Source organism: Hyla sarda, chromosome 9 (assembly GCF_029499605.1).
Source record: "Hyla sarda isolate aHylSar1 chromosome 9, aHylSar1.hap1, whole genome shotgun sequence".
Taxonomy (NCBI): Eukaryota; Metazoa; Chordata; class Amphibia; order Anura; family Hylidae; genus Hyla; species Hyla sarda.
In genome coordinates, this window is record NC_079197.1 from 77,978,625 (window position 1) to 78,050,713 (window position 72,089).

Genomic DNA, 72,089 nt, shown 5'->3' on the forward strand with positions numbered 1-72,089 from the left:
TATTATATTCAGAGAGTACAGTGTGTGCCAGGTTTATATTCAGAGAGCACAGTGTTATTATTATATTCCAAAGGTACATTGTGCAGTAGTATCATTCAGAGGGTACAATGTGCAGTAGTATCATATTCAGAGAGCGCAGTGTGCAGTAGTATATTCAGAGAGTGCAGTGTGCAGTAGTATCATATTCAGAGAGCAGAGTGTGCAGTAGTATCATATTCAGAGAGTGCAGTGTGTGCCAGGTTTATATTCAGAGAGCAGAGTGTGCAGTAGTATTATATTCAGAGAGTAAAGTGTGTGCCAGGTTTATTTTCAGAGAGCAGAGTGTGCAGTAGTATTATATTCAGAGAGTGCAGTGTGCAGTAGTATCATATTCAGAGAGTGCAGTGTGCAGTAGTATTATATTCAGAGAGTGCAGTGTGCAGTAGTATCATATTCAGAGAGTGCAGTGTGCAGTAGTATCATATTCAGAGAGCAGAGTGTGCAGTAGTATTATATTCAGAGAGTACAGTGTGTGCCAGGTTTATATTCAGAGAGCAGAGTGTGCAGTAGTATTATATTCAGAGAGTACAGTGTGTGCCAGGTTTATATTCAGAGAGCAGAGTGTGCAGTAGTATTATATTCAGAGAGTATAGTGTGTGCCAGGTTTCTTTTCAGAGAGCGCAGTGTGCAGTAGTATTATATTCAGAGAGTACAGTGTGTGCCAGGTTTATTTTCAGAGAGCGCAGTGTGCAGTAGTATTATATTCAGAGAGTGCAGTGTGCAGTAGTATCATATTCAGAGAGTGCAGTGTGCAGTAGTATCATATTCAGAGAGCAGAGTGTGCAGTAGTTTAATATTCAGAGAGTACAGTGTGTGCCAGGTTTATATTCAGAGAGCACAGTGTGCAGTAGTATTATATTCAGAGAGCGCAGTGTGCAGTAGTATTATATTCAGAGAGTGCAGTGTGCAGTAGTATCATATTCAGAGAGTGCAGTGTGCAGTAGTATCATATTCAGAGAGCAGAGTGTGCAGTAGTTTAATATTCAGAGAGTACAGTGTGTGCCAGGTTTATATTCAGAGAGCACAGTGTGCAGTAGTATTATATTCAGAGAGTACAGTGTGTGCCAGGTTTATATTCAGAGAGCACAGTGTGCAGTAGTATTATATTCAGAGAGTACAGTGTGTGCCAGGTTTATATTCAGAGAGCACAGTGTGCAGTAGTATTATATTCAGAGAGTACAGTGTGTGCCAGGTTTATTTTCAGAGAGCGCAGTGTTCAGTAGTATTATATTTAGAGAGCACAGTGTGTAGTAGTATTTTATATCTTGAGGGTACAGTGTTCGATTGTATTCTATTCAGAGGATAAAGTGTGAGGTAGTATTATTTTCAGAGAAGTCCGAGTTTGGCAGCATTATATTAATTATCATTTTCATGTAGAGGATCAGACTCCGCTGACAAAGTAATTGTCACAATTCGGCTGGCTGGAGGTGGATCCTCTGTGTCAGCAAGGGATTGGCGTGGACCGTGTCGATGGACCGGTTCTAAGATGCTACTGGTATTCACCAGAGCCCGCCGCAAAGCGGGATGGTCTTGCTGCGGCGGTAGCAACCAGGTCGTATCCACCGGCAACGGCTCAACCTCGCTGACTGCTGAGAAGGCGTGGGACAGAAGGACTAGGCAGAGGGAAGGTCAGACGTAGCAGAAGGTCGGGGCAGGCGGCAAGGTTCGTAGTCAATGTGGATAGCAGAAGATCTGGAACACATGCTTTGGACAACACTAAACGCTTTCACTGGCACAAGGCAACAAGATCCGGCAAGGAAGTGCAGGGGAAGTGAGGTAATATAGCCAGGGAGCAGGTGGATGCTAATTAGGCTAATTGGGCCAGGCAATTAAATCTTAGAGAGCTGGCGCGCGCGCGCGCCCTAAGGAGCGGAGCCGAGCGTGCCAGGATATGACAGCCGGGGGCCGGGACAGGTGAGTGACTTGGGATGCGATTCGCGAGCGGGCGCGTCCCGCTATGCGAATCGCATCCCCGCCGGCAATGTCAGTGCAGCGCTCCCGGTCAGCGGGTCTGACCGGGGCGCTGCAGAGAGAGAAACGCCCCAAGCGCTCCGGGGAGGAGCAGGGACCCGGAGCGCTCGGCGTAACAGTAATGAACCAATGCCATCTGGGCGTCAAGTTCTGCAAAGAGAAGATTTAGCTGGACCCAGTGGTATGTACCATCTGAATTAGATAAGGGAAGACTATAGAGAAGACGTCACCTGTAGTCACTGATGCCATTGTGTATTCTCCTCACTATAGAGAAGACGTCACCTGTAGTCACTGATGTCATTGTGTATTCTCCTCACTATAGAGAAGACGTCACCTGTAGTCACTGATGTCATTGTGTATTCTCCTCACTATAGAGAAGACGTCACCTGTAGTCACTGATGCCATTGTGTATTCTTCCTCACTATGAGAAAGGTGCAGGAAAAAAGTCGTGATCTTCTGTGGCGCTGCCTCTTTGAGATCGAGATGCAAGTTCAGTCACATATGGTAGAATCTTAATTATTGGGCCTGGAGTGCTGCAGATTTTCTGTGTATGTATGTATGTATGTATGTGTATATATATATATATATATATATATACACACACACACACACACACATAAAACGTCCTCCTCTAGGAAACAGCACCCAACACGAAGTCCAGGTATTATGCAGACTACAAGCATTGCTTGAAAAAGGCTTGCTAGCCGAAACATCGCACTTTATGCTCTGATGCAAATAAAAACCTTGTACCCTGCATAATACCTGGACTTCGTGTTGGGTGCTGTTTCCTAGAGGAGGAAGTTTTATGGGGATCCAGTGTGGCATACTGGGGGACACTTTGCACCGCACTAGAAGCCGTCCTGTGCTCGAATTTTCACGGTGATTCATATATATATATATATATATATATATATATATACATATACACACCATTGTTTCTCAGGGTGCCCCAAGCAGTTGCAAAACTGCAATTGGGCATGGTGGGAGTTGTAGTTTTGCAACAGCTGGAGGCACACTGGTTGGGAAACGCTGATGTGTGTGTATATATATATATATATATATATATATATATATATATATATATATAAAACGTGCATGTGTGAGAAATATCTACTGCATCTTCAGTCACGGTATGTGTTATTGCAGTGTTAGTCAAGGTATGGCAGTATTGTTGTGTTTTGGTATGGCATTGTTATTTAGTCACGGTATGGCGATATTGTTCTGTTTTGGTATGGTAGTGTTATTCAGTCACGGTATGGTGGTATGTTTCTGTTCTGGTATGTCGTTTTTATTCAGTCGCGGTATGGGGTTTTGTTCTGTTCTGGTATGGCAGTGTATGTGTATGGGGCAGTGTATATGTGTATGGGGCTGTGTATGTGTGTGTGGGGGCTATGTATGTGTGTATATGGGGGCTTTGTATGTGTATATGGGGGCTTTGTATGTGTGTATGGAGGCTTTGTATGTGTGTATGGGGGCTGTGTGTGTGTGTATGGGGGCTGTGTATGTGGGGGCTGTGTATTTGTATATGGGGGTTGTGTATGAGTATATGGGGGTTGTGTATGAGTATATGGGGCTGTGTATGTGTATATGGGGGCTGTGTATGTGTATATGGGGCTGTGTATGTGTGTGGGGGCTGTGTATGTGTATATGGGGGCTGTGTATGTGTATATGGGGCTGTGTATGTGTGTGTGGGGGCTGTGTATGTGTGTGGGGGCTGTGTATGTGAATATGGGGGCTGTGTATGTGTGTGTGGGGGCTGTGTATGTGTGTGTGTGGGGGCTGTGTATGTGTGTATATGGGGGCTGTGTATGTGTATATGGGGGTTGTGTATGTGTATATGGGGCTGTGCATGTGTGTGTGGGGGCTGTGTATGTGTATATGGGGGATGTGTATATGGGGGGTTGTGTATGTGTATATGGGGGTTGTGTATGTGGATATGGCGGTTGTGTATGTGTATATGGGGCTGTGTATGAGTATAGGGGGCTGTGTATGTGTATATGGCGGCTGTGTATGAGTATAGGGGGCTGTGTATGTGTATATGGGGGCTATGTATGTGTGTGTGTGGGGGCTGTGTATGTATGTGTGGGGGCTGTGTATGTGTTTGTGGGGGCTGTGTGTGTATATGTGGGCTGTGTATGTGTGTGTGTGGGGGCTGTGTATGTATGTGTGTGTGTGTGTGGGAGGGATGTGTATAGGGGCTGTGTATGTTTGATGGACGTGAATTTTATTTATTTTTTACTAAAATGCTGATGTTACCCCAAATTTTTCATTTTCAAAAGGGGTAATAGGGGAAAATGTCCCCTAAAATTTTAAACCCCATTTCTCTCGAGTTAGGAAATACCTCGAATGTGGATGTAAATTGATCTGGGGGTGCACTAGAGGGCTCAGAAGGGAAGTAGCGACATTGGGCTTTTGGAAAGCGAATTTTGCTGAAATGGTTTTTGCAGGGCATGTCACATTTAGGAAGCCCCCATGGTGCCAGAACAGCGAAAAATACCCCACATGGCACACTATTTGGGAAACTACACCCCTCAAGGAATGTGACAAGGGGTATAGTGAGCATTTACACCCCACTGGAGTTTGACAGATCTATGTAACAGTGGGCTGTGCAAATGAAAAATTAAATTTTTAATTTTCACGGACCACTGTTTCAAAAATCTGTCAGTCACCTGTGGGGTGTTCAGGCTCACTATACCCCTTGTTACGTTCCGTGAGGGGTGTAGTTTCCAAAATGGGGTCGCATGCTGGTATTTCTTTTTTTTTTGTATTTATATCAGAACCACTGTGACCAGCAGCCACCCCTGTGCAAATCACCAGTTTAGGCCTCAAATGTTCATGGTGCTCTCACTCCTGAGCCTTGTTGTGCGCCCGCAGAGAATTTTACGCCCACATATGGGGTATTTCCGTACTTGGGAGAAATTGTGTTACAAATTTTGGGGGTCTTTATTTCCTTTTACCTCTTATGAAAATGAAAAGTATGGGGCAACACCAGCATGTTAGTGTAAAAAAGAAAAAAAAATTGCGCTAACATACTGGTGTAGACCCCAACTTTACCATTTCATAGGGAAAATTTGTAGCGCAATTTCTTCCGAGTACGGAGATACTCCATATGTGGCCGTAAACTGTTTCCTTGAAATACGACGGATCTGTAGTGAGAGAGCGCCATGCGCATTTGAGGCCTGGATTAGGGATTTTCATAAGGGTGTACCCGGATGCAAGCGTTTCACTTGTCTCCTCCACCAAAAATGCTGTACGTCAGTTTTCCCCAAACAGGGTGCCCCAGCTGTTGCAAAACTCCCAACATGCCTGGACAGTCAATGGCTGTCCGGGAATACTGGAAGCTGGAGGCTCCGTTTTTGAAAAATTGCCGTACAAGGCGTTTTTTATTTTTATTGGGGGGGGGGGGCTCGGAGACAGTGTAAGGGTGTAGTGTATATGTAGTGTTTTACTCTTCATTTAGGGTTAGTGTAGTGTAGTGTTTTTAGGGTACAATCACCCAGGCGGGGGTTTACAGTGAGTTTCCCGCTACAGCGGAAAATTTGCCGCATCTCAAACTTGAAGCAAGAAACTTGCTGTATACCCCCACCCATTTGAATGTACACTGTACATTCACGTGGGGGTGGGGGCAAAACTACGACTCCCAGCATGCACTCACAGACCGTGCATGCTGGAAGTTGTAGTTATGCAACAGCTGGAAGCACACTGGTTGGGATTGGGAAACACTGAGTTAGGTAACAGACTAACGAAGTGTTTCCGCACCACTGTCTGTTTCCTAACTCAGTGTTTCCTAACCCATGTGCCTTCAGTTGTTGCAAAACTACAACTCCCAGCATGCATGGTCTGTCAGTGCATGCTGGCAGTTATAGTTTTGCAACAGCAGGAGGCACACGGGTTGGGAAACACTGAGTTAGGATACAGACAATGTTTCCCAACCAGTGTGCCTCCAGTTGTTGCAATACTACAACTCCCAGCATGCACAGACAGCCGAAGGGCATGTTGGGAGTCGTAGTTATGCAAGAACTGGAGGAGAACAATTTGGAGACCACTATGTAGTGGTCTCCAAACTATATCCCTCCAGATGTTGCAAGACTTCAACTCCAAGCATGCCCAGACTGCCCAGGCATGCTGGGAGTTGTAGTTTGGCAACATCTGAAGGGCCAGATGTTGCCGAACTACAACTCCTAGCATGCATGGACAGTCTTGGCATGCTTTGAATTGACATCTGGAGCGCTACAGTTTGGACACCACTGTATAGTGGTCTCCAAACAGTGCCCTTCCAGATGTTGCAAAACTACAACTCCCAGCATGCTGAGACTGCCCAGGCATGATGGGAGTTGTAGTTCTTAAACATCTGAAGGGCCAGATGTTACAGAACTACAACTCCCAGTATGCCTGGACAGTCTGGGCATGCTGAGAGTTGTAGTTTTGCAACCTCTGGAAGGACAGTGGTCGCAAAACTACAACTCCCAGCATGCCCAGACAGCCAAAGGCTGGAAGTTGTAGTTTTGAAACTCCTAGAAGCAACAGTAAAGATTACTTTACGGCAATCTTCACTGCTGCATCTGGGACATTGCCGCCACTTGCCTGCCTCCACTTGCCTGCCGTCACCTGTCAACCACCGGTTCATCGTCCCTGGCCCCCGCGTGAACCCAGGTAACCGGCGCCGGCATTCCATCTTTCCCCGCTCTGCCCTGACATCCAGGGGCGGGCAGAGCGGGGGGAATTAACTTTCACCCCCGCCCCTGCGATTCACCGGTCAGTCCTGACCGGCCAATCGCAGGGGATAGGAGGAGGTGGCACCCCTGCCACCTCGCTCCTATCCTTTAGGATGATCGGGGCTGTCTCTGACAGCTCCGATCATCCCTATTTTCCGGGCTTTCGGGTCATCAAAGACCCGATCAGCCCGGAATCGCCGCAAATCGACGATCTGAATTGATTGGCGATTTGCGGCGATAGCCGACATGGGGGGTCTAAGGACCCCCCAGGCATTTGCACAGGATGCCTGCTGAATGATTTCAGTAGGCATCCCGTTCCGATCCCCGTCTGGCTAGAGGCGGGGATCGAAATTCTCACAGGCGTACAGGTACGCCCTTGGTCCTTAACCCCCCCTGACCACTGTCACTTTAAGCATTAATAACTCTGGGATGCTTTTACTTTTAAATTTGTTTTTACGTGACATATTCTACTTCATGGTAGTGGTAAATTTTCGTCGATACTTGTATTATTTCTTGGTGAAAAATTTGAAAATTTGATGAAAAATTAGAAAATTTAGCATTTTTCTAACTTTGAAGCTCTCTGCTTGTAAGGAAAATAGACATTCAAAATACATTATATATTGATTCGCATATACAATATGTCTACTTTAGATTTTCATCATAAAGTTGACATGTTTTTACTTTTGGAAGACATCAGAGGGCTTCAAAGTTCAGCAGCAATTTTCCAATTTTTCGCAAAATTTTCAAAATCAGAATTTTTCAGGGACCAGTTCAGTTTTGAAGTGGATTTGAAGGGCCTTCATATTAGAAATACCCCATAAATTACCCAATTATAAAAACTGCACCCCTCAACGTTTCCAAAATGACATTCAGTAAGTGTGTTAACCCTTTAGGTGTTTCACAGGAATAGCAGCAAAGTGTAGGAGAAAATTCAAAATCTTCATTTTTTACAGTCGCATGTTCTTGTAGACTCAGTTTTTGAATTTTTACAAGTGGTAATAGGAGAAAAAGCCCCACAAAATTTGTAACCCAATTTCTCTCGAGTAAGGAAATACCTCATATGTGTATGTCAAGTGTTCGGCAGGCGCAGTAGAGGGCTCAGAAGGGAAGGAGCGACAATGGGATTTTGGAAAGTGAATTTTGCTGAAATGGTTTTTGGGGGCATGTCATATTTAGAAAGCCCCTATGGTGCCAGAACAGCAGAAAACCCCACATGGCATACCATTTTGGAAACTTTACCCCTCAAGGCACGTAACAAGGGGTCCAGTTAGCCTTAACATCCCACAGGTGTTTGACGACTTTTCGTTAAAATCGGATGTGTAAATGAAAAAAAAAAATTTTTTTCACTAAAGTGCAGTTTTCCCCCCAAATTTACCATTTTTACAAAGGGTAATGGGAGAAAATGCCCCCCAAAATTTGTAACCCCATCTCTTCTGAGTATGGAAATACCACATGTTAGGACGTAAAATGCTCTGCGGGCGAACTACAATGCTCAGAAGAGAAGGAGCGCCATTGAGCTTTTGGAAAGAGAATTCGTTTGGAATGGTAGTCAGGGGCCGTGTGCGTTTACAAAGCCCCCCGTGGTGCCAGAACGGTGGACCCCCCCACATGTGACCCCATTTTGGAAACTACACCCCTCACAGAATTTAATAAGGGGTGCAGTGAGTATTTACACCCCACTGGTGTTTGACAGATCTTTGGAACAGTGGGCTGTGCAAATGAAAAATTAAATTTTTCATTTTCACAGACCACTGTTCCAAAAATCTGTCAGACACCTGTGGGGCGTAAATGCTCACTGCACCCCTTAATACATTACGTGAGGGGTTTTGTTTCCAAAATGGGGTCACATGTGGGGGGGGTCCATTGTCCTGGCACTATGGGGGCTTTGTAAACACGTTGCCTTCAATTCCAGACAAATTTTCTCTTCAAAATCCCAATGGTGCTCCTTCTCTTCTGAGCATTGTAGTTTGCCCGCAGAGCACTTTACATCCACCTATGGGGTATTTTCTTACTCAGAAGAAATGGGGTTGCAAATTTTGGGGGGCTTTTTTCCTATTTTCCCTTGTGAACATGAAAAATTTAAGGTAACACCAGCATTTTAGTGAAAATTGTTTTTTTTTCCTTTTTCCCATCCAATTTTCAGGAAAATTTGTCAAACACCTGTGGGGTGTTAAGGCTCACTATACCCCTTGTCACGTTCCGTGAGGAGTGTAGTTTCCAAAATGGGGTCACATGTTGGTATTTATTTTTTTGCGTTTATGTCAGAACAGCTGTAAAATCAGCCACCCCTGTGCAAATCACCAATTTAGGCCTCAAATGTACATAGTGCGCTCTCAATCCTGAGCCTTGTCGTGCACCCGCAGAGCACTTTACGCCCCACATATGAGGTATTTCCGTACTCAGGAGAAATTGCGTTACAAATTTTGGGGGTCTTTTTTTCCTTTTACTGCTTGTGAAAATAAAAAGTATGGGGCAACACCAGCATGTTAGTGTAAATTTTCTTTTTTTTTTTTACACTAACAGGCTGGTGTAACCCCCAACTTTTCCTTTTCATAAGGGGTAAAAGGAGAAAAAGCCCCCCAAAATTAGTAGTGCAATTTCTCCTGAGTACGGAAATACCCCATATGTGGCACTAAACTGTTTCCTTGAAATACGACAGGGCTCCAAAATGAGAGAGCGCCATGCGCATTTGAGTACTAAATTAGGGATTGCATAGGGGTGGACATAGGGGTATTCTACGCCAGTGATTCCCAAACAGGGTGCCTCTAGCTGTTGCTAAACTCCCAGCATGCCTGGACAGTCAGTGGCTGTCCAGAAATGCTGGGAGTTGTTGTTTTGCAACAGCTGGAGGCTCCGTTTTGGAAACACTGCCGTACAATACGTTTTACATTTTTATTGGGGGGGGGGCAGTGTAAGGGGGTGTATATGTAGTGTTTTACCCTTTATTATGTGTTAGTATAGTGTAGTGTTTTTAGGGTACATTCGCACTGGCGTGTTACTGTGAGTTCCCGCTAGGAGTTTACGCTGCGGCGAAAAATTTGCCGCAGCCCAAACTTGAATCAGGAAACTTACTGTAAACCTGCCCATGTACCCTGTACGTTCACATGGGGGGGGGGGGGGCAAACCTCCAGCTGTTTCAAAACTACAACTCCCAGCATGTACTGACAGACCATGGAGTTGTACTTTTGCAACAGCTGGAGGCACTGGTTGGAAAACCTTCAGTTAGGTTCTGTTACCTAACTCAGTATTTTCCAACCATTGTGCTTCCAACTGTTGCAAAACTACAACTCCCAGCATGTACTGACAGACCGTGCATGCTGGGAGTTGTATTTTTTTAACAGCTGGAGGCACACTGATTGGAAAACCTTCTGATCGCCGAAGAGCATGCTGGGAGATGTAGTTATGCAACAGCTGGAGGTACTTAACTACAACTTCCGGCATGCTGAGACAGCTGTTTGCTGTTTGTGCATGCTGGGATTTGCAGTTTTGCAACATCTGGAGTGCTACAGTTTATAGAACACTGCACAGTGAGCTCCAAACTGTGACCCTCCAGATGTTGCAAAACTACAAATCCCAGCATGCCCAGACAGCAAACAGCTGTTTGGGAATGCTAGGAGTTGTAGTTTTGCAAGATCTGGAGGGATACAGTTTAGAGACCACTGTATAATGGTCTCAAACTTCAGTCCTCCAGCTGTTGCAAAACTAGATATTCCAGCATGCCCAAACAGCTGTCTGGGCATACTGGGAGTTGTAGTTTTGCAACATCTGGAGGGCTACAGGTTAGAGACCACTGTATAATGGTCTCAGACTGTAGCCCTCCAGATGTTGCTAGGCAACTTACCGGCTTCCGTAGGATCCAGGGAGCCGTCCTCTTCTGCCGCACGACATCGCCGATCACCGTCGCCCGCAGCCTCCGGATCGGTAAGTGGATCTTCGGCGCCGGTCCCCGCCGGTTTCCCCGTTCTGCGCCGCCTATTGTGGATGGGCAGGACGGGGAAAACTAGAGTTAACCCACCCGCCCCCGATCTGCTATTGGTGGTCGCCACCAATATTGGTGACCACCAATAGCAGGGATAGGAGGGGTGGCACCCCTGCCACCTCACTCCTATCACTTCAGGGGGATCGCAGGTGTCTTAGTCACCATAGACCTGTATGACCTGGAATCGGCGCAAATCGCAAGTGTGAATTCACTTGCGATTTGCGCCGATTGCCGACATGGGGGGGGGGGAGGTGTCTAATGACCCCCCTGGGCATTTGCACGGGGTGCCTGCTGATTGATATCAGCAGTCACCCCGGTCCGGTCCCCACCCGGCGCACGGCAGGGACCAAAATTCCACCAGGCGTATAGATACGCCCTTTGTCCTTAAGTACCAGGACGCAAGGGCGTATGCATACGCTCTTTGTCCTTAAGTAACAGGATGCAAGGGAGTATGCATACGCCCTTCGTCCCCAACAGGTTAAGTACCAGGACTCAAGGGCGTACCCATACGCCCGTGGTCCCCAACAGGTTAAAAAAGCCACCTGATTGGTTGCTATGGACAACTTCTCCACTTTTCCTCTCACAGGTTTTCATAAATCTCCCCCAGTATGTGGGAATATTCACAAATTTTTAGGGCAGTTTTACAGTATCCAGAATAGGGTATATTTGATTATAGCAGAGTGTGGCGCAGTTACATAGTTTGCAGCACAGTGTTTTACTGCACTACCCTCTGCTGTAATCTAATTAAAAATGCATAATTAGAAAAATCTATTGGGGGGGGGGGGGGGTCCCTGGGGGCAGACTCAGGGACAGGCCACTAGGTTGAAGCGAACCCCGGCCTTTACCTGTGTAAGGGGGCCAGAAATCTCTGATGGCAGCCCTGTCTCCTACCCTATATATAGAGGATAACTTTTAAAGATTGCACCACTACCATCAGGTGTTGCACCAACTGGCCTCGACATATGCATGGAGCTGTAGGTGGGCATTTGCCAGGACCTTAGGCGCTCCTCAGTATGACATGATGAGATTGTGGCATAAAGATGCAGAATTCTTTCCCCTTATTCATCAGCTTTAGCCATCTAGCTTCGAAGAAATATTCTATACATTGACCAATATTATGGCCTGCAAGTTTAGCTTAGACTTTGTGCTCCTAGATCAGTGTTTCCCAACCAGGGTGCCTCCAGCTGTTGCAAAACTACAACTCCCAGCATGCATGGACAGCCTTTGGCTGTCTGGGCATGCTGGGAGTTGTAGTTTTGCACAGCTGGAGGCACCCTGGTTGGGAAACACATTCCTCTGGAAGCCATTCATGGTACCAGACAGTTTCCCCCACATGGTAGTCAGTAGCAGTGCCCTTCCCCTCCCCCTCCTGGATGCTTACCTTCTGCGGCTCTTCTACCCTCTTCCCAGCGGCTCCGGCGGCGGGGGGCTTCCTTAGCATGGGCTCTTCCTTTCTCTTCCTCTGTGCTCCGGCATCTGATGAAGTCACTCGTTCGCAGAAGCAGGAAGAGCTCAGCCTGGCCTCTTGTGTTCTCTGGCTAACTTGAGCCAGCGAGCACAAGAGTGATTGACTGGGTGAGGAGCCAATGGCTCTGTCAAACCTTCCACCGAGCACCGCATTTAACTGCAGACGCCTCATTAAGAGGCATTTACAGTTAAATGCGGGACATGTGGGGGCCAATAGCGGGAATGTCCCGCCGGATCTGGGATGGTTGGGAGGTATGGTTATAGGGCTCAGAATATGGAGATTTAATATAGAAAATAAAAGGAGAAGCACAAGAAATGAAAATGCACAGCATTCTAAAAGAATTAAAGGGGTTATCCACCATAAGGTGATTTTAGTACGTACCTGCCAGACAGTAATGGACATGCTTAGGAAGGATCTGCGCTTGTCTTGGGGCTAAATGGCTATGTTGTGAGATTACCATAACACTGTGGCTAGCTTTTTGTGAACTGGTATTTCCTGTTTAAGTTTTCTTCTTTGCCTACAAATCCTATAATTCCATTTTCCTCCCTCCCACACATCAGCCACCCGACCCATTAAAACATAAATGAGCTGCATCCATTCAAAAGACCTGTGTTTTCAATCAGGGTGCCTACAGCTGTTGCATTAGTTGCAGATTGAGCTCACTCCCACCAAGCGATTGCTCAAGCCATTGAAGCAGACAGGCTCCCTGTCATCAGCTGACTAGTGATTGCAACCTGGGAAAAATCTGAGACAACAGTCATTTTGTATGCTGTTTAAAAATAAATCAAATAAGAAAACCTATATATTATGAACTACACTAACTTTACAGCCCCTGTAGCATAGTCAAATTAAAAAAAAATCCCGGAATACCCCTTTAAGGGGTTATCCAGATGCTAAAAAAACTTTATATATTGTTAGGGGTGACATGAAAGTAAAACAAAACATATATTTATGTAAACGAAGAAAGTAGAAACTGATCCAGCACTTGGATAAAAAGTTGCAGCTTTATTTTGGTCCGAATCCAACAAACAAACTTTCCACGGTAAAACCGACACCCTCCCTTGTCATACGCGTTTCAGGCGCATGCGCTCTCTTCCTCATATATTTATGTACCTGACTCCCTGTCATCTGGTCTCCCTCAGCTCTATCTACCTAATTCTGAGACAAGCTCTTCTTGAATCTGATTGTCTGAGCCTCGACACTAGGGGGAAGAGTGTTTCCCTTAAGTAGGAAGTAGGTAAAGTAGTGGGGGACTAGATAGCATCACAGCAGGGTGATTGCAGGATGGGGTAAGGGGGGATTTGTGATCCGTTGTGCTCCTCCATGTTGTTTCAGCTCCCCAAGAAGGAGCGAGTGCAGCACCAGATCCCGGCTCCCAGTCCTGTGCACTAAAAGACTTGTATTGTAGGCTGCAGGTCCTGGCAGGTGTACAGAACAGGAGCAATAGCTCTGCACTGGAATGTACAAACCGTGGACTCCACAGTGCCAGGACCCTTACACTACAAATCATTCTTTGGTCTTGGCAGTTTAGAGCCCATGTTGTGTACATTCAAGTAGTCATCCCTTACACTTGCAGGGTGCTGTAAGAGATCTAACAACATCCTACTCTGAAATCACACAATCAGCTCCAGCTCACCCCCTATGTAAATCACAGCCCCTCACTGCAGCATCAGAACACAGTATTGTAATGAAGGGTATGCTCATCTGACAGATTCACTGTCAGTCAGAGAGGATCCAAAAACCTTCATATCTCGAGAATGGGGAGGAAGAATTTTTTTAACTAAAAACACCGGTAGATTTAGGGCGCCCTAAGATTTTAAGGGGTATTAAAAAGTCACAATGTCTGGGGAGGCCACAGGTCCTAGAGAACAGAGGACGTTACTGTACACTCTGGCTGCATGGTACTTGGCGCACCAGGACGTACATGTATGTGCTGAGTGTCTACTGGATTATGAATCGAGCGCAGTAGCTGTTTACTTTATAGAGCTGCGGCTAATGGCAGACATCAGCCATCATGCTGATACCCTATATTAACCCTTCAGATGCCATGATCAATACTGATCACAGCTTCTGAAGCATAACAGAGAATATGAGGCCACCATATCACCATCAGACACCCACTGCACAATCTCTGGGGTATAATGAGTCAAGATGGCAGCCAAATCTCCTCTCACCTGCTCCTGGCCCACTTTGGCAATCTTTTTCTGGCAGACCATAGAAGCAGATCTCCGATATTACTTATCACTGCTATGCCTATGCATAATCTAATGACTGCTATAAATATTCTCCAATGGAGTTAAGAGGAAAAAAAAAATGTTTATATATGTAAAAAAAGTTTCCACCCCAATGAAATAATAAATAACCCTCTTTTCCATTTTACAAGTGAAAAAAATTAGATTAACAAAAATATTTGGTATTGCCGCGTGTGGAAATGTCCAAACTATTAAAATAAAATGTAACCCCCTTAAGGACATTGGGAGTTTTGATTTTTTTCCTCTTTGCTTTGTAATAGCCTTTACATTTTACACCTACACACTCATAAAAGGCTCCTTTTTTGGCTTCACTAACTGTACTTTGTAATAACATCACAAATGTTATCACAAAATCTACTGTGAAACAAAAAAATAAATATTTGTGGGGCAAATAAATTCTATTTTGTAAATTTTGGGGGCTTCTGTTTCTAATAATGACACATTCAATGACACTGACCTTACGGTTCAGACATTTACGCACACAGTGATACCACATAATTTGAAACCTTAACCCCTTAAGGACCGAGCCCTTTTTCACCTTAAGGACCAGAGCATTTTTTGCAATTCTGACCACTGTCACTATAAACATTAATAACTCTGGAATGCTTTTAGTTATCATTCTGATTCCGAGATTGTTTTTTCGTGACATATTCTACTTTAACTTAGTGGTAAAATTTTATGGTAACTTGCATCCTTTCTTGGTGAAAAATCCCCAAATTTGATGAAAAAAATGAAAATTTTGCATTTTTCTAACTTTGAAGCTCTCTGCTTGTAAGGAAAATGGATATTCAAAATAAAAAAAATTTGGGTTCACATATACAATATGTCCACTTTATATTTGCATCATAAAATTTATGAGTTTTTACTTTTGGAAGACACCAGAGGGCTTCAAAGTTCAGCAGCAATTTTGAAATTTTTCACAAAATTTTCAAACTCGCTATTTTTCAGGGACCAGTTCAGGTTTGAAGTGGATTTGAAGGGTCTTCATATTAGAAATACCCCATAAAAGACCCCATTATAAAAACTACACCCCCCAAAGTATTCAAAATGACATTCAGTAAGTGTATTAACCCTTTAGGTGTTTCACAGGAATAGCAGCAAAGTGAAGGAGAAAATTCAAAATCTTCATTTTTTACATTCGCATGTTCTTGTAGACCCAATTTTTGAATTTTTGCAAGGGGTAAAAAGGAGAAAATTTTTACTTGTATTTGAAACCCAATTTCTCTTGAGTGAGCACATACCTCATATGTCTATGTTAATTGTTCAGTGGGCGCAGTAGAGGGCTCAGAAGGGAAGGAGCGACAAATGTTTTTTTGGGGGCATGTCACCTTTAGGAAGCCCCTATGGTGCCAGGACAGCAAAAAAAAAAACATGGCATACCATTTTAGAAACTAGACCCCTCAGGGAACGTAACAAGGGGTAAAGTGAACCTTAATACCCTACAGGTGATTCACGACTTTTGCATATGTAAAAAATATTAAAACATTTTTACCTAAAATGCTTGGTTTCCCAAAAATTTTACATTTTTAAAAAGGGTAATAGCAGAAAATACCCCCCAAAATTTGAAGCCCAATTTCTCCCGATTCAGAAAACACCCCATATGGGGGTGAAAATTGCTCTGCTGGCGCACTACAGGTCTCAGAAGAGAAGGAGTCACATTTGGCTTTTTGAAAGCAAATTTTGCTCTGGGGGCATGCCGCATGTAGGAAGCCCCTATGGTGCCAGAACAGCAAAAAAAAACACATGGCATACCATTTTGGAAACTAGACCCCTTGGGGAACGTAACAAGGGGTAATGTGAACCTTAATACCCTACAGGTGTTTCACGACTTTTGCATATGTGAAACATTTTTTTTTTTTACCTAAAATGCTTGGTTTCCCAAAATTTTTACATTTTTAAAAAAGGGTAATAGCAGAAAACACCCCCCAAAATTTGAAGCCCAATTTCTCCCGATTCAGAAAACACCCCATATGGGGGTGAAAAGTGCTCTGCTGGCGCACTACAGGTCTCAGAAGAGAAGGAGTCACATTTGGCTTTTTGAAAGCAAATTTTGCTCTGGGGGCATGCCGCATTTAGGAAGCCCCTATGGTGCCAGGACAGCAAAAAAAAAAAAAAAAACACATGGCATACCATTTTGGAAACTAAACCCCTTGGGGAACGTAATAAGGGGTTAAGTGAACCTTTTTATCCCACAGGTGTTTCATGACTTTTGTATATGTAAAAAAAAAAAAAATTTTTTAACCTAAAATGCTTGTTTTCCCAAAAATTTTACATTTTTAAAAAGGGTAATAGCAGAAAATACCCCCCAAAATTTGAAGCCCAATTTCTCCCGAGTACGGCGATACCCCATATGAAATACGACAGGGCTCCAAAGTGGGAGCGCCATGCGCATTTGAGGCCTAAATTAGGGACTTGCATAGGGGTGGACATAGGGGTATTCTACGCCAGTGATTCCCAAACAGGGGGCCTCCAGCTGTTGTAAAACTCCCAGCATGCCTAGACAGTCAGTGGCTATCTGGCAATACTGGGAGTAGTTGTTTTGCAACAGCTGGAGGCTCCGTTCTGGAAACAGTGGCGTACCAGACGTTTGTCATTTTTATTGGGGAGGGGGGCTGTGTAGGGGTATGTGTATATGTAGTGTTTTTTACTTTTTATTTTATTTTGTGTTAGTGTAGTGTTTTTAGGGTACAGTCGCACGGGCGGGGGTTCACAGTAGTTTCTCGCTGGCAGCTTGAGCTGCAGCAGAAAATTTGCCGCAGCTCAAACTTGCAGCCGGATACTTACTGTAATCCTCCGCCCATGTGAGTGTACCCTGTACATTCACATTGGGGGGGGGGGGACATCCAGCTGTTGCAAAACTACAACTCCCAGCATGTACGGTCTATCAGTGCATGCTGGGAGTTGTAGTTTTGCAACAGCTGGAGACACACAGGTTGTGAAACACCGAGTTTGGTAACAAACTCAGTGTTTTGCAACCAGTGTGCCTTCAGCTGTTGCAAAAGCTACAACCCCCAGCATGTACGGACAGCGGAAGGGCATGCTGGGTCTTGTAGTTATGCAACAGCCGGAGGCATACTACATTAGCTGGGGATGCTGGGGATTGTAGTTATGCAACAGCTGGAGACACACTGGTTTGCTACTTAACTCAGTGTGCCTTCAGCTGTTGCAAAACTACAACTCTCAGCAGTCACGACAGCAAACGGGCATGCTGGGAGTTGTAGTTATGCAACCACCAGATGCACCACTACAACTCCCAGCATGCACTTTAGCTGATTGTGCAAGCTGAGAGTTGTAGTTATACAACAGCTGAAGGTACACTTTTCCATAGAAAGAATGTGCCTCCAGCTGTTGCAAAACTACAAGTCCCAGCATGCCCATAAGGGCATGCTGGGAGTTGTGGTGGTCTGCCTCCTGCTGTTGCATAACTACAGCTCCCAGCATGCCCTTCTTGCATGCTGGGATCTGTTGCTAAGCAACAGCAGGAGGCTGTCACTCACCTCCTGCTGCTGCTCAGGGAACAGGTCAGTCCCGCCGCCGCTGTCGCTCCTGGGGCCCCGATCCCAACAGGGACGCCGGGGATCGGGGTCCCCAGCACCCGGGGTCTTCTGCCCGCACCCGCTCACGTCCTCCGGAAGAGGGGCGGAGCGGGTGCGGGAGTGACACCCGCAGCAGGCGCCCTGATTGATCGGCCGGGAATCCGGCCGACGAATCAGGGCGATCGTGAGGTGGCACCAGTGCCACCTCACCCCTGCTGGCTCAGTAATTCCGGGTCATCGGGTCACTGGAGACCCGATTGACCCGGAATCCGCCGCAGATCGCTGGACTGAATTTTCCAGCGATCTGCGGCAATCGCCGACATGGGGGGACATAATGACCCCCCTGGGCGATATGCCGGGATGCCTGCTGAACGATTTCAGCAGGCATCCGGCCCCCGCTCCCCTCTGGCTAGCGGCGGGGGCTGGAAATGCTCAGGGCGTATCCATCCCTCGGTCCTTAAGCACTTGGAAACGGGGGCGTATGGATACGCCCTATGTCCTTAAGGGGTTAAGAACTCTTAAGGGCAATTTTCGTTCTTTCCTCCTCCCCTTCTAAAAATCATAACGCGTTCAATTTTGCACCTACAGACCCATATGAGGGCTTTTTATTTGCGCCAATAAGTTTACGTTTATAATGACATCACTTATTTTGTAACATAATCTGCGGCAAAACTAAAAAAAAACTTATTTGTGGGGTGAAATAAAAAATAAAAAAAAGACCATTTAGCAACTTTTTAGGGCTTTCGTTTCTACGCAGTGCACCTTTCGGTAAAAAAGACACCCTTAAAAAAAATTATAATTACATGCACCAAAATTAGTATGTTTAACCCCTTTTAAGGACCAAGTCCAGTTTGACCTTAAGAACAATGCTGATTTTGTTTTTGCATTTTCATTTTTTTTCCTCCTCGCCTTCTAAAATCCATAACTCTTTTATATTTCCATCCACAGTCCCATATGAGGGCTTGTTTTTCTGCGTGACCAATTGTACTTATAAAAGCTCCTCTCATTTTACCATAAAATGTACGATGAACCCAAAAATACACTTTTTTAGTGAGAAAATTTTAATAAAAAACACAATTTTGCTAATTTTGGAGGGTTTAGTTTTTACATTGTACACTTTACAGTAAAAATTAAGTTTCTTCATTCTTTGGGTCAATACAATTAAAATGATGCCCATCTTTACATACCTTTCTATTATTGTGTTCGTAGGAGATACAGACTGTCGTGTCCGGCACTGCAAGGGTGTAGTGCGTAGATTGCTCTGGTAGCACACACAGTTTGATTGGTGTGAGGTTAAAGAGGCTGCTAAAACTGGTAGTGCAGGTAGAAGAGCACAAAGCGCTACTGTAATATGCAGAGAGAGGAGCCGCACTCACCTGTGTATCCGTGCAGAAAGTCTTTATTCCATCAGTTTTTATTCCATAAATATTTTTAGTTACACAGTTTTTTTTTTTTATGGGTAAAGGGGGGTGATTTTATTAGGGAAAGGGTTAAATCATCTTTATCCACTTTTTTTTTTTTGCAATGTTATAGCCCCCATAGGGGCTACATACACACAGGGCTACATGAGGGCTCATATTAGGGGAGGGGCTTATTCACATATATTAACTTTTTTTAAGCCCCATAGGGGGCTATACCATGCAATCTTTTGATTGCATACACTGTTCAATGCAATGCAATAGCATAGCATCTATCAGTGTTATCAGTGCTCTACTGCTTCAGCCTGCATGGACGGCTGGGAGCAACAGAGGACCGATCGTCCAGCGAGGAGGCAGGTAAGCACCCTCCACTGTCCATTTAGCTGATTGAGACATCGCGATTTCATCGCAATAGTCCCGATCAGCTCCGCTGAGCTGCCAGGATGCTTTCAATTTCATTTTAGATGCCCCAATCAACTTTGATTGCGGTGTCTAAAGGGTTAATGCCGGACTTTTGGCCCCAATAAGGGGTCTGGGCATGCGCCTTCGCGGGACAAGACGGCTCCCTCGTTCCGGGCGCGCCCGTCTTGGAAATCAGACACCAACCGTTCCGGACGTTTTGTGGCCAAATAGGGCAACCGCAAACCCACTTCCGCATGAAGTGATGCCCCCACCCGCAGATTTTTTTCTCCGGTGTAAGGTCGTCTCTTACTTCTTCGAGACATCTGGACCACACACATTCAGGACTCTTGGGTCAGGGACGTGGTGTCCAACGGATACCGAATCGAATTTGCCTCCCTTCCGAGGGATCGATTTTTTTCAGTCCCGGGCCCCCCGGTCTCCTTCTCTGGCGAAGCAGTTTCGGGAGACCCTCCAGTCCCTACTTCTCCAAGTAGTTATTGTCCCCGTCCCTCCAGGGGAACGTTTTTGGGGTTTCTATTCCAATCTTTTTGTGGTCCCCAAGAAGGGCGGTTCTGTGTGGCCAATCTTGGACCTCAAGCGTCTCAACCGTCATCTTCTCATCCGCCACTTCCGAATGGAATATCTCCGTTCAGTAGTGGCATCCATCGAACAAGGGGAGTTTCTTTCTTCGGTGGACATCAAGGATGCCTACCTCCATGTTCCAATATTTCCCGGCCATCAGCGGTACCTCCGCTTTGCGGTTCCGGAGGGGTATTTTCAATTCGTAGACCTCCCTTTTGGTCTGGCCACTGCTCCTCGGGTTTTTACCAAGATCCTTGCGCCAGTGATAGCCCTGTTGCGGTCGAGAGGAGTCTCAGTGATCCCTTACCTGGACGACCTTCTCATCAAGGCTCCCACCAGAGTCCAGACTCTGGAGAATGTGGATCTCACTCTCCAGACCTTGGATCGCTTCGGGTGGATGGTCAACCGGGACAAGTCTGACCTCTCTCCCACCCAGTCTCTGATCTTCTTGGGACTTCAATTCAACACGGCCATCTGCCCGGATTTGCCTTCTGCCGGACAAACGTCTGACTCTCCTGTCAGTAGTCCTCTCCCTTCGGGCCCAGGTCCCAGTTTCCATCCACATTTGCATGGAAGTCTTGGGTCGGATGGTAGCGGCCATGGAGGCCGTACCCTTTGCCCAGTTTCATTACCGCCCCCTTCAACTGGCGATTCTCTCTCGATGGGACAGATCTCCTCTGTCTCTCGATCGCAAGATTGCTCTCCCTTGTCGGATCCGTCAGTCTCTGCTCTGGTGGCTCCGCTCCCCCCTTCTTCTTCAGGGGCGATCATTTCTTCCCCTCCACTGGCAGGTAGTTACAACAGTTGCCAGTCTGTCGGGCTGGGGCGGTGTGTTCAGGGACTAAACGGTTCAAGGCCTCTGGTCTCCCCGGGGAGCCCTTCTTCCGATAAACATCTTGGAACTGAGGGCGATTCTTCTTTGTCTTCTTCATTGGGAGTCCCTGCTTCAGACCCGCCCTGTCCGCGTCCAGTCGGACAACGCCACGGCCGTAGCGTACATAAATTGGCAAGGCGGCACTCGCGGCTCGGCAGCCATGGCCGAGGTGACAAAGATTCTCATCTGGGTGGAAAACAAGGTTCCGGCCATTTAGGCGATTTACATTCCGGGTGTGCTCATCTGGGAAGCGGACTTCCTCAGCCGGTCCTCAGCCGACCCTGGCGAGTGGTCCCTTCATCCAAAGGTCTTCGCGCAGATCTGCGACCTCTGGGGCATTACAGACGTGGACCTCTTCGCGTCTCGGCACAATTGGAAGATTCTTCCATTTGTTTCAAAGTCCCGGGACCCCCTGGCTCTAGCCGTGGACGCCATAGTGATTCCTAGGGTTTGCCCTGCCCTATCTGTTCCCTCCCCTTCTGCTCCTTCCCAGGGTTCTGAGGAAGCTCAAAGCGGAGAACATTCCCGCCATACTGGTAGCTTCAGATTGGCCCCGAAGGACGTGGTACTCCGACGTGGTCAGGCTTCTGGACGACTCTTCGCTGCGCCTTCCACTTCGTCCGGACCTGCTGTCTCAGGGTCCTCTTTGCCACCCCAATTTACAGTCGCTGCATTTGACAGCGTGGCGGATGAGACCGCGGTTTTGAGAGCCCGCGGTTTCTCTTCCCAAGTCATTCGCACCATGCTCAGGGCTCGTAAGCCCTCCTCGGCGAAAATTTACAGTCTTATTTTCGTTCGTGTGAAGCTCAGGTCTTGTCTCCTGTTACTTTTTCTGTTCCCCGTCTTATCTCCTTCTTGCAGTCGGGATTGGGTTGTCTCTCAGTTCCCTTAAGGGTCAGGTTTCGGCCCTTTCTATTCTTTTCCAGCATCCTCTGGCTTCTAATTCTCATGTCCGGACCTTCATTCAAGGAGTGGCGCATGCTGCCCCTCCTTATCGGTCACCTTCTCCCCCTTGGGACTTGAATCTGGTTCTGGGTGTCCTCCAAGGTGAACCCTTTGAACCCCTTAGGGAGGTGTCCCTGCGCCTCCTTTCTTGGAAAGTGGCGTTTCTTGTTGCGATCACCTCCATTCGGAGAGTGTCTGAATTGGCAGCTCTCTCCTGCTGTTCTCTGTTTCTGGTGATTCACTGTTAGGTCCTATCTCTCTATCACTTCTTCATTTCGTCAGTGCGATTCCTTTTTCGTCCTTACGGAAGGTCGTAAGGGACAACCTGCTTCCAAGGCCACCATTTCTCGGTGGATCCGGTCTGCCATTTTGGAAGCCTATCGCTGTATGGGGAAGATTCCTCCCATCAGGGTTGTGGCTCATTCTACCCGTTCTGTTGGTGCATCCTGGGCTCTCCAGAACAAAGCCTCGGCCTCGCAGATTTGCAAGGCGGCTACTTGGTCGTCTTTGCACACTTTCTCGAGGTTCTACCAGGTTCATACCTTTGTAACCGAAAGAAACTTTCCTCAAGGGCTCAAAATTAGAAATATTGTGTAGATAAGGTAGGGGATTTATTATTCACTGAAAAGAGCAACTAAAACAACAACCTACAGGTGTGGAAGACCACACAATAAATAGTGAATATACCCCAGTTAAAAATAATTTATGACAAGTATAATCATGTATAAAAGTAATTTTATTGAAATGTATAGTTTAAAAAATACATATATGTATATCTAAAATCACAGAATCAATTCATAAACGGTAGTAAAAAAATATATATAGAATATATAAAAAAATTTAAATATGAAAGTATAAGGTGGATGCTGGGGTGAGAGAGCCTGTATGCCAATATAATAAATAAGGAGATAAAATAGTTCTTTGCGAAGTCACAATGCTAGTAGTGAGCTGCAATTAATAGTTTATAAATCATAAATAAATTATAAATTAATATCTGCAGGGGTTGCATGCACAAGGTGAGGGGAAGGAGGGGGGAAGGGCGTAGTGCAAAATGTGCAAAAAAGATGTGCAATACTTGTGGAAATAAATTACCACGCAATGGCCGGTGAGGGCAACCAATTATATGTGATAAAATTATGAATTAATAACCAAAACAAAAGGTAAATGAATAAAACATGACACTCAAGTGAGTTGCAACAAGTGAAAAGATTTAAAAATAAAAAAATTTATTAACCGTGCAAATGAAGTGGACAAGGACTTTGAACATGCAGCCTAAAGAAGGGAAAATAATAACACCTGGGTAACACGGTATAGTGCTAATAGTGAGCAATAACAACCAACAGGCAATAGGCAGCAATAGTGCAGATAGCAGCAGATAGATAGCAGCAAGTTTAGGTGGTGACTAGCAACAAGGAATAATATGCAGGAAAGAAACGGTCTAGTATAAAACTGGCACAGGACTCACCCCAATCCACCTCCACAACTCCGACGCGTTTCGCCGGAAGCGGCTTTGTCAAGGAGTGAGGTGGACTGGGATAGTCTCGCTATAAGTAGTATATGTATGCCAATGAGGAGTGAGGAACGCACCTGTTACGGGACACTGGGTGATGTAAACCGGAAATGGCGTCAGGTCACATGAGCGGATCGGCTCATGTGAATGAGAACGAGATCTCGCGAGAGGAGGGCCGTGTAAGCCGTCCACGCCTGGGGTACACTACTGCGCATGTATGCTGGCTCAACTCCCATATAGGGAGCCAAAGACGCGCAGGGATGGAACTAATGGCGCAGGCCACACAAACATGGCCGTGTGCTATAATGTGGCGCATGTGCGCCGGGCCCGGTCCCTAGAGGCAGAAGATGCCTGTGGCCTCATTAAAATGGCTGACTGCCGATAATAAATTTAAGGGAATAAAAAGATGTATAAAGGGTAATAGTTAATGAGGGGAAACAATAGGATCTAAATTAAATCAACCATGTAGAATATATGTGATGCATGAATTGTGTAAGGATCTGTGTGTGCACGTGAAAATAAACAACATTTGTGCAAAAATAGTGAAAGGGCAGGAAAAAAAAAATATATATATGTATATAGAGGGGAAGAAGAGAGGGGGGGGGGTGGAAATGAAGAGGGGTGTGAATGGGGATAATGTGATGAAATAGACCTGAGTGTACAAATATGCCATGGGATTTAATGCTGGGAAGGTGAATGAATGGAAGTGATGAAATAAATGAATAATTGTGATAAGTATGGAAAATAATAAATGCATTAGTATTGCCAAGTGATAAGATATAGGGACAAATAGAGGAGGGCATGATAAATGAAATGTATGTAATATATGAATTGTACATCAATAAAAGAGGATGGTAATATAATAGCCAAAAAATAATAACTATAAAAAACACATGAATAAACATACATGATAAGGTGGGGGGCCCCCCATATAGCTTTAAACATAATTTAAGAAAGACAAATCAATATTGTATGAATATACATACATGAACCATCCACAGATAGTTAATTGGACAGCACTACTAGTAATAGCAACAATAATAAATACATTAAAGATATATCGAATAGTACATAAGGATGGGGAACATGGGAAAGGAGGAGAGAAAAGGAAGGAAAAGGGGAGTCTCCCGCCATATTGATAGAATGATGAGCAAGATGTATTGTAGACCCTACATAAATAAACAATAATTGGATGAAAAAAGAGAAAAAATTACAACAATGAAAAAAGGAGAATATCATAATTACAAACAGCGAGAACAACATAGATAAGGATATTTGAGTAAAATAAATACATATAACATAGAAAAAAACCACATAAGAGACGGAGAAAACAATAATAGGAATAGATGGACAAGTGCAGGAAGTATGTATATGTGCGAACCATGAAGGAAAAAGGAGGGGGGGGGAAGAAGGGGGGGGGAAAGGGGGGGGAAAAAGGGGGAAGAGGGGGGAGGGGGGAAGGGGGAAGGGGAAAAGGGGGGGGAGGGGGGGAGGGGGAAGGGGAGGGGAAAAGGGGGGAGGGGGAGGGGAAAAAGGGGAGAGAAGGGGAAGGGGGGGAGAGAAAGGGGGGGGGGGGGGAGAAAGGAAGGAATGGGGGAGGGGAAGGGGGAGGGGGGAAGAAGGATACGAGAGGACTAAAAGTTGTGAAGGGAAGGGGCCAAAAATAAATGACCATAATGTGGGAGAAGAAAGAATGAACACAAAAAGAGGGATAATGACATATGGAGAAAATCGTGACATATAGTGATGTTGGAGGAAGAGTGATAGTGATGTAGTGATAGCAATGTAAAAGATAATGAAAATAACCACAGAAAAATAGATTATACTTACAAATAGGAGGCAAAACTGTTGATCTCGTTCAATCCAGCCGGAGTTTTTGTTCCCAAAATTTCAATCCATTTACATTCTTTTTGAGCGAGAAGAGTTTTCCAATTGCCGCCACGAGGGCCAGCATAGACCCGATCAATGCCCCGAACCTGTAAAAGAGATGAATCACTGCCATGGTACTTCTTAAAATGTCTTGCCAAAGACTTCTGATAGAATGGATCTGGTCCATCCTTCCCTGCTTTTATGTCCAGAACATGTTCCCTCACGCGTCTGCGGAGTTCGCGTGTTGTCATACCAATATAAATTTTGTTGCATGGGCACTTAGCATAGTATACTACACCCTTGGTTGCACAGTTAATATGATGAGTAATTTTGTAAGATTTCATTCCACTGGCATTTTCAAAGGTAGTATTCTTTTCTATGTTTGCGCATGCAACACACTGCCCGCAATTGAAACTGCCCCATTTGGGGCCTTTTGATCCAAAAAGATGAGATTTATTAGGTCCCTGATGCTAACTACGAACCAAAGAATCTTTAATATTTTTCGACCTTCTAAAAGTAACAGAAGGATTTTTGGGAAGGCATCCAAGAAGTACCTGGTCTGTCGTAAGTAAGGGCCAGTATTTTGCAATTGCTGTGTTCATATCTTGGGTCCGTGAGTGGTATGTTGTGATGAATCTAACGGTATCGGAATCCTGTTTGATGGTACGTCTTTTAACCTGTAAAAGAGTATTGCGATCACTCTTTTTGGCTCTATGGTATGCTTTAGTCAAACAATTGTCATTATAGCCTCTCTCTTTAAAACGTACCTGAAGATCTTCAGCTTGTTTCTCGAAGTCCAAGGTATTGGAACAGATACGTCGTGCCCGAAGATATTGTCCAGTTGGGATGTTATTCACTAGGTGTCGTGGGTGTCCGGATTTTGCATGAAGTATAGTGTTGGCAGAAGTACTTTTTCTAAAAAGGTCAGTGGAAAGGAAACCGTTGTCATCTCTTATGATCTTAACATCAAGGAATTCAGTAGATGTAGTACCTATATTGGTGGTTAATTTAATATTTAAGTCATTTTGGTTAAGCCTAGTAATTAGGTCTTGTAGTTCAGTGACCGGTCCCTGCCACACTAACAGGATATCATCAATATATCGCCACCAATATTGTATGTTCTCTATACCTGGAATGGGATCTGAAATAAAAATGTCTCTCTCCCACAGCCCCAGGAACAGGTTGGCATACGAGGGCGCACAAGATGCCCCCATTGCCGTGCCCTGGAGCTGCAGGAAGAGAGACTCCTTAAACATAAAAAAATTATGAGTCAAAATGTACTCAAGGGCCACTATTAAAAAATTACATAAATCAGAGTCGAGGGCACTAGAAGACAAAAAGAATCTTACCGCTCCATATTCCGTCACTATGTCGGATAGAAGTATAAAGTGCCTCCACATCACAGGTAGCTATAACCATATCGGATTCGAGTTGCAAGTTGTCTAATTTTCTTAGTACATCATTGGTGTCTTTTAAAAAAGATGGCAGGGTCTCTACAATAGAGGTTAGATGATAATCAATGAGGCGGCATAACGGTTCACATAAATTTCCACAGCCAGACACAATCGGTCTACCCGGCGGACAGGTGGCACTTTTGTGTATTTTAGGGAGTAAATAGATGGAGGATACCGTGGGATTTTTTGGTAAGAGGGCCTCCATCTGTTTGGCTGAAAAAATGCCTTGGTCAACTGCTTGGTTTAAAATAATATTTAATTCAGATAAAAACCTTAAAGTAGGATTAAAAGTAAGTTTTTTATAGCAGTCGCCTTGTCGTAGTTGGCGTAACATCTCCCTCTCATACATTTCTAGGGGCCATAACACTACATTACCGCCTTTATCGGACGGTTTAATAATGACATTTTTTAAGGATTGGATCTCACGTAATGCTTGACGTTGGTGATATGTCAAATTGTCATTTTGTATTGTCTCTGGGATCTGATTGAACTCCTGAGAGACTAATTTGACAAAAAGATCAATCTCTGGGAACTGTGTCAGCTGCGGGAAATTTTTGGATTTTGGTAAAAGGTGTGTAGGAAACTTACCTGTAGGTTGTGGTTCTTGTTCATCCATGAGTTCAATCAAAGTGCGTACCGCTTCTTGGTCAGTCCTGGTGGAAAGATCAGAGTTGGAAGCTTCAATGTTATGATTAAACATCTTTTTAAATGCTAGCTTACGTGCAAACAACTGCAAATCTTTGATGGCAGTAAAGCGATCAAATTTTGCCGTTGGACAGAATGTAAGCCCTAGACTCAATACTTCATTTTGGGCTTTAGTAAGTACATGATCTGTAAGATTAATGACTTTGGTACTTACCTGATTTTGGTCACGAGAGGGCGTTCCGGGTGGAGGGTGAACCGGTCCGGGCTGTCCTTCTCCGGCGGTCATCTTCTCCACTCCTGGCAGGCTCCGGCCTAGTACGCTGCATAGACGCCGCTGCGCAGTGACGCCCGTGCACAGCGACGCACCTGACGTCACGGCGTAGCGGCGTCTATGCAGTGTACTAGGCCGGAGCCTGCCCGGAGTGGAGAAGATAACCGCCGGAGAAGAAGGACAGCCCGGACCGGTTCACTCTTCACCCGGAATGCCCCCGGACACTACAGGAAGGATGGATGGCCCGGACCACCCCCATTAAGTTAAATTTTTTTATTGACTCGGAGGGTGGGGGAGGGGCCCGACCGGTATAGCCAAAAATCCATACCGGTATACCGCCCAGCATCACGGTGGGGGGTGCGATGCGGCGGGTCGGGGGGTGGCGCGGCGGGTACTTTATTTTATTTCATTGTGGACCAAAATCCATTATTATTTGTTGGCATTTTTGATGCACTCTTCAGTTTTGGTATCTTTTATGTTCCTTCCCCGCCCCCTTCTCCTTCAAGTCCTTTATGTAGGTCTTGTCTTCACATGTATGAAATTGTTTAGCAATTCAGTTCCCCCCCCCCCAATATAAATAAATTAGCCAGATACCAACCAAGCAGCAACAGCCTGACATTACCAGGGTGGGCGAGGACCATTATTATTGGTCCTGCCCAGCCTAAGATATGTCAGCCTGTTATTGCCTAGGCCCAGGAGCGCCATGTTTGACGATCTGGCCCTTTTGGTACAGTCGCTTCTCGGCACCCCTGGGGCGATGGGTACCAGGGTAATATTTGGAGGTCAGCGCTAGCTGTTTTTGGGGCTAACACTAAGGCTGCTTTCACACTATAAAAATTCATCTGTTATAAACGTCCGTTAGAAAAGCTTTAAAAAAGGATGTTAAACGTCCATTACAAAATCCCATTAAAGTCTACGGGATTTTTTGATTATCCGTTATGACCCATTATAGTCCGTCATGACTAGCGGACGTTAATTGTGATGGAAGAATTAACGGCACATGCACTAATTTTTCTTCTGTCACAAGAAACGGATAAATTAACGGCCGTTATTTTTAACATTGAAGTCTATGGCAAACGGATGAGCCTTTATGTCATCCGTTTGCACCTGGTTTATAATATCCGTTATTTCTGAGGTGACATCAGCAGACTCCTGCAGTGCTGAGGGACTACTACTACTCCCATTATGGAACAGACTTATTTCCATGATCGGAGTAGTAGTTCCCCGGCTGCGGGAGTCTGCAGACAGCTGGGGAGGCTACATTAGTGTTTGTACTACTACCCCATCATGGAACAGAGTCTGTTCCATGATGGGGTTGTAGTACAGGGGCTGAGGGATTGATAGCACTCTGCAACCCTGCGGCCGATACCGAGGGGCCATTCAGGACTCACAGCGAGAGATTTAAAAATTACCATTGTGAGTAGCAGGGGGCCATATCTATATTAAAAGCGCTGTGGGGGCAAGATATATATAGTGCTGCAGGGGGGGGGGCAGACATATAGCCTATATATCTAGCCCCCCAGTGCATTTATAATATGCCCCCTGCAGCACATTAATAAAGATATGACCCCCGCCGGCGCATTTATACATATATACCCCCCCGGCACATTTATACATAAATTCCCTTGCCGGCACATTTATACATATGTACCCCCCGCCGTCGCATTAATAAATATATACCCCCCGCCGGCGCATTTAATAAATATATACCCCCCGCCGGCGCATTAATAAATATATACCCCCCGTCGGCGCATTAATAAATATATACCCCCTGCCGGTATATATAAGTAGTGAGACTGTCCAGGCATGCTGGAAGCTGTAGTTCTGCAACATCTGAAGGGCCAGATGTTACAGAACTATAACTCCCAGCATGTCTGGGCATGCTTGGAGTGGTAGTTTTGCAACATCTGTAGGACTACAGCTTGGGCACCACTGTATGGTGGTCTCCAAACTGTGGCCCTCCAGATGTTGCAAAACTACAACTTCCAGCAAGCCCAGACATCCTTTGGCTTTCTGGGCATGCTGGAAGTTGTAGTTTGGCAACTCCTAGAAGGCAGCAGTGAAGATCACTTACCACTGATCTTCACGGCTGCCTCCACCGCTGCTCCTTTGCCGCCTCCTTACTTCCGCTGATGCCTGCCAGTTAGTCCCAATGTGAAATCAGTCAAATGCATTCTACACCTCCCCCCTTTTCATACTCTTTTCCTACCATATCTTTCACTCCCCTGCTATTTGGGGAAATTGGAGAAGGGAGTGCCTACATACATTGTCTTGGCTCAACAGGTGTCGTGTCAACTGTGTCCCTCCATATACACCAGGTGAGTTCTACTACATAAATGGCATTAGTGACTGTTTGGATGAGCGCTGCCCGTTTTGTAATTCTTTTCTTACATAATGAACAGAGTCATGCCCTTCTGGGTCTATTTACTGGGGGGTATTCATCAAGAGTGGTGTAGGTGAACGTTTTTTTACCTTATTAAATCATGTGTAGAGATGAGCGAACTTACAGTGATTTCATTCGTCACAAACTCCTCAGCTCGGCAGTTGCTGACTTTAGCCTGCATAAATTAGTTCAGCTTTCAGGTGCTGTCTTTAGCCTGCATAAATTAGCATAGCTTTCAGGTGCTCCGGTGGGCTGGAAAAGGTGGATACAGTCCTAGGAGAGAGTCTTTTTATGTAGGGCTTTTCTTTTTTTTAATAGTGTTAACTGTGCGGGATAAATAACTTTATTTAATTTTTATTTTATAATACAGGGCTTTATTAGAAAAGGGACATTTATATAGTTTTTTACACTTTTTATTGAAAAACATTTTATTTTCACACTTTTTACCTGTTAAACTATACTGCAGTACAACTTAACTGCAGTATAGTATAACTGCTATGACAGTTCACCTGTACAATTCAGGCTAGGACTGGACCTTACAGGCTTCCATACTGAGAAGATAGGAAGCTATCCACTGGCTTTCTGTTGCCATGGTAATCAGCCAGGTCGCGTTGACAATCTTGCGGGAATATAGACACAATTTTTCCTGTAATGAATGGAACGCATTCACCGCTTTACTCATTGTGGGGTTAGTGGACATTTCCAGGAATGGGAGCGTACCTGTACACCCTACGTCTTCAACTGGTTAAACCAGTGCCGACAAATAAATGAAAGGATGGCAGCATATGGCAACTTTACTGACCTGCATTATGAACCTGAAAACCCTCATGGGTTTTTCGGTTTGAAAATGTGTAATTTTCCCTTATGCTGCTACCCTCTTATAATCCATCATTTTTGGGCCAGGTAGTACGATAACTTGGCGACAAGATAACAGTATGAGTGTATGATGGTTTGGGAAAAAGGTGTAAAAGGACAAATGGATGAAAGGATAGCAGCATATGGCAACTTTACTGTTTGCTTTTTTTCAAAGCTAAAGAGGAGCATATAATTATTAAAAAGGCTATTTTTGGAGATGGACAGGCAGGCTGTAGGGGAGGAGGTAGGCCTGTATTTTGAACTTAAAAACTCAAATGGGTTTTTGGGTTCAAAATGTGTATTTTTCCCTTATGCTGCTATCCTTTGATAGTCCATAATTTTGGGGCCAGGTTGTCCGATAACTTGGCAAAATGAGAACAGTATGAGTGCATGGTTTGGGAAAATAGGTGGAGAAAGACAAATGGATGAAAGGATGGCTGCATGTGGCAACTTTACTGTTTGCTTTTTTTCAATGCAAAGGAGGAGCGTATTATTATTATTAAAAAGGGTATATTTGGAGATGGACAGGCAGGTTGAAGGGGAGGACGTAGGCCTGTATTTTGAATGGGGTTTTGGTAGGGATCGACCGATTATCGGTATGGCCGATATTATCGGCCGATAATCACGATTTTGCCGATACCTTGGCGATAAGCCGATAATGCCCCGCCCCCGTGCCGCCCCAACCGCACCGCGACCACCCCCCCCGACCCGCCGCACAGCGAATGCCCCCCCGACCCACCGCACCGCGACCGCCCCCCCGACCCACCGCACCGCGTTTCACCCCCACCGTGATGCTGGGCGGTATACCGGTATGGATTTTAGCCCATACCGCTATACCTGCGGGCCCCTCCCCCACCCTCCGAGTCAATTAAAAAAATTCAACTTACCTGTAATGGTGGTGGTCCGGGCCATCCATCGTTCCTGTAGTGTCCGGGGGCGTTCCGGGTGAAGGGTGAACCGGTCCGGGCTGTCCTTCTTCTCCGGCGGTCATCTTCTCCACTCCGGGCAGGCTCCGGCCTAGTAGCTGCATAGACGCCGCTACGCCGTGAAGTCAGGTGCGTCGCTGCGCACGGGCGTCACTGCGCAGCGGCGTCTATGCAGCGTACTAGGCCGGAGCCTGTCCGAAGTGGAGAAGATGACCGCCGGAGAAGGACAGCCCGGACCGGTTCACCCTCCACCCGGAATGCCGCCGGTGTGAGGTGTTTTTTTTGCGTAGATCGATGCGTCCGCTCCTCCCCCAGCTCTCCGAACATTTCCGAAGCTAGAACTGGGGGAGGGCAGAGCAAGGGGAGGGAGGAGGTTCACGCCCCCTCCCTCAACTCCCTGAGCTCGGCTGGACGCAGATCTCTACGGCATGCCCCCTCCCTGAGGACATAGATCTCCACGGCAGGTCCCCTCCCTCATCTTCCCTCCCTGAGGACGTAAATCTCCACGGCAGGTCCCCTCCCTCATCTCCCCAAGCTGAGGACATAGAGCAGTGCTCCCAATGAGCTCTATGTGTAAAGGGGGACATACTGTATGGGCTAAAGGGGGACATACTGTATGGGCTAAAGGGGGACATACTGCACGGGCTAAAGGGGGACATACTGTACGGGCTAAAGGGGGACATACTGTATGGGCTAAAGGGGGACATACTGTACGGGCTAAAGGGGGACATACTGTATGGGCTAAAGGGGGACATACTGTATGGGCTAAAGGGGGACATACTGTACGGGCTAAAGGGGGACATACAGTATGGGCTAAAGGGGGACATACTGTATGGGCTAAAAGGGGACATACTGCACGGGCTAAAGGGGAACATTTAGCCTGAACAGTATGTCCCCCTTTAGCCCATACAGTATGTCCCCTTTAGCCCATGCAGTATGTCCCCTTTAGCCCATGCAGTATGTCCCCTTTAGCCCATGCAGTATGTCCCCCTTTAGCCCATACAGTATGTCCCCTTTAGCCCATACAGTATGTCCCCTTTAGCCCATGCAGTATATCCCCCTTTAGCCCGTGCAGTATGTCCCCCTTTAGCCCGTGCAGCATGTCCCCCTTTACACATAGAGCACATTGGGAGCACTGCTCTACGTCCTCAGCTCGGGGAGATGAGGGAGGGGACCTGCTGTGGAGATTTACGTCCTCAGGGAGGGGAGATGAGGGAGGGGACCTGCCGTGGAGATCTATGTCCTCAGGGAGGGGGCGTGCCGTAGAGATCTGCGTCCAGCCGAGCTCAGTGAGGGTAGATGAGGGAGGGGGCATAAACCTCCTCCCTCCCCTTGCTCTGCCCTCCCCCAGTTCTAGCTTCGGAAATGTTTGGAGAGCTGGGGGAGGAGCGGACGCATGGATCTACGGGGGCGCAAAAAACCACCTCACACCGGACACTACAGGAAGGATGGATGGCCCGGACCACCCTGACAGGTAGGGGGAGAGAAGTGGGTGGCGGCGGCCTATGGCACCGCAAAAGCCACTGCAGTGCATTGATTTAAAGCGCCCGCTTTAAATCAATGACCTGCAGCGGTGTCGAGGGGGGATAAATAGCCAATAACTTATACCGATATTCTGGTATCGGCCCCAACCTCCACCGATTATCGGTATCGGCCCTAAAAAAACGATATCGGTCGATTCCTAGTTTTTGGGTTCAAAATGTGTATTTTTCCCTTATGCTGCTATCCTTTTATAATCCATCATTTTGGGGCCAGGTTGTCCGATAACTTGGCAAAGTGAGAACAGTATTAGTGTATCCCAACCTCATATTCTGTCCTCATATCCATCCTCTTATCACGACCTAATATCCTGTCCTCATATCCCGACCTCACATCCCGTCCTCACATCTTGTCCTCATATCCCTACCTCATATCCCGACCTTATATCCCCTCCTCTTATCCTGTCCTCATATCCCGACCTCATATCCTGTCCTCATATCCCATTCTCATATCCCGACCTCATAGGCCATCCTCATATGCTGTCCTCCTATCCAGACCTAATATCCCGTCCTCCAATCCAGTCCTCATATCCCATCCTCATATCACAACCTCATATCCCGTCCTTATGTCCCATCCTCCTATCCCGTCCTCATATTTAATTCTCATATTCTGTCCTCATATCTCAACCTCATATCCCATCCTTATATCCTGTCCTCATATTCCCACCTCCTATCTTGACCTCATATCCCGACCTTATATCCCATCCTCATATCCTATCCTCAGATGGGACTGATTTGTGATGAAGATATTGTAAGCTGAAAATAGAAGGGGACATGGCTTTGTGGGACTGGGCATGATTTGCAAGCCAGACCGATGCACATAAAAGGGTAGATAATATAAGGAGTGGGGCTTAAAATGTGGGCTTGTCTATGTGAGATGGGGTATGGCTTGCAAGCCAGATTGACACATTCACCAGGAGATGCAGAACGGAGCTTGTGGAGTAAGGTACTGGAAGTCCCATATACTTGAATGGGTCTTGAAACAAAAACCCATCTTTTATTTAAAAAAAAGGGTGTATGTAAGGGTTAATTTAACTATCATATCTTTTCATTTGACATATAAGTAATATGTGTACCAGGTATTATTGAAATATCTCCAGCTGTACGGAAGTTATGTCGGAACATACATTTCCCAATGATTTGCATGGGACTTTAAACAAAAACCCCGACCCTGACAAATGGGGGTAGTTAAGGAATAAATTAACTATCCTATAGTTTAAGTGGTCATAAAAGTAACACGTGACCAAGTATTATCGAAATATCTCAAGCCATTTTGGAAAGTTATGCAGTAACATATATTTTCCATAGACTTGTATGGGACTTTAACCCCTTCCCGACCTATGACATACCTGTACGTCATGGGTGGCAAGGTGTTCCCGACCCATGACATACAGGTACGTCATGAACATTACTGCCGCTACTCGCGGCACCCCGCAGCGCCCGGAAAGATGGTGGCTATCACTGATAGCCAGCCATCTTACCGTGCGACCACGGGGGGTTTCATCCCCCACCCCCCCCCCAGCGATCGCTGCTATCAGCTGGTCAAATCTGACTAGCTGATAGCAGCGTTTCGCTATGAAAATACTTAGCAGCGCAGTGTGTGTGTCCCGATCACGGGGATCGGGACACACACCGCTCTGCTAAGTGTCCCTGACCCGTCCCCCGGCGTCACTTACCCGTCCGAGCGGTGTCCCGAGCGGTCCCGGCGGTCCCGGCGTCGTCCATGCGGTCCTGGCTGCGCTGCGTCTCGGAGGTGAGTTTCCGGCAGCAGGGCGGCATCTTCATTGGCAGCAGTGAGATCGCCGTAAAGCGATCTCACTGCTGCCTCTGAGAGTTTCAAAACTGCAACTCCCAGCATGCCCAGACAGCCTTTGGCTTTCTGGGCATGCTGGGAGTTGTAGTTTTGCAACATCTGGAGGTCCACAGTTTGGAGACCACTGTATAATGGTCTCCAATCTGTGCTCTTCCAGATGTTGCAAAACTACAAATCTCAGCATGCTCAGTCTGTCCAGGCATGCTGGGAGTTGTAGTTCTCTAACATCTGGAAGAGCACAGATTGGAGACCATTATACAGTGGTCTCCAAACTGTGGACCTCCAGATGTTGCAAAACTACAACTCCCAGCATGCCCAGACTGCCCAAGCATGCTGGAAGTTGTAGTTCGGCAACATCTGATCCTTCAGATATTGCCGAACTACAACTTCCAGCATGCCTGGGCAGTCTGGGCAGTCTGGGCATGCTGGGAGTTGTAGTTTTGCAACAACTGGAGGCACACTAGTTGGGAAACATTGTCCGTTTCCTACCTCAGTGCCTCCAGCTGTTGCAATTGTTGCAAAACTATAACTTCCAGCATGCACTGACAGACCATGCATGCTGGGAGTTGTAGTTTTGCAACAGCTGGAGGCGCACTGGTTTGGAAACACTAAGTTTGGTTGCAAAACACTTGAAAGTTTATTACTTAACTTATTGTTTCCAAACCAGCGTTCCTCCAGCTGTTGCAAAACTACAACTCCCAGCATGCACGGACAGCCAAAGGGCATGCTCGGAGTTTGCAACAGCTGGATGTTTGACCCCCCCCCCAATGTGAATGTACAGGGTACACTCACATGGGCGGAGGTTTACAGTGAGTGCTGCAAGTTTGAGATGGCGCAAATTTTGCGCTGCAGCTCAAACTTCCAGCGGCAAACTTGCTGTGAACCTCTGCCCATGTGACTGTACCCTAAAAACACTACACTACACTAACACTAACCTAAAATAAAAAGTAAAAAACACTACATATACACATACCCCTACACAGCCCCCCTCCCCCCAAAAAATGAAAAACGTCTGGTACGCTACTGTTTCCAAAACGGAGCCTCCAGCTGTTGCAAAATAATAACTCCCAGTATTGCCGGACAGCCATTGACTGTCCAGGCATGCTGGGAGTTTTGCAACAGCTGGAGGCACCCTGTTTGGGAATCATTGGCATAGAATACCCCTATGCAAATCCCTAATTCAGGCCTCAAATGCGCATGGCGCTCTCTCACTTTGGAGCCCTGTCGTATTTCAGGGCAACAGTTTTGGGACACATATGGGGTATCGCCGTACTCGGGAGAAATTGCCTTACAAATTTTGGGGGGCTTTTTCTTCTTTAACCCCTTATGAAAAGGTGAAGTTGGGGTCTACACCAGCATGTTAGTGTAAAAAAATAAATTTTTTACACTGACATGCTGGTGTTGCCCTATACTTTTCATTTTCACAAGAGGTAAAAGGGAAAAAAGACCCCCAAAATTTGTAACGCAATTTCTCCCGACTACGGAGATACCCCATATGTGGGCGCAAAGTGCTCTGGGGGCGCACAACAAGGCCCAGAAGGGAGAGTGCGCCATGTACATTTGAGGCGATTTGCACAGGGGTGGCTGATTGTTACAGCAGTTCTGACAAACGCAAAACAATAAATATCCATATGTGACCCCATTTTGGAAACTACACCCCTCACGGAATTTAATAAGGGGTGCAGTGAGCATTTACACCCCACTGGTGTATGACAGATTTTTGGAACAGTGGTCTGTGAAAATGAAAAATAAATTTTTTGATTTGCACAGTCCACTGTTTCAAATATCTGTCAAACACCAGTGGGGTGTAAATGCTCACTGCACCCCTTATTAAATTCCATGAGGGGTATAGTTTCCAAAATGGGGTCACATGTGGGGGGGGGTCCACTGTTCTGGCACCATAGGGGCTTCCTAAATGGGACATGCCCCCCAAAAACCCTTTCAGAAAAACTCACTCTCCAAAATCCCACTGTCGCTCCTTCCCTTCTGAGCCCTCTACTGCGCCCGCCGAACACTTTACATACACATATGAGGTATTTCCTTACTCGAGAGAAATTGGGTTACAAATTTTAGGGTGATTTCTCTCCTTTTACCCCTTGTAAAAATTCAAAAATTGGGTCTACAAGAAAATGCGAGTGTAAAAAATGAAGATTTAGAATTTTCTCCTTCACTTTGCTGCTATTCCTGTGAAACACCTAAAGGGTTAAAACACTTACTGAATGTCATTTTGAATACTTTGGGGGCTGCAGTTTTTATAATGGGGTCATTTATGGGGTATTTCTAATATGAAGACCCTTAAAATCCACTTCCAACCTGAACTGGGCCCTGAAAAATTACGATTTTGAAAATCTTGAGAAAAATTGGAAAATTGCTGCGGAACTTTGAAGCCCTCTGGTGTCTTCCAAAAGTAAAAACTTGTCAATTTTTTTATGCAAACACAAAGTAGACATATTGTATATGTGAATCAATATGTAATTTATTTGAAATATCCATTTTCCTTTCAAGCAGAGACTTTCAAAGTTAGAAAAATGCTAAATTTTCTAAATTTTCATGAAATTTTTAGATTTTTTACCAAGAAAGGATACAAATATCAGTGAAATTTTACCAATAACATAAAGTAGAATATGTCACAAAAAAAATAATCTCGGAATCAGAATGATAAGTAAAAGCATTCCAAAGTTATTAATGTTTAAAGTGACAGTGGTCAGATTTTCAAAAAATGCCCAGGTCATGAAGGTGAAAATGGGCTGGGTCATGAAGGGGTTAAACAAAAACCCTGACCCTGGCAAATGGGGTTGAGTAAGGGTTAAATCACCTATCATATCTTTGTTGTTGACATATAAGTAACGTGTGTGCCAAGTTTCATGTTTATATCTTTTGCCGTTTAAACGTGATACTGGAACATACACACACATACATACACACACACATTGGGGGAGATTTATCAAAACCTGTCCAAAGGAAAAGTTGTTCAGTTGCCCATAGCAACCAATCAGCTTGCTTCTTTCCGTTTTTAATAAGGCCTCTGTAAAATGAAAGAAGCAATCTGATTGGTTGCCATGGGCAACTGCACCACTCTTGCTCTGCACAAGTTTTGATAAATCTCCCTCATTGAGTTTTATATATATAATAGATGAATACCCAGCATTGCCCGGTTTTTCCTTCCTAATCCTTGTTGGGGAGGAAAATAAACAAAGGAGGAAGCTTTTGACTTCATATCCCGTCCTCATATATTGTTGTCATATCCCAACCCCATATCCCATCCTCATATCCCAATCTCCTATCCCGTCATCATATCTCAGCCTCCTATCCCGTCGTCCTATCCCGTCCTCCTATTCCGACCTCTTATCCCGACCTCCTATTCCGTCCTCCTATCCCGTCCTCATATCCCGTCCCCATATCCCATCCTTCTATCTCGACCTCCTATCCCGACCTCCTATCTTGACCTCCAATCCAATCCTCATATCCCTTCCTCATATCCCGACCTCATATCCTGTCCTCATATCCATCCTCTTATCACGACCTAATATCCTGTCCTCATATCGCGACCTCACATCCCGTCCTCACATCTTGTCCTCATATCCCTACCTCATATCCCGACCTTATATCCCATCCTCTTATCCCGACCTCCTATCCTGTCCTCATATCCCATTCTCATATCCCGACCTTGTATGCCATCCTCATATGCTGTCCTCCTATTCAGACCTAATATCCCATCCTCCTATCCCATCCTCACATCCCATCCTCACATCCCATCCTCATATCCTGACCTCATATTCTGTCCTCATATCCCATCCTCATATCACAACCTCATATCCCGTCCTTATGTCCCATCCTCATATCCTGTCCTCATATGCTATCCTCATATCCCATCCTCATATGCTGACCTCATATCCCGTCCTTATGTCCCAACCTCATATCCCGTCCTCATATCCTGACTTCATATCCTGTCCTCATATCCCGACCTTATATGCTATCCTCATATCCCATCCTCAAATCCTGTCCTCATATCTCGACCTCCTATCCCGTCCTCATATTCCATTCTCATATTCTGTCCTCATATCTCAACCTCATATCCCATCCTTATATCCTGTCCTCATATTCCCACCTCCTATCTTGACCTCATATCCCATCCTCATATCCCGACCTTATATCCCATCCTCATATCCTATCCCCACATCCCGTCTTTATATCCCGACCTCATATACCATCCTTATAGCCCATCCTCATATCCTGTCCTCATATCCCGACCTCATATCCCTTCCTTATGTCCCATCCTCCTATCCTGTCCTCAGATGGGACTGATTTGTGATGAAGATATTGTAAGCTCAAAATAGAAGGGGACGTGGCTTTGTGGGACTGGGCGTGATTTGCAAGCCAGACCGATGCACAATAAGGGTAGATAATATAAGGAGTGGGGCTTAAAATGTGGGCTTGTCTATGTGAGATGGGGTGTGGCTTGCAAGCCAGATTGACACATTCACCAGGAGATGCAGAACGGAGCTTGTGGAGTAAGGTACTGGAAGTCCCATATACTTGCATGGGACTTGAAACAAAAACCCATCTTTTATATAAGGGTGTATGTAAGGGTTAATTTAACTATCATATCTTTTTATTTGACATACAAGTAATATGTGTACCAGGTATTATTGAAATATCTTCAGCTGTACGGAAGTTATGTGGGAACATACATTTCCCAATGATTTGCATGGGACTTTAATGCAGCCCATTTTCACCTCTAGGATGAAGCCCTTTTTTGCAAATCTGACCACTGTCACTTTAAACATTAATAACTCTGGAATGCTTTTACTTATCGTTCTGATTCTGAGATTGTTTTTTCGTGACATATTCTACTTTAGCATAGTGGTAAATTTTTGTGGTAACTTGCAACCTTTCTTGGTGAAAAATCCCCAAATTTGATGAAAAAAATTTAAATTTTGCATTTTTCTAACTTTGAAGCTCTCTGCTTGTAAGGAAAATCTGTGAGGGGTGTAGTTTCCAAAATGGGGTCACATGTGGGTGTGTTTTGTCAGAACCGCTGTAACAATCAGCCACCCCTGTGCAAATCACCTCAAATGTACATGGCGCACTCTCCCTTCTGGGCCTTGTTGTGTGCCCCAGAGCACTTTGCGCCCACATAAGGGGTATCTCCGTACTCGGGAGAAATTGCATTACAAATTTTGGGGGGCGTTTTTCCCTTTTACCTCTTGTGAAAATGAAAAGTATAGGGCAACACCAGCATGTTAGTGTAAAAATGTTTATTTTTTTACACTAACATGCTGGTGTAGACCCCAACTGTTCCTTTTCATAAGGGGTAAAAGGAGAAAAAGCCCCCCAAAATTTGTTAGGCAGTTTCTCCCGAGTACAGTGATACCCCATATGTGACCCTATACTGTTGCCTTGAAATACAACAGGGCTTCAAAATAAGAGTGCCATTTGCATTTGAGGCCTGAATTAGGGACATAGGGGTATTTTATGCCAGTGATTCCCAAACAGGGTGCCTCCAGCTGTTGTAAAACTCCCAGCATGCTTGGACAGTCAATTGCTGGCAAGAAATGCTGGGAGTTTTCGTTTTGCAACAGCTGGAGGCTCCATCTTAGAAACACTGCCGTACAATAAGTTTTTCATTTTTATTGGGGAAGGGGGGTGGTAGGGGGGGGTAGTGTATGTGTGTATATGTAGTGTTTTACTCTTTATTTTATGTTGGTGTAGTGTAGTGTTTTTAGGTTGCATTCACACTGGAGGCAGATTACACTGAGTCTCCCGCTAGGAGTTTGAGCTGCGGCGGAAAATTTGTTGCAGCTCAAACTTGAAGCGCGGAACTCACTGTAATCTGCCTCCAGTGTGAATGTGGCCTGTACATTCACATGGGAGGGGGGTCAAAACTACAACTCCCAGCATACACTGACAGACCATGCATGCTGGGAGTTGTAGTTTTGCAACAGCTGGGGGCACACTGGTTGAAAAACCTTGAATTAGGTTCTATGACCTAACTCAGTATTTTCCAAACAGTGTGCCTCCAGCTGTTGCAAAACTACAACTCCCAGCATGTACTGATTGCGGAAGGGCATGCTGGGAGATATAGTTATGCAACGGCAGGTGGCACGCAAGTACAACTCCCAGCATGCCAAGACAGCCTTATGCTGTTCCTGAATGCTGGGAGTTGTAGTTTTGCAAGATTTAGAGGGGTTCAGGTTGTAAATCACTGTCCAGTGGTCTCTAAACTGTGGCCCTCCAGATGTTACAAAACTACAACTCGCAGCATGCACAGACAGCAAACTGCTTTCTGGGCATGCTGAGAGTTGTAGTTTTGCAACATCTGGAGGTCTACAGTTTGAGACCACTGCATAGTGATCTACAACCTGAACCCCTCTGTAAACTGTGGTCCTCCGGATGTTGCTAGGCAACAACTCACCTGGCAGGACCCGGATGAATTGCTGCCGCCGCCGCACATGGGGGGTCCCCGCATGGAGGATCGCGCTCCGGGTTCCGGGATCCAGGTAAGGGACCTTCGGCGCCGGTCCCTGGACAGTTCCCCCATTTTGCCCGGACACCGATAGGTGGGCAAAGCGGGGAAACCAAACTTTAACCCCCCCTCCCCCGGTCTGCTATTGGTCGGTTGCTCGGCCGACCAATAGCAGGGATAGGAGGGGTGGCACCCCTGCCACCAAACTCCTATCCCTTCAGGGGGATCAAGAGTGACACCCCCGATCCCTCTTATTTTCAGGGTCACCGGGTCACCAGTGACCCGTATGACCTGGAATCGCGCAGATCGCAGGTCTGAATTGACCTGCTATTTGTGCCCATCGCGGTCATGGGGGGGTCTCAGTACCCCCCTCGGCGATGTGCTGGGATGCCTGCTGTTAGATAACAGCAGTCATCCCGGCCCGATCACCGCTACCGGTGACGTGGCGCTCCCGGAACCCCGCGCCAAGTGACACTTCGTGGCGCCGTACATGTACGTCACTCGTTGTGAAGGGGTTAAACAAAAACCCTGACCCTCACAAATGGGGGTAGTTAAGGGTATTATCGAAATATCTCCAGCCATTTCAAAAGTTATGCAGTATTTTCCATAGACTTGTATGGAACTTTAAACAAAAACCCTAACCCTGGCAAATGGGGTTGAGTAAGGGTTAAATCACCTATCCTATCTTTGTTGTTGACATATAAGTAACGTGTGTGCCAAGTTTCATGTTAATATCTTTTGCCGTTTGGACGTGATGCTGGAACATACACACATACAAACACACACACACATTGGGGGATATTTATCAAAACCTGTCCACAGGAAAAGTTGCCCAGTTGCCCATAGCAACCAATCAGCTTGCTTCTTTCCTTTTTTTAAAAGGCCTCTGTAAAATGAAAGAAGCAATCTGATTGGTTGCCAAGGGCAACTGCACCACTCTTGCTCTGCACAAGTTTTGTTAAATCTCTCCCATTGAGTTTTATATATATATATATATATATATATATATATATATATATATATATATATATACATATATACTAGCTGAATACCCGGCATTGCCCGGTTTTTCCTTTCTAATCCTTGTTGGGGAGGAAAATAAACAAAGGAGGAAGCTTTTGATTTCATATCCCCTCCTCATATATTGTTGTCATATCCCAACCCCGTATCCCATCCTCATATCCCAACCTCCTATCCCGACCTCCTATCTCGTCATCATATCTTGACCTCCTATCTTGACCTCTTATCTCGACCTCCTATCTCGACCTCCTATCTTGACCTCCTATCCCGTCCTCCTATCTCGACCTCCTATCCCGACCTCCTATCCAGTCCCCTATCCCTTCCTCCTATCACGTTCTCATATCCCATCCTCATATCCCGTCCTCATATCCCGTCCTCCTATATCGACCTCCTATCCCGACCTCTTATCCTGGTCCTCCTATCCCGTCCTCCTATCCCGACCTTCTATCCCATCCTCCTTTCCAGTCCTCATATCCCGACCTCCTATCCCAACCAGTAATATGTGTACCAGGTATTGAAATATCTCTTGAAGTTATGTGGGAACATACATTTCCCATTGACTTGTATGGGACTTTAAACATAAACCCCGCCCCTGGCAAATGGGGGTGAGTAAGGGTTAAATCACCTATCCTATGTTTGTTGTTGACATATAAGTAACATGTGTACCAAGTTTCATGTTAATATCTTTAGCCGTTTGGACGTGATGCCGGAACGTACACACATACACACATATATATAGATAGATATATAGATTAAAGCATGCAGAATAGGACTGCTATGTAGAAGAAAATGGCAGAAAAATTCAAAAATTACCCTTTTCCATAGCTATAGAGACAAGTATCTATCTATATATATATATTATATGTGTGTGTGTTTTTTACATTTCTTCCCTCGCTTATAGAACTGTGAGACAAGGTTGGTGACATCACACATGTGACCTCACAAGGGATTAGCTATATCTTTGCCTTTCTTATAATCAGGCAACAAAGAAGACAAGACATTTCAAGGATCAGAGGGAGGATGGCCAGGAGCAGCCGAAATACAACCAACAAACCAAGAAGATTGGTTCCTAGCATGCCTTCAAAATGCCTAGGACAGGATAAAGAAAACATTCAGCAAAGAGAAGTTGAAAGGGGTAATCCAGGATGAGAAAATCAGAGCTGATTTCTTCTGAAAACTGCACCACCTCTGTCCTAATGTTGTGTGTGATATCGCTGCTCAATTCTTCAAAAGTGAATGGAGAAAACTTGTAATATTACATACAACATGAGGACAGGTATGGTGCTGTTTTTGGAAACAAATAGTTCTGTTTTCTATTCCCTTTTAACAAACTCCTAGGATGCAGCAACATTCATCTGATGGACGGCATAGGTAGGACACTACATGTTTTTCTATACATTTCTCACTATTAACACCAGATTCATGTAACTAACACAATCATTTCAATGGCCTCAGTGCTGAACTTCTAGACACATGGGATATTTATCAAAACCTATGTACAGGAAGAGTATCATCTTTCATCCTTTAGAGATTTTTGGTGAGATTTATCAAAATCTGTGCAAAGGAAAAGTTGACCAGTTGCCAATAGCAACCAATCAGATTAATTTTCATTTTCAGATTCAAATAAATTTTGCAGAGGCCTTGTTAAAAATAAAATAAGCAAGCTGATTGGTTGCTATGGGCAACTGGGCAACATTTCCTCTGCACAGGTTTTGATAAATTGTGAGCTGCTGGAGGGGACTTTTTTGTGCGAACTTGGCGAGTAGTACTGGTTGCCTAGTTTTGGTCACCCCAATGTGAAATCAGTCAAATGCATTCTACACCTCCCCCCTTTTTCTTTATACACTTTCCCTACAATATCTTTCACCCCCCTGCTATTTGGGGAAATTGAAGAAGGGAGTGCTTACACACATTGGGGGAAATGTATCAAAGATTTTAGCCCTGTTTTGTGTTTAATTTTTTGCGCAAAGTTTTGCGCAAGCTGTTTTTTTGCGTCTTTTTTTGCGCACATTCTGGTGGAGCATTTCCTCCAGATGTGTAAGTTTTGGTGTACCTTGGAGTGACATATTTAGTACACACAAATTTATTAACTGCATACATTTCATTTACCGACAGAAATCTTGCGGGATGACCATATTTTTAAAGCTATCTTGGACTGCACTTAGCAAGATGCTCTAAATCATGCATCTAATTTTCCATTTGGATTTCGGAGATTACTATGCTTTTGTCGCCAGTCAGATTATCTCTGTGATACTTAAAATCTTTTTCATGTACCTTTTAAAAAAAATGAAATGATTATAGACCACTTATGATCACCCCTTCACCCGCAGTCTAACCTGATTCAACTGGAAAATACATCAGGTTATAGTGCAGGTGAAATACTTCCGGCACAGTTCAGACTTCAAACTGTGTAAAATTCAAACTCCCCAGCTGCTCTTGATGAGTGCAGGAGATTGCACCTGTGTAGTGTAACCATGGTGACCACAGCTAAGAATATACCACTGTATGTGCAGGGAGAGACAAGAAGATATCGCTGTTAGGTCTATGTATATGTGTGAGTATGTGTATGTAGCAGAGGCAGGTGTGTGAGTGTGTGTATGTAGCAGAGCTGAGTGTGTAAGTGTGTGTATGTAGCAGAGCTGAGTGTGTGACTGAGTGTATGTAGCAGAGTTGAGTGTGTGAATGTGTATATGTAGCAGAGCTGAGTGTGTATATATAGCAGAGCTGAGTTTGTAAGTGTGTGTATGTAGCAGTGTTGAGTGAGTGTATGTAGCAGAGTCGAGTGTGTGTATGTAGCAGAAATGAGTGTGTGAGTATGTGCATGTAGCAGAGCTGAGTGTGTAAGTGTGTGTATGTAGCAAAGCTGAGTATGTAAGAGTGTGAATGTAGCAGACCTGAGTATGTGAATGTGTGTATGTAGCAGAGCTGAGTGTGTATATGTAGCAGAGTTGAGTGTGTTAATGTGTGTATGTAGCAGAGTTAAGTGTGAATGTGTGTATGTAGCAAAGCTGAGTATGTATATGCAGCATAGTTGAGTGTGAGTGTGTGTATGTAGCAGAGTTGAATGTGTGAGTGTGTGTATGTAGCAGAGTGGAGTGTGTGTGTGTATGTAGCAGAGCTGAGTGTGTATATGGAGCAGAGTTGAGTGTGAGTGTGTATGTAGAAGAGTTGAATGTGTAAATGTGTGTATGTAGCAGAGCTGAGTGTGTTTATGTAGCAAAGTTGAGTGTGTGTATGTAGCAGATTTGAGTGTGTGAATTTGTGTATGTAGCAAAGTTGAGTGTGTGAGTGTGTATGTAGCAGAACTGACTGTATAAGTGTGTGTGTAGCAGAGCTAAGTGTGTGAGTGTGTGTATGTAGCAGAGCTATGTGTGTAACTGTGTGTATGTAGCAAAGTTGAGTGTGTGAGTGTGTGTATGGAGCAGTGCTGAGTGTGTGAGTGTGTATATGTAGCAGAGCTGAGTGTGTGTGCATGTAGCAGAGCTGAGTGTGTGAATGTATGTATGTAGCAGAGCTGAGTATGTGAATGTGTGTATGTAGCAGTGCTGAGTGTTTGGTTGTGTGTATGTAGCAGGGTTGAGTGTGTGAGTGTATGTAGCAGAGTGGAGTGTGTGAGTGTGTGTATGTAGCAGAGCTGAGTGTGTATATGGAGCAGAGTTGAGTGTGAGTGTGTGTATGTAGAAGAGTTGAATGTGTAAATGTGTTTATGTAGCAGAGCTGAGTGTGTTTATGTAGCAAAGTTGAGTGTGTGTATGTAGCAGATTTGAGTGTGTGAATGTGTGTATGTAGCAGAGTTGAGTGTGTAAGTGTGTGTGTAGCAAAGTTGAGTGTGAGTGTGTATGTAGCAGAACTGAGTGTATAAGTGCGTGTGTAGCAGAGCTAAGTGTGTGAGTGTGTGTATGTAGCAGAGCTAAGTGTGTAAGTGTGTGTATGTAGCAAAGTTGAGTGTGTGATTGTGTGTATGTAGCAGAGCTGAGTGTGTGAGTGTGTATATGTAGCAGAGCTGAGTGTGTGTGTGCATGTAGCAGAGCTGAGTGTGTGAATGTATGTATGTAGCGGAGCTGAGTATGTGAATGTGTGCATGTAGCAGTGCTGAGTGTTTGGTTGTGTGTATGTAGCAGAGTTGAGTGTGTGAGTGTGTATATTAGGCAGAGCTGAGTGTGTGATCAGGTGTATTTAGCAGACCTGAGTGTGTGATCAAGTGTATGTAACAATGTTGAGTGTGTGTGTGGTCATGCTTACACATAATCACATTCAGCTCTGCTACATACCCATGTTGCACACTAATTTCTGCTAACAGGGTGCCTCCAGCTTTTGCAGAACTTCAACTCCCAGCCTGCCAAGTATTGCAAAACTTGGAGGCATTCTGGTTGGTAAACACTGATTTAGAGTTAAGGGGACAGATTGTTCAGCAAAATTACATATTTTTTAAACCCAGACATTCTGGGGGAGATTCTCAAAAACTACTGTTATTATTCACACCTTTTTTTTCTCCTCACATTTTCAAAGGTCTCTTTTGTTGCTTTGAAAATATGTGAAAATTCATTTTTGTGCCACTTTTCTTTATTTTTTTGCACCAAAATATTTTTTTGTTGCAACCATGAGATTTTTTTATGCCAAAATTGCCGAGTTTGGTGCCAAAATCGGCAATTTTTGTGCCAACTTTTACATCCAAGAAAATTCTGGTGGAAACATCTCACGAAATATTCCATGGTTACTAGTGCCCAGACAAGCAATAACTGTATAAATAAAACCTTTCTGAGCTTAAATGTGAGTGCAGGTGCAGTGACCAAGAAAAAAAAATATAAAAGTATATATATATAAATTTTTAATAATTACTTACATGACACCTTTCCCCCCCCCCCAAAAAAAAAAAGAAAAAAGTCAACGAAACAATAAAACTACAACCATTTCTTTGATTTCTACACTATCAAAAAGCTGGTGTGAAAGTTTTGATGTAAACTGGACTCTCACCCCTTTGAAAATATCATATTAAGCAGACAATATACGTGGACACACCCACTTTTACAAAACTGACATGAACAGTAGTGTTGAGCAGCATAGGCCATATTCGAATTCGCGAATATTCGCGAATATATGGATGAATATTCGCCCTATATTCGCGAATATTCGCAATATCCTCGTTTTATTTTCGCATGCGCGAAAAATCGCGTATGCGAACATTTGCATAAACATTACACAAACGAAAATTCGCATATGCGAAAATTAGCATATGCTAATGTTCGCATGTGCGAAAATTCGCATGACAGTTTCACACAGTACTATTAGAGCCTTCTTTACACCAAACAAGCTGGAAGGAGAGAGGGATGATCACTGTGATGTGTACTGTGAAAAAAATAAATAAATAAAAACACGAATATTCGTAATTACGAATATATAGTGCTATATTCGCGAATATTCGCGAATTCGCGAATATGCGATATTCGCGAATAAAATTCGCTTTGCGAATATTCGCGAGCAACACTAATGAACAGCGTAAACCGCGGCACAAAGCTCTTTCAAAATGTGGTCGATACTTTTTGCGACAAAATAGTTTTTTTTACGCAAAATTCTTTGATAATCTTCCCCTCTGTGTACTTGATAAAGAATTATGATTTTACTATTCTGCAAAGTTTTGTTCGGCGCACACTGCTGCTCCAGCACTTCTAGCTATGAGCAGTGAGCAGTGTACCGTGTGAGGTAGAGAAGGATGCACAGTAGAGCGAGGGGGGCCTTTCTTTATTTGCACAAAATTTATCAAAGTACATGCACAACTTTAGTAAATCTTGAGCAAGAGTGTAAATTAGACAAGCAGTGTAAAGGGTAGAACTGTGTCTACAATAGACACCTAATGATATATGTCCCCCATTGTCTTGGCTCAACAGGTGTCGTGTCAACTGTGTCCCTCCATATACACCAGGTGAGTTCTACTACATAAATGGCATAAGTGACTGTTTGGATAAGCGCTGCCCGTTTTATAATTCTTTTCTTATGTAATGAACAGAGTCATGCCCTTCTGGGTCTATTTACTGGGGGGGGGGGTATTCATCAAGAGTGGTGTAGGTGAATGTCTTTTTATCTCATTAAATCACGTGGTTTCCCTGTTTGTGTGGCCATAACTTTTAAATTTTCATCCAACCTCATTGTGTAAGGGCTTATTTTTTGCAGGACAAGCCATACTTTTTATTAGTATTATTGTTGGGACACATGTTACCTTTTGATCCTTTTTATTCCAGTTTTTTAAACAAAATTAGCAAATTTTGCATTTTTATGTAGGGTTTTTTGTTACCAATGTTTACTGTGCGGGACAAATAACATCATTTTAAAGTAAAAGTCATTATGAATGTGGCAATACCTATTATGTATAGTTTTTTTATTATTATTTAGTAATACAGGGCTTTATTAGAAAAGGGGTATTTATATAATTTTTTACACTGTTTATTGAAAAACATTTTATTTTCACACTTTTCACCTGTTATACTATACTGCAGTACAAATTTACTGCAGTATGGTATAACTGTTATGACAGTTCCCTGTATGGTCCAGGCTAGCACTGGACCTTACAGGCTCCCATACTGAGAAGACAGAAAGCTATCCACTAGCTTTCTGTTGCCATGATAACCAGCCAGACATTCTTGCGGGAATGTAGACACATTTTTTCCTAGAATGGATGGAACGTACCATTACCTGCGCAGCCACCGCTTTAATCTTTGTGGGGCTAGTGGACATTTCCAGGAATGGGAGCGTACTTGTACACCCTGCGTCTCCAACTGGTTAAACCAGTGCCTCTTGAGGAATAACATACTGGAAAATTTGACTTCACTTTTTAAGCTTATGTTGTTAAGTTATTTAGCAATATGTTAAATTATACAAATACCCACATAAGTATTGAGTTCAAAATATGTAATTTTCCCTTATGCTACTTTTATATTCAATAATTTTTGGGCCAAGTAGTCCGATGACTTAGCCATCTTTATCATTTTTGACTTGGCAATATTGATAATTTTTAGGTTCAGGTCATCGGTTTACACGAAAAAAGTATGAGTGTAGGATGGTTTGGGAAAAAGGCTATTTTTAACTCCGTATGCATATGCCCTCGCGTCCCGTCACTTAAGGGCGGAGGGCGTATCCATACGCCCTCGGCATTTCCGATCACTGCCGCTCGCCTGGCGGTGATCGGACCATGATGACTGCTGATATCTATCAGCAGGCATCCCGTGGCAATGCCTAGGGGGGTCCTTAGACCCCCCCCCATATTGGCATTCGCAGCAAATCGCAAGTCAATTCAGACCCGATCTCCCGTAAAATAAGACTGACCGGAGCTGTCAGAGCCAACTCCGACCAGCCTAAAGGATAGGAGCGAGGTGGCAGTGTTGCCACCCCCTCCTATCCTCTGCCATTGGTCGGTCAGGCTGACCACCAATGGCAGGAGGGGGGCGGGGGGTTAGAGTTAATTTCCCCCGCTCTGGCCACCGATCGGAAGTCGGTACAGAGCGGGGGAACACGGGCGGAGAGGGGGGAGCATGACCCGGCTTACCCGGACCTTCGGAGGCGGCATCCTGTAGCAGTGGCGCAAGCAGGAAGAGCGGCGGCCGGAAAGTGCGGCGGAGAAGGCTGCAGTGAAGATCGCGATAAGTGATCTTCACTGTGGCCTTCTATTAGCTGCAAAACTACAACTCCCAGCATGCCCACACAGCCAAAGGCTGTCTGGGCATGCTGGGAGTTGTAGTTTTGCAACATCTGGAGGGTCACAGTTGGGAGACCACTGTGTAGTGGTCTCTAAACTGTGGTCCTCCAGATGTTGCAAAACTACAACTTTCAGCATGCACTGACTGTCTGGGCATGCTGGGAGTTGTAGTTTTGCAACATCTGAAGTGGCACAGTTTGGAGACCACTATATGGTGGTCTCCAAACTGTAGCCCTCCAGATGTTGCAAAACTACAACTCCCAGCATGCCCAGACAGTCAGGGATGCTGGGCGTGTAGTTCTGCAATATCTAGCCCTTCAGATGTTGCAGAACTACAACTCCCAACATGCCTGGACAGTCTGGGCATGCTTGGAGTTGTAGTTTTGCAACATCTGGAGGGCTACAGTTTGGAGGCCACTACTTAGCGGTCTCCAAACTGTTCTTCCCCAGTTGTTGCATAACTACAACTCCTAGCATGCCCAGACTGTCCAGGCATGCTGGTAGTTGTAGTTCTGCAACATCTGAAGGGCCAGATATTGCAGAACTACATGCCCAGCATCCCTGACTGTCTGGCCACGCTGGGAATTGTAGTTTTGCAACAGCTGTAGGCACACTGGTTGGGAAACACTGAGCTAGAGTCTGTTCCCTAACTCAGTGATTCCCCACCAGTGTGCCTACAGCTGTTGTAAAACTACAACTCCCAGCATGTACGGTCTGTCAGTGCATTCTGGGAGTTGTCATTTTGCCACCGCTGAAGGTTTGGGCCCCCCCCCCCCCCCATGTGAATGTACAGGGTACATTCACACAGGCGGATCTACAGTGGGTTTCCTTCAAGGAAACTTATTGTGAACCCCTGCCTGTGTGAATGTACCCTAAAAACACTACACTAACAAATAATAAAAAATAAAACACTACATATACACCCCCTTACACGTCGCCCCCCCCCCAATAAAAATGAAAAACGTCTCATACGGCAGTGTTTCCTAAATGGCACCTCCAGCTGTTGCATAACCACAACTCCCAGTGTTGCCGGACAGCCATAGACTGTCCTGACAGGCTGTGAGTCTTGCAACAGCTGGAGGCACCCTGTTTGGGAAATACTGCTGTAGGGTTTTGGTGGAGACAAGCCTCGTCCTTGTAACCGGGTCCGCCCCTATTGAAAATTCCTTATTCAGGCCTCAAATGCGCACTTCAGAGCCCTGTCGTATTTCAAGGCAACAGTTTAGGGCCACATATGGGGTATCTCTGTGCTCGGGAGAAATTGTGTTACAAATTTTGGGGGGATTTTTCTCCCATTACCCTTTGTAGAAATGGTACATTTGGGAAAAAAACTGCACTTTAGTGGAAATTTTTTTTTTTCATTTACACATCCGAATTTAACAAAAAAGTCGTCAAACACCTGTGGGGTGTTAAGGCTCACTGGACCCCTTGTTATGTGCCTTGAGGGGTGTAGTTTCCAAAATAGTATGCCATGTGTTTTGTTTTTTTGCTGTTCTGGCACCATAGGGGCTTCCTAAATGTGACATGCCCCCAAAAACCATTTCAGCAAAATTCACTCTCCAAAATCCCATTGTCGCTCCTTCCCTTCTGAGCCCTCTACTGCGCCCGCCGAACACTTGACATACACATATGAGGCATTTCCATACTTGAGAGAAATTGGGTTACACATTTTGGGGGCTTTTTCTCCTATTCCCCCTTGTAAAATTTCAAAAACTGGGTCTACAAGAACATGCGAGTGTAAAAAATGAAGATTTTGAATTTTCTCCTTCACTTTGCTGCTATTCCTGTGCAACACCTAAAGGGTTAACAAACTTACTGAATGTCATTTTGAATACTTTGAGGGGTGCAGTTTTTATAATGGGGTTATTTATGGGGTATTTCTAATATGAAGGCCCTTCAAATCCACTTCAAAACTGAACTGGCCCCTGAAAAATTGCTTCTGAACTTTTAAGCCCTCTGATGTTTTCCAAAAGTAAAAACATGTCAACTTTATGATGCAAACATAAAGTAGACATATTGTATTTGTAAATCAATATATAATTTATTTGGAATGTCTGTTTTCCTTACAAGCAGAGAGCTTCAAAGTTAGAAAAATGCTACATTTTAAATTTTTTCATCAAATTTTGGAATTTTTCACCAAGAAATGATGCAAGAATCGACAAAAAATTACCACTAACATAAAGTAAAATATGTCACAAAAAAAACAATCTCAGAATCAGAATGAAAAGTAAAGGCATCCCAGAGTTATTAATGCTTAAAGTGACAGTGGTCAGAATTGCAAAAAATGCTCCTGTCCTTAGGGTTATAATGGGCTCCGTCCCCAAGGAGTTAAAGGGGTACTCCGGTGAAAAACTTTTTTCTGCTGAATACTACGGTGGAAATTCTGCTGACAACTGCTGAATACTACAGTGAAAATTCTGCTGACATCATGAGCACAGTGGTCTCTGCTGACATCTCTTTCCATTTTAGGAACTGTCCAGGGTAAAAGGAAATCCCCATAGCAAACATATGCTGTTCTGGACAGTTCATAATGGACAGAGATGTCAGCAGAGAGCACTGTGCTCGTGATGTCAGCAGACAGTTCTGTGTTTCAAAAAGAAAATAATTTTTGCTGTAGTATTCAGCAGCTAATAAGTACAGGAAGGATTCATATTTTTTTAATAGAAGTCATTTACAAATCTGTTTAACTTTCTGGCACCAGTTGATTTAAAAAAAAAAGTTTTTCACCGGAGTACCCCTTTAAAGATGGACAGGCAGGCTGACGGGGAGAAAGTACGCCTGTATTTTGAACTTAAAAACTCAAATGGGTTTTTGTGTTCAAAATATGTAATTTTCCATTATGCTTCTACCCTTTCATAATCCATAATTTTTTGGGCCAGGTATTCTGATAATTTGATGAAATTAGGATGGTTTGGGAAAATCTGTGTAGAAGGACAAATGGATGAAAGGATGGCAACATATGGATACTTTTTTCAAAGCAAAGGAGTGTTAACTTGGTAAAAAGTCCATTTTTGGAGATGGAGAGGAAGGCTGAAGGGGAGGAGGAGGCCTACATTTTGAACTTGAAAACCCTCATGTGTTTTTGGGTTCAAAATGTGTAATTTTCCCATATGCTGCTACCCTTATATAATCCATAATTTTTGGGAAAGGTAGACCGAAAACTTTGCGGCAAGAGCACAGTATTAGTGTAGGATGATTTCGGAAAAGGCTATTTTTAGAGATGGACAGGCAGGCTGAAGGGGAGGAGGTAGGCCTGTATTTTGAACTTAAAAACTCAAATGGATTTTTGGGTTCAAAATGTGTATTTTTCCCTTATGCTGCTATCCTTTTAAAATCCATAATTTTGGGGCTAGGTACTCCGATAACTTGTTAAAGTGAGAACAGTATGAGTGTATGATGGTTTTGGAACATAGGTGTTGAAGCACAATTCGATGAAAGGATGGCCGCATATGGCAAGTTTACTGTTTGATTTTTTTCAATGCAGTGAAGTAGCTTATAATTATTAAAAAGGGTATTTTTGGAGATGGACAGGCAGGCTGAAGGGGAGGAGGTAGGCCTGTATTTTGAACTTAAAAACTCAAATGGGTTTTTGGGTTCAAAATCTGTATTTTTCACTAATGCTGCTATCCTTTTATAATCCATAATTTTTGGGCCTGGTAGTCTAATTTCTTGGCGACATAATAACAGTATGAGTGCATGGTTTGGGAAAATAGATGCAGAAGGACAAATGGATGAAAGGATGGCCGCATCTGGCAACTTTACTGTTTGCTTTTTTTCAATGCAAAGGAGGAGCGTATAATTATTAAAAAGGGTATTTTTGGAGATGGACAGGCAGGCTGTAGGGGAGGAGGTAGAAAGAAAGAAAGAAGGGGCAGCGGCACCCATTGCCGGCGCCGCTTCCCCGTTGCCTCCCCCATCCCCGGTTGTATAATTACCTGTTGCTGGGGTCGGGTCAGCGCTGCTTCAGGCCTCCGGGGTGCATCCCCTGCGTCGTTGCTATGCGCTGCATGGCGCGGCGCAATGACGAGTGACATCACTCGTCATTGCGTCTCACAACGCATAGCAATGATGTAGGGGATGCACACCGGAGGCCTGAAGCAGCACGGACCCGACCCCGGCAACAGCTAGTTATACAACTAGGGACGGGGGAGGCAACGGGGCAGCGGCGACGGCAATGGGTGCCGCTGCCCCTTATCTCCCCCTAGCTATCGGTGCAGCTGCCCCATTGCCGGCGCCGCTTCTCTCCCCCTGGCTATCGGCACTGGCAATGGGACAGCGGCACCGATAGCCAGGGGGAGAGAAGGGGCAGCGGCGCCGATAGCAGGGGGAGAGAAGCGGCGGTAGCAGGGCTCTAGACCCCAGGAAAGGCAGGGGGAGAGAAGCAGGCAGCAACGGCCTCTCTCCCCCTGCCTTTCCTGGGGGCTCTGTGGGGTGAGAAGCAGTGTATCGGGGTATACACATGCACACACACGCACCCTCATTTTATGAAGGATATTTGGGTAAAAAACTTTTTTTACTCAAATATCCTTGGTAAAATGAGGGTGCGTGTTATAGGCCGGTGCGTGGAACACCCCGATAAATACGGTAATGTTCCCTTATGCTGCTACCCTTTTATAATCCATAATTTTTGGGCCAGGTAGTCTAATTACTTGGCGACATAATAACAGTATGAGTGCATGGTTTGGGAAAATAGATGCAGAAGGACAAATGGATGAAAGGATGGCCGCATCTGGCAACTTTACTGTTTGCTTTTTTTCAATGCAAAGGAGGAGCGTATAATTATTAAAAAAGGGTATTTTTGGAGATGGACAGGCAGGCTGTAGGGGAGGAGGTAGGCCTGTATTTTGAACTTAAAAACTCAAATGGGTTTTTGGGTTCAAAATGTGTATTTTTCACTAATGCTGCTATCCTTTTATAATCCATAATTTTTGGGCCTGGTAGTCTAATTACTTGGCGACATAATAACAGTATGAGTGCATGGTTTGGGAAAATAGATGCAGAAGGACAAATGGATGAAAGGATGGCCGCATCTGGGAACTTTACTGTTTGCTTTTTTTCAATGCAAAGGAGGAGCGTATAATTATTAAAAAGGGTATTTTTGGAGATGGACAGGCAGGCTGTAGGGGAGGAGGTAGGCCTGTATTTTGAACTTAAAAACTCAAATGGGTTTTTGGGTTCAAAATGTGTATTTTTCACTAATGCTGCTATCCTTTTATGATCCATAATTTTTGGGCCAGGTAGTCTAATTACTTGGCGACATAATAACAGTATGAGTGCATGGTTTGGGAAAATAGATGCAGAAGGACAAATGGATGAAAGGATGGCCGCATCTGGCAACTTTACTGTTTGCTTTTTTTCAATGCAAAGGAGGAGCGTATAATTATTAAAAAGGGTATTTTTGGAGAAGGACAGGCAGTCTGTAGGGGAGGAGGTAGGCCTGTATTTTGAACTTAAAAACTCAAATGGGTTTTTGGGTTCAAAATGTGTATTTTTCCCTTATGCTGCTATCCTTTTATAATCCATAATTTTGGGGCCAGGTTGTCCGATAACTTGGCAAAGTGAAAACAGTATGAGTGTATGATGGTTTGGGAACATAGGTGTAGAAGCACAAATCGATGAAAGGTGAGCAGCATATTTCAACTTAACTGTTTGTTTTTCCAAAGCAAATAAAGAGTGCATAATTATTAAAAAAGGGTATTTTTGGAGATGGACAGGCAGGCTGAAGGGGAGGAGGTAGGCCTGTATTTTGAACTTAAAAACTCAAATGGGTTTTTGGGTTCAAAATGTGTATTTTTCCCTTATGCTGCTATCCTTTTATAATCCATAATTTTTGGGCCAGGTTGTCCGATAACTCGGCAAAGTGAAAACAGTATGAGTATATGATGGTTACCCCTGCTATCGGTGCTGCTGCCCCTTCTCTCCCTCTGGCTATCAGTGCCGCTGCCCCATTGCCGGCGCCGATAGCCAGGGGGAGAGAAACGGCGCCGGCAATGGGGCAGCGGCGTCGACAGACAGGGGGAAAGAAGGGGCAGTGGCACCCATTGCCGGCGCCGCTGCCCCGTTGCCTCCCCCATCCCCGGTTGTATAATTACCTGTTGCTGGGGTCGGCGCTGCTTCAGGCCTCCGGTGTGCATTCCCTGTGTCTTTGCTATGCTTTGCATGGCGCGGCGCAATGACGAGAGACGTCACTCGTCATTGCCTCTCGCAACGCATAGCAATGATGCAGAGGACGCACACCGGAGGCCTGAAGCAGCGCGGACCCGACCCCGGCAACAGGTAATTATACAACTAGGGATGGGGGAGGCAACGGGGCAGCGGCGCCGGAAATGGGTGCCGCTGCCCCTTATCCCCCCTGGCTATCGGTGCCGTTGCCCCATTGTCGGCGCCGCTTCTCTCCCCCTGGCTATCGGCGCTGGCAAGGGGACAGCGGCACCGATAGCCAGGGGGAGATAAGGAGCAGCGGCGCCGATAGCAGGGGGAGAGAAGCGGCGGTAGCAGGGCTCTAGACCCCAGGAAAGGCAGGGGGAGAGAAGCAGGCAGCGACGGCCTCTCTCCCCCTGCCTTTCCTGGGGGCTCTGTGGGGTGAGAAGCAGTGTATCGGGGTATACACATGCACACACACGCACCCTCATTTTATGAAGGATATTTGGGTAAAAAAAAATTTTTACCCAAATATCCTTGGTAAAATGCGGGTGCGTGTTATAGGCCGGTGAGTGGTACACCCCGATAAATACGGTAATTTTCCCTTATGCTGCTACCCTTTTATAATCCATAATTTTGGGGCCAGGTAGTCTAATAACTTGGCGACATGATAACAGTATTAGTGCATGGTTTCGGAAAATAGGTGCAGAAGGACAAATGGATGAAAGGATGGCTGTATATGGCAACTTTACTGTTTGCTTTTTTTCATTGCAAAGGAGGAGCGTAAAATTATTAAAAAGGGTATATTTGGAGATGGACAGGCAGGCTGAAGGGGAGGACGTAGGCCTGTATTTTGAATGGGTTTTTGGGTTCAAAATGTGTATTTTTCCCTTATGCTGCTATCCTTTTAAAATCCATAATTTTGGGGCTAGGTACTCCGATAACTTGTTAAAGCGAGAACAGTATGAGTGTTTGATGGTTTTGGAACATAGGTGTTGAAGCACAATTCGATGAAAGGATGGCCGCATATGGCAAGTTTACTGTTTGATTTTTTTTCAATGCAGTGGAGGAGCTTATAATTATTGAAAAAGGTATTGTTGGAGATGGACAGGCAGGTTGTAGGGAGTAGGTAGGCCTGTATTTTGAACTTAAAAACTCAAATGGGTTTTTGGGTTCAAAATGTGTATTTTTCCCTCATGCTGCTATCCTTTTATAATCCATAATTTTTGGGCCAGGTTGTCCGATAACTTGGCAAAGTGAAAACAGTATGAGTGTATGATGGTTTGGGAACATAGGTGTAGAAGCACAAATCGATGAAAGGATAGCAGCATATGGCAACTTAACTGTTTGTTTTTCCAAAGCAAATGAAGAGTGCATAATTATTAAAAAAGGGTATTTTTGGAGATGGACAGGCAGGCTGATGGGGAGGAGGTAGGCCTGTATTTTGAACTTAAAAACTCAAATGGGTTTTTGGGTTCAAAATGTGTATTTTTACCTTATGCTGCTATCCTTTTATAATCCATAATTTTGGGGCCAGGTTGTCCGATAACTTGGCAAAGTGAAAACAGTATGAGTGTATGATGGTTTGGGAACATAGGTGTAGAAGCACAAATCGATGAAAGGATAGCAGCATATGGCAACATAACTGTTTGTTTTTCCAAAGATAATGAAGAGTGCATAATTATTAAAAAAGGGTATTTTTGGAGATGGACAGGCAGGCTGATGGGGAGGAGGTAGGCCTGTATTTTGAACTTAAAAACTCAAATGGGTTTTTGGGTTCAAAATGTGTATTTTTCCCTTATGCTGCTATCCTTTTATAATCCATAATTTTGGGGCCAGGTTGTCCGATAACTTGACAAAGTGAAAACAGTATGAGTGTATGATGGTTACCCCTGCTATCGGCGCTGCTGCCCCTTCTCTCCCCCTGGCTATCAGTGCCGCTGCCCCATTGCCGGCGCCGATAGCCAGGGGGAGAGAAACGGCGCCGGCAATGGGGCAGCGGCGTCGACAGACAGGGGGAAAGAAGGGGCAGCGGCACCCATTGCCGGCGCCGCTGCCCCGTTGCCTCCCCCATCCCCAGTTGTATAATTACCTGTTGCTGGGGTCGGGTCAGCGCTGCTTCAGGCCTCCGGTGACATCACTAGTCATTGCGTCTCGCAACGCATAGCAATGATGCAGGGGACGCACACCTGAGGCCTGAAGCAGCGCGGACCCAACCCCGGCAACAGGTAATTATTCAACTAGGGATGGGGGAGGCAATGGGTCCGCTGCCCGTTATCTCCCCCTGGCTATCGGTGCCGCTGCCCCATTGCCGGCGCCACTTCTCTCCCCCTGGCTATCGGCTCTGGCAATGGGACAGCGGCACCGATAGCCAGGGGGAGAGAAGGGGCAGCGGCGCCGAGAGCAGGGGGAGAGAAGCGGCGGTAGCAGGGCTCTAGAACCCAGGAAAGGCAGGGGGAGAGAAGCAGGCAGCGACGGCCTCTCTCCCCCTGCCTTTCCTGGGGGCTCTGTGGGGTGAGAAGCAGTGTATCGGGGTATACACATGCACACACACGCACCCTCATTTTATGAAGGATATTTGGGTAAAAAAGTATTTTTACCCAAATATCCTTGGTAATATGAGGGTGCGTGTTATAGGCCGGTGCGTTGTACACCCCGATAAATACGGTAATGTTCCCTTATGCTGCTACCCTTTTATAATCCATAATTTTTGGGCCAGGTAGTCTAATTATTTGGCGACATAATAACAGTATGAGTGCGTGGTTTGGGAAAATAGATGCAGAAGGACAAATGGATGATAGGATGGCCGCATCTGGGAACTTTACTGTTTGCTTTTTTTCAATGCAAAGGAGGAGCGTATAATTATTAAAAAGGGTATTTTTGGAGATGGACAGGCAGGCTTTAGGGGAGGAGGTAGGCCTGTATTTTGAACTTAAAAACTCAAATGGGTTTTTGGGTTCAAAATGTGTATTTTTCACTAATGCTGCTATCCTTTTATAATCCATAATTTTTGTTCCAGGTAGTCTAATTACTTGGCGACATAATAACAGTATGAGTGCATGGTTTGGGAAAATAGATGCAGAAGGACAAATGGATGAAAGGATGGCCTCATCTGGCAACTTTACTGTTTGCTTTTTTTCAATGCAAAGGAGGAGCGTATAATTATTAAAAAGGGTATTTTTGGAGATGGACAGGCAGGCTGTAGGGGGGGAGGTAGGCCTGTATTTTGAACTTAAAAACTCAAATGGGTTTTTGGGTTCAAAATGTGTATTTTTCCCTTATGCTGCTATCCTTTTATAATCCATCATTTTGGGGCCAGGTTGTCCGATAACTTGGCAAAGTGAAAACAGTATGAGTGTATGATGGTTACCCCTGCTATCGGCGCTGCTGCCCCTTCTCTCCCCCTGGCTATCAGTGCCGCTGCCCCATTGCCGGCGCCGATAGCCAGGGGGAGAGAAACGGCGCCGGCAATGGGGCAGCGATGTCGACAGACAGGGGGAAAGAAGGGGCAGCGGCACCCGTTGCCGGCGCCGCTGCCCCGTTGCCTCCCCCATCCCCGGTTGTATAATTACCTGTTGCTGGGGTCGGGTCAGCGCTGCTTCAGGCCTCCGGTGTGCATTCCCTGCGTCGTTGCTATGCTTTGCATGGCGCGGCGCAATGACGAGAGACGTCACTCGTCATTGCGTCTCGCAACGCATAGCAATGATGCAGGGGACGCACAACAGAGGCCTGAAGCAGCTTGGACCCGACCCCGGCAACAGGTAATTATACAACTAGGGATGGGGGAGGCAACGGGGCAGCGGCGCCGGCAATGGGTGCCGCTGCCCCTTATGCCCCCCTGGCTATCGGTGCCGTTGCCCCATTACCGGCGTCGCTTCTCTCCCCCTGGCTATCGGCGCTGGCAATGGGACAGCGGCACCGATAGCCAGGGGGAGAGAAGGGGCAGCGGCGCCGATAGCAGGGGGAGAGAAGCGGCGGTAGCAGGGCTCTAGAACCCAGGAAAGGCAGGGGGAGAGAAGCAGGCAGCGACGGCCTCTCTCCCCCTGCCTTTCCTGGGGGCTCTTTGGGTTGAGAAGCAGTGTATTGGGGTACACACATGCACACACACGCACCCTCATTTTATGAAGGATATTTGGGTAAAAACTTTTTTTACCCAAATATCCTTGGTAAAATGAGGGTGCGTGTTATAGGCCGGTGCGTTGTACACCCCGATAAATACGGTAATGTTCCCTTATGCTGCTACCCTTTTATAATCCATAATTTTTGGGCCAGGTAGTCTAATTACTTGGTGACATAATAACAGTATGAGTGCATGGTTTGGGAAAATAGATGCAGAAGGACAAATGGATGAAAGGATGGCCGCATCTGGCAACTTTACTGTTTGCTTTTTTTCAATGCAAAGGAGGAGCGTATAATTATTAAAAAGGGTATTTTTGGAGATGGACAGGCAGGCTGTAGGGGAGGAGGTAGGCCTGTATTTTGAACTTAAAAACTCAAATGGGTTTTTGGGTTCAAAATGTGTATTTTTCACTAATGCTGCTATCCTTTTATAAACCATAATTTTTGGGCCAGGTAGTCTAATTACTTGGCGACATAATAACAGTATGAGTGCATGGTTTGGGAAAATAGATGCAGAAGGACAAATGGATGAAAGGATGGCCGCATCTGGCAACTTTACTGTTTGCTTTTTTTCAATGCAAAGGAGGAGCGTATAATTATTAAAAGGGTATTTTTGGAGATGGACAGGCAGGCTGTAGGGGAGAAGGTAGGCCTGTATTTTGAACTTAAAAACTCAAATGGGTTTTTGGGTTCAAAATGTGTATTTTTCACTAATGCTGCTATCCTTTTATAATCCATAATTTTTGGGCCAGGTAGTCTAATTACTTGGCGACATAATAACAGTATGAGTGCATGGTTTGGGAAAATAGATGCAGAAGGACAAATGGATGAAAGGATGGCCGCATCTGGCAACTTTACTGTTTGCTTTTTTTCAATGCAAAGGAGGAGCGTATAATTATTAAAAATTGTATTTTTGGAGATGGACAGGCAGGCTGTATGGGAGGAGGTAGGCCTGTATTTTGAACTTAAAAACTCAAATGGGTTTTTGGGTTCAAAATGGGTTTTTTTCACTAATGCTGCTATCCTTTTATAATCCATAATTTTTGGGCAAGGTAGTCTAATTACTTGGCGACATAATAACAGTATGAGTGCATGGTTTGGGAAAATAGATGCAGAAGGACAAATGGATGAATGGATGGCCGCATCTGGCAACTTTACTGTTTGCTTTTTTTCAATGCAAAGGAGGAAAGTATAATTATTAAAAGGGTATTTTTGGAGATGGACAGGCAGGCTGTAGGGGAGGAGGTAGGCCTGTGTTTTGAACTTAAAAACTCAAATGGGTTTTTGGGTTCAAAATGTGTATTTTTCACTAATGCTGCTATCCTTTTATAAACCATAATGTTTGGGCCAGAAATCTAATTACTTTGCGACATAATAACAGTATGAGTGCATGGTTTGGGAAAATAGATGCAGAAGGACAAATGGATGAAAGGATGGCCGCATCTGGCAACTTTACTGTTTGCTTTTTTTAAATGCAAAGGAGGAGCATATAATTATTAAAAAGGGTATTTTTGGAGATGGACAGGCAGGCTGTAGGGGAGGAGGTAGGCCTGTATTTTGAACTTAAAAACTCAAATGGGTTTTTGGGTTCAAAATGTGTATTTTTCACTAATGCTGCTATCCTTTTATAAACCATAATTTTTGGGCCAGGTAGTCTAATTACTTGGCGACATAATAACAGTATGAGTGCATGGTTTGGGAAAATAGATGCAGAAGGACAAATGGATGAAAGGATGGCCGCATCTGGCAACTTTACTGTTTGCTTTTTTTCAATGCAAAGGAGGAGCGTATAATTATTAAAAATGGTATTTTTGGAGATGGACAGGCAGGCTGTAGGGGAGGAGGTAGGCCTGTATTTTGAACTTAAAAACTCAAATGGGTTTTTGGGTTCAAAATGTGTATTTTTCCCTTATGCTGCTATCCTTTTATAATCCATAATTTTGGGGCCAGGTTGTCCGATATCTTGGCAAAGTGAAAACAGTATGAGTCTATGATGGTTACCCCTGCTATCGGTGCTGCTGCCCCTTATCTCCCCCAGGCTATCAGTGCCGCTGCCCCATTGCCGGCGCCGATAGCCAGGGGGAGAGAAACGGCGCCGGCAATGGGGCAGCGATGTCGACAGACAGGGGGAAAGAAGGGGCAGCGGCACCCATTGCCGGCGCCGCTGCCCCGTTGCCTCCCCCATCCCCGGTTGTATAAGTAACTGTTGCTGGGGTCGGGTCAGCGCTGCTTCAGGCCTCCGGGGTGCATCCCCTGCGTCGTTGCTATGCGCTGCATGGCGCGGCGCAATGACGAGTGACATCACTCGTCATTGCGTCTCGCAACGCATAGCAATGATGTAGGGGACGCACACCGGAGGCCTGAAGCAGCGCGGACCCGACCCCGGCAACAGGTAATTATACAACTAGGGATGGGGGAGGCAACGGGGCAGCGGCGACGGCAATGGGTGCCGCTGCCCCTTAAGCCCCCCTGGCTATCGGTGCCGTTGCCCCCTTACCGGCGCCGCTTCTCTCCCCCTGACTATCGGCGCTGGCAATGGGACAGCGGCACCGATAGCCAGGGGGAGAGAAGGGGCAGCGGCGCCGATAGCAGGGGGAGAGAAGCAGCGGTAGCAGGGCTCTAGACCCCAGGAAAGGCAGGGGGAGAGAAGCAGGCAGCGATGGCCTCTCTCCCCCTGCCTTTCCTGGGGGCTCTGTGGGTTGAGAAGCAGTGTATCGGGGTACACACATGCACACACACGCACCCTCATTTTATGAAGGATATTTGGGTAAAAACTTATTTTACCCAAATATCCTTGGTAAAATGAGGGTGCGTGTTATAGGCCGGTGCGTTGTACACCCCGATAAATACGGTAATGTTCCCTTATGCTGCTACCCTTTTATAATCCATAATTTTTATGCCAGGTAGTCTAATTACTTGGCGACATAATAACAGTATGAGTGCATGGTTTGGGAAAATAGATGCAGAAGGACAAATGGATGAAAGGATGGCCGCATCTGGCAACTTTACTGTTTGCTTTTTTTCAATGCAAAGGAGAAGCGTATAATTATTAAAAATCATATTTTTGGAGATGGCCAGGCAGGCTGTAGGGGAGGAGGTAGGCCTGTATTTTGAACTTAAAAACTCAAATGGGTTTTTGGGTTCAAAATGTGTATTTTTCACTAATGCTGCTATCCTTTTATAAACCATAATTTTTGTTCCAGGTAGTCAAATTACTTGGCGACATAATAACAGTATGAGTGCATGGTTTGGGAAAATAGATGCAGAAGGACAAATGGATGAAAGGATGGCCGCATCTGGCAACTTTACTGTTTGCTTTTTTTCAATGCAAAGGAGGAGCGTATAATTATTAAAAATTGTATTTTTGGAGATGGACAGGCAGGCTGTAGGGGAGGAGGTAGGCCTGTATTTTGAACTTAAAAACTCAAATGGGTTTTTGGGTTCAAAATGTGTTTTTTTTCACTAATGCTGCTATCCTTTTATAATTCATAATGTTTGGGCAAGGTAGTCTAATTACTTGGCGACATAATAACAGTATGAGTGCATGGTTTGGGAAAATAGATGCAGAAGGACAAATGGATGAAAGGATGGCCGCATCTGGCAACTTTACTGTTTGCTTTTTTTCAATGCAAAGGAGGAGCGTATAATTATTAAAAAGGGTATTTTTGGAGATGGACAGGCAGGCTGTAGGGGAGGAGGTAGGCCTGTATTTTGAACTTAAAAACTCAAATGGGTTTTTGGGTTCAAAATGTGTATTTTTCACTAATGCTGCTATCCTTTTATAATCCATAATTTTTGGGCATGGTAGTCTAATTACTTGGCGACATAATAACAAAATGAGTGCATGGTTTGGGAAAATAGATGCAGAAGGACAAATGGATGAAAGGATGGCCGCATCTGGCAACTTTACTGTTTGCTTTTTTTCAATGCAAAGGAGGAGCGTATAATTATTAAAAAGAGTATTTTCTGGAGATGGACAGGCAGGCTGTAGGGGAGGAGGTAGGCCTGTATTTTGAACTTAAAAACTCAAATGGGTTTTTGGGTTCAAAATGTGTATTTTTCCCTTATGCTGCTATCCTTTAATAATCCATAATTTTTGGGCCAGGTAGTCTAATTACTTGGCGACATAATAACAGTATGAGTGCGTGGTTTGGGAAAATAGATGCAGAAGGACAAATGGATGAAAGGATGGCCGCATCTGGCAACTTTACTGTTTGCTTTTTTTCAATGCAGAGGAGGAGCGTATAATTATTAAAAGGCTATTTTTGGAGATGGACAGGCAGGCTGTAGGGGAGGAGGTCGGCCTGTATTTTGAACTTAAAAACTCAAATGGGTTTTTGGGTTCAAAATGTGTATTTTTCCCTTATGCTGCTATCCTTTTATAATCCATAATTTTGGGGCCAGGTTGTCCGATAACTTGGCAAAGTGAAAACAGTATGAGTGTATGATGGTTACCCCTGCTATCGGCGCTGCTGCCCCTTATCTCCCCCTGGCTATCAGTGCCGCTGCCCCATTGCCGGCGCCGATAGCCAGGGGGAGAGAAACGGCGCCGGCAATGGGGCAGCGATGTCGACAGACAGGGGGAAAGAAGGGGCAGCGGCACCCATTGCCGGCGCCGCTGCCCCGTTGCCTCCCCCATCCCCGGTTGTATAATTACCTGTTGCTGGGGTCGGGTCAGCGCTGCTTCAGGCCTCCGGTGTGCATTCCCTGCATTGTTGCTATGCTTTGCATGGCGCGGCGCAATGATGAGAGACGTCACTCGTCATTGCGTCTCGCAACTTATAGCAATGATGCAGGGGACGCACAACAGAGGCCTGAAGCAGCTCGGACCCGACCCCGGCAACAGGTAATTATACAACTAGGGATGGGGGAGGCAACGGGGCAGCGGCGCCGGCAATGGGTGCCGCTGCCCCTTATGCCCCCCTGGCTATCGGTGCCGTTGCCCCATTACCGGCGCCGCTTCTCTCCCCCTGGCTATCGGCGCTGGCAATGGGACAGCGGCACCGATAGCCAGGGGGAGAGAAGGGGCAGCGGCGCCGATAGCAGGGGGAGAGAAGCGGCGGTAGCAGGGCTCTAGACCCCAGGAAAGGCAGGAGGAGAGAAGCAGGCAGCGACGGCCTCTCTCCCCCTGCCTTTCCTGGGGGCTCTGTGGGTTGAGAAGCAGTGTATCGGGGTACACACACATGCACACACACGCACCCTCATTTTATGAAGGATATTTGGGTAAAAACTTTTTTTACCCAAATATCCTTGGTAAAATGAGGGTGCGTGTTATAGGCCGGTGCGATGTACACCCCGATAAATACGGTTATGTTCCCTTATGCTGCTACCCTTTTATAATCCATAATTTTTGGGCCAGGTAGTCTAATTACTTGGCGACATAATAACAGTATGAGTGCATGGTTTGGGAAAATAGATGCAGAAGGACAAATGGATGAAAGGATGGCCGCATCTGGCAACTTTACTGTTTGCTTTTTTTCAATGCAAAGGAGGAGCGTATAATTGTTAAAAATTGTATTTTTGGAGATGGACAGGCAGGCTGTAGGGGAGGAGATAGGCCTGTGTTTTGAACTTAAAAACTCAAATGGGTTTTTGGGTTCAAAATGTGTATTTTTCACTAATGCTGCTATCCTTTTATAAACCATAATTTTTGGGCCAGGTAGTCTAATTACTTGGCGACATAAAAACAGTATGAGTGCATGGTTTGGGAAAATAGATGCAGAAGGACAAATGGATGAAAGGATGGCCGCATCTGGCAACTTTACTGTTTGCTTTTTTTCAATGCAAAGGAGGAGCGTATAATTATTAAAAATGGTATTTTTGGAGATGGACAGGCAGGCTGTAGGGGAGGAGGTAGGCCTGTATTTTGAACTTAAAAACTCAAATGGGTTTGTGGGTTCAAAATGTGTTTTTTTCACTAATGCTGCTATCCTTTTATAATCCATAATTTTTGGGCAAGGTAGTCTAATTACTTGGCGACATAATAACAGTATGAGTGCATGGTTTGGGAAAATAGATGCAGAAGGACAAATGGATGAATGGATGGCCGCACCTGGCAACTTTACTGTTTGCTTTTTTTCAATGCAAAGGAGGAAAGTATAATTATTAAAAGGGTATTTTTTGAGATGGACAGGCAGGCTGTAGGGGAGGAGGTAGGCCTGTATTTTAACTTAAAAACTCAAATGGGTTTTTGGGTTCAAAATGTGTATTTTTCACTAATGCTGCTATCCTTTTATAAACCATAATTTTTGGGCCAGGTAGTCTAATTACTTTGCGACATAATAACAGTATGAGTGCATGGTTTGGGAAAATAGATGCAGAAGGACAAATGGATGAAAGGATGGCCGCATCTGGCAACTTTACTGTTTGCTTTTTTTCAATGCAAAGGAGGAGCGTATAATTATTAAAAAGGGTATTTTTGGAGATGGACAGGCAGGCTGTAGGGGAGGAGGTAGGCCTGTATTTTGAACTTAAAAACTCAAATGGGTTTTTGGGTTCAAAATGTGTATTTTTCACTAATGCTGCTATCCTTTTATAAACCATAATTTTTGGGCCAGGTAGTCTAATTACTTGGCGACATAATAACAGTATGAGTGCATGGTTTGGGAAAATAGATGCAGAAGGACAAATGGATGAAAGGATGGCCGCATCTGGCAACTTTACTGTTTGCTTTTTTTCAATGCAAAGGAGGAGCGTATAATTATTAAAAATGGTATTTTTGGAGATGGACAGGCAGGCTGTAGGGGAGGAGGTAGGCCTGTATTTTGAACTTAAAAAACTCAAATGGGTTTTTGGGTTCAAAATGTGTTTTTTTCACTAATGCTGCTATCCTTTTATAATCCATAATTTTTGGGCAAGGTAGTCTAATTACTTGGCGACATAATAACAGTATGAGTGCATAGTTTGGGAAAATAGATGCAGAAGGACAAATGGATGAATGGATGGCCGCATCTGGCAACTTTACTGTTTGCTTTTTTTCAATGCAATGGAGGAAAGTATAATTATTAAAAGGGTATTTTTGGAGATGGACAGGCAGGCTGTAGGGGAGGAGGTAGGCCTGTATTTTGAACTTAAAAACTCAAATGGGTTTTTGGGTTCAAAATGTGTATTTTTCACTAATGCTGCTATCCTTTTATAATCCATAATTTTTGGGCCAGGTAGTCTAATTACTTGGCGACATAATAACAGTATGAGTGCATGGTTTGGGAAAATAGATGCAGAAGGACAAATGGATGAAAGGATGGCCGCATCTGGCAACTTTACTGTTTGCTTTTTTTCAATGCAAAGGAGGAGCGTATAATTATTAAAAAGGGTATTTTTGGAGATGGACAGGCAGGCTGTAGGGGAGGAGGTAGGCCTGTATTTTGAACTTAAAAACTCAAATGGGTTTTTGGGTTCAAAATGTGTATTTTTCACTAATGCTTGTATCCTTTTATAAACCATAATTTTTGGGCCAGGTAGTCTAATAACTTGGCGACATAATAACAGTATGAGTGCATGGTTTGGGAAAATAGATGCAGAAGGACAAATGGATGAAAGGATGGCCGCATCTGGCAACTTTACTGTTTGCTTTTTTTCAATGCAAAGGAGGAGCGTATAATTATTAAAAATGGTATTTTTGGAGATGGACAGGCAGGCTGTAGGGGAGGAGGTAGGCCTGTATTTTGAACTTAAAAACTCAAATGGGTTTTTGGGTTCAAAATGTGTATTTTTCCCTTATGCTGCTATCCTTTTATAATCCATAATTTTGGGGCCAGGTTGTCCGATATCTTGGCAAAGTGAAAACAGTATGAGTGTATGATGGTTACCCCTGCTATCGGCGCTGCTGCCCCTTATCTCCCCCTGGCTATCAGTGCCGCTGCCCCTTATCTCCCCCTGGCTATCAGTGCCGCTGCCCCATTGCCGGCGCCGATAGCCAGGGGGAGAGAAACGGCGCCGGCAATGGGGCAGCGATGTCGACAGACAGGGGGAAAGAAGGGGCAGCGGCACCCATTGCCGGCGCCGCTGCCCCGTTGCCTCCCCCATCCCCGGTTGTATAATTACCTGTTGCTGGGGTCGGGTCAGCGCTGCTTCAGGCCTCCGGTGTGCATTCCCTGCATCGTTGCTATGCTTTGCATGGCGCGGCGCAATGATGAGAGACGTCACTCGTCATTGCGTCTCGCAACTTATAGCAATGATGCAGGGGACGCACAACAGAGGCCTGAAGCAGCTCGGACCCGACCCCGGCAACAGGTAATTATACAACTAGGGATGGGGGAGGCAATGCGGCAGCGGCGCCGGCAATGGGTGCCGCTGCCCCTTATGCCCCCCTGGCTATCGGTGCCGTTGCCCCATTACCGGCGCCGCTTCTCTCCCCCTGGCTATCGGCGCTGGCAATGGGACAGCGGCACCGATAGCCAGGGGGAGAGAAGGGGCAGCGGCGCCGATAGCAGGGGGAGAGAAGCGGCGGTAGCAGGGCTCTAGACCCCAGGAAAGGCAGGGGGAGAGAAGCAGGCAGCGACGGCCTCTCTCCCCCTGCCTTTCCTGGGGGCTCTGTGGGTTGAGAAGCAGTGTATCGGGGTACACACATGCACACACACGCACCCTCATTTTATGAAGGATATTTGGGTAAAAACTTTTTTTACCCAAATATCCTTGGTAAAATGAGGGTGCGTGTTATAGGCCGGTGCGTTGTACACCCCGATAAATACGGTAATGTTCCCTTTTGCTGCTACCCTTTTATAATCCATAATTTTTGGGCCAGGTAGTCTAATTACTTGGCGACATAATAACAGTATGAGTGCATGGTTTGGGAAAATAGATGCAGAAGGACAAATGGATGAAAGGATGGCCGCATCTGGCAACTTTACTGTTTGCTTTTTTTCAATGCAAAGGAGGAGCGTATAATTATTAAAAAGGGTATTTTTGGAGATGGACAGGCAGGCTGTAGGGGAGGAGGTAGGCCTGTATTTTGAACTTAAAAACTCAAATGGGTTTTTGGGTTCAAAATGTGTATTTTTCACTAATGCTGCTATCCTTTTATAATTCATAATGTTTGGGCCAGGTAGTCTAATTACTTGGCGACATAATAACAGTATGAGTGCATGGTTTGGGAAAATAGATGCAGAAGGACAAATGGATGGAAGGATGGCCGCATCTGGCAACTTTACTGTTTGCTTTTTTTCAATGCAAAGGAGGAGCGTATAATTATTAAAAAGGGTATTTTTGGAGATGGACAGGCAGGCTGTAGGGGAGGAGGTAGGCCTGTATTTTGAACTTAAAAACTCAAATGGGTTTTTGGGTTCAAAATGTGTATTTTTCACTAATGCTGCTATCCTTTTATAATTCATAATGTTTGGGCCAGGTAGTCTAATTACTTGGCGACATAATAACAGTATGAGTGCATGGTTTGGGAAAATAGATGCAGAAGGACAAATGGATGAAAGGATGGCCGCATCTGGCAACTTTACTGTTTGATTTTTTTCAATGCAAAGGAGGAGCGTATAATTATTAAAAGGCTATTTTTGGAGATGGACAGGCAGGCTGTAGGGGAGGAGGTAGGCCTGTATTTTGAACTTAAAAACTCAAATGGGTTTTTGGGTTCAAAATGTGCATTTTTCCCTTATGCTGCTATCCTTTTATAATCCATAATTTTGGGGCCAGGTTGTCCGATAACTTGGCAAAGTGAAAACAGTATGAGTGTATGATGGTTACCCCTGCTATCGGCGCTGCTGCCCCTTCTCTCCCCCTGGCTATCAGTGCCGCTGCCCCATTGCCGGCGCCGATAGCCAGGGGGAGAGAAACGGCGCCGGCAATGGGGCAGCGATGTCGACAGACAGGGGGAAAGAAGGGGCAGCGGCACCCATTGCCGGCGCCGCTGCCCCGTTGCCTCCCCCATCCCCGGTTGTATAATTAACTGTTGCTGGGGTCGGGTCAGCGCTGCTTCAGGCCTCCGGTGTGCATTCCCTGCGTCGTTGCTATGCTTTGCATGGCGCGGCGCAATGACGAGAGACGTCACTCGTCATTGCGTCTCGCAACGCATAGCAATGATGCAGGGGACGCACAACAGAGGCCTGAAGCAGCTCGGACCCGACCCCGGCAACAGGTAATTATACAACTAGGGATGGGGGAGGCAACGGGGCAGCGGCGTCGGCAATGGGTGCCGCTGCCCCTTATGCCCCCCTGGCTATCGGTGCCATTGCCCCATTACCGGCGCCGCTTCTCTCCCCCTGGCTATCGGCGCTGGCAATGGGACAGCGGCACCAATAGCCAGGGGGAGAGAAGGGGCAGCGGCGCCGATAGCAGGGGGAGAGAAGCGGCGGTAGCAGGGCTCTAGACCCCAGGAAAGGCAGGGGGAGAGAAGCAGGCAGCGACGGCCTCTCTCCCCCTGCCTTTCCTGGGGGCTCTGTGGGTTGAGAAGCAGTGTATCGAGGTACACACATGCACACACACGCACCCTCATTTTATGAAGGATATTTGGGTAAAAACTTTTTTTACCCAAATATCCTTGGTAAAGTGAGGGTGCGTGTTATAGGCCAGTGCGTTGTACACCCTGATAAATACGGTAATGTTCCCTTATGCTGCTACCCTTTTATAATCCATAATTTTTGGGCCAGGTAGTCTAATTACTTGGCGACATAATAACAGTATGAGTGCATGGTTTGGGAAAATAGATGCAGAAGGACAAATGGATGAAAGGATGGCTGCATCTGGCAACTTTACTGTTTGCTTTTTTTCAATGCAAAGGAGGAGCGTATAATTATTAAAAAGGGTATTTTTGGAGATGGACAGGCAGGTTGTAGGGGAGGAGGTAGGCCTGTATTTTGAACTTAAAAACTCAAATGGGTTTTTGGGTTCAAAATGTGTATATTTCACTAATGCTGCTATCCTTTTATAAACCATAATTTTTGGGCCAGGTAGTCTAATTACTTGGCGACATAATAACAGTATGAGTGCATGGTTTGGGAAAATAGATGCAGAAGGACAAATGGATGAAAGGATGGCCGCATCTGGCAACTTTACTGTTTGCTTTTTTTCAATGCAAAGGAGGAGCGTATAATTATTAAAAAGGGTATTTTTGGAGATGGACAGGCAGGCTGTAGGGGAGGAGGTAGGCCTGTATTTTGAACTTAAAAACTCAAATGGGTTTTTGGGTTCAAAATGTGTATTTTTCACTAATGCTGCTATCCTTTTATAATTCATAATGTTTGGGCCAGGTAGTCTAATTACTTG

The 72,089-nt window shown here is 45.3% G+C and overlaps 1 protein-coding gene across 2 annotated transcripts; it reads right to left on the minus strand.

Moving 5' to 3' along the window:
- Positions 1 to 24,200: 24,200 nt before the first annotated feature.
- Positions 24,201 to 30,538, minus strand: LOC130291477 (uncharacterized). Of its 2 annotated transcripts, XM_056540224.1 has the most exons (6): positions 30,438 to 30,538; positions 27,603 to 27,667; positions 26,328 to 26,551; positions 26,115 to 26,237; positions 25,522 to 25,667; positions 24,201 to 24,860 (listed from the first exon to the last, which is right to left on the minus strand). In XM_056540224.1, the coding sequence occupies exons 1-6, from the start codon at positions 30,446 to 30,448 to the stop codon at positions 24,629 to 24,631; spliced, it is 801 nt and encodes a 266-aa protein (XP_056396199.1). In that variant the 5' UTR covers positions 30,449 to 30,538; the 3' UTR covers positions 24,201 to 24,628. The 2 variants fall into 2 exon arrangements, with proteins under 2 accessions (XP_056396199.1, XP_056396198.1); XM_056540223.1 differs by lacking the exon at positions 30,438 to 30,538 and having other exon boundaries at positions 27,603 to 27,800.
- Between the last annotated feature and the right edge of the window lie 41,551 nt (positions 30,539 to 72,089).

Bases quoted from the DNA above. Each gene is read 5' to 3' on its own strand.
- LOC130291477 (XM_056540223.1), bottom strand. From the start codon at position 27,714: ATGTTTAATCATAACATTGAAGCTTCCAACTCTGATCTTTCCACCAGG. The intron at 26,552-27,602 runs GTAAGTTTCCTA...CCACCAATATAG, and splicing joins ACAAGAACCACAACCTACAG to GTACTACATCTACTGAATTC. The intron at 25,668-26,114 runs GTACTTCTTGGA...TCTCTTTTACAG, and splicing joins CCTTACTTACGACAGACCAG to GTTCGGGGCATTGATCGGGT.